At 40.1% G+C, this 72,089-nt stretch overlaps 3 protein-coding genes across 5 annotated transcripts; 1 reads left to right on the forward strand and 2 right to left on the reverse strand.

Annotated features, from left to right (window-relative positions):
• The first annotated feature begins 1,878 nt into the window (after positions 1 to 1,878).
• On the forward strand, positions 1,879 to 26,823 carry LOC124117213 (probable methyltransferase-like protein 24). 3 transcript variants are annotated; one of them, XM_048397866.1, is made up of 6 exons: positions 1,879 to 2,069; positions 19,077 to 19,188; positions 20,834 to 20,950; positions 21,383 to 21,454; positions 25,103 to 25,274; positions 26,371 to 26,823. In XM_048397866.1, coding segments are annotated over exons 1-6 (768 nt in total). In that variant the 5' UTR covers positions 1,879 to 2,068; the 3' UTR covers positions 26,665 to 26,823. The 3 variants fall into 3 exon arrangements, with proteins under 3 accessions (XP_048253823.1, XP_046334939.2, XP_046334938.2); XM_046478983.2 differs by lacking the exon at positions 1,879 to 2,069 and adding an exon at positions 2,102 to 2,315 and having other exon boundaries at positions 25,103 to 25,268; XM_046478982.2 differs by lacking the exon at positions 1,879 to 2,069 and adding an exon at positions 2,107 to 2,315.
• Positions 26,824 to 30,462: 3,639 nt separating this feature from the next.
• On the reverse strand, positions 30,463 to 33,461 carry LOC124117214 (olfactory receptor 52E4-like). Its single transcript, XM_046478984.2, has 2 exons — positions 33,281 to 33,461; positions 30,463 to 31,932 (listed from the first exon to the last, which is right to left on the reverse strand). The coding sequence occupies exon 2, from the start codon at positions 31,911 to 31,913 to the stop codon at positions 30,861 to 30,863; it is 1,053 nt and encodes a 350-aa protein (XP_046334940.1). The 5' UTR covers positions 31,914 to 31,932; positions 33,281 to 33,461; the 3' UTR covers positions 30,463 to 30,860.
• A 9,746-nt stretch (positions 33,462 to 43,207) lies between these two features.
• On the reverse strand, positions 43,208 to 51,128 carry LOC124117215 (rhodopsin, GQ-coupled-like). The gene is made up of 2 exons (XM_046478985.2): positions 50,727 to 51,128; positions 43,208 to 45,398 (listed from the first exon to the last, which is right to left on the reverse strand). The coding sequence occupies exon 2, from the start codon at positions 45,367 to 45,369 to the stop codon at positions 44,224 to 44,226; it is 1,146 nt and encodes a 381-aa protein (XP_046334941.2). The 5' UTR covers positions 45,370 to 45,398; positions 50,727 to 51,128; the 3' UTR covers positions 43,208 to 44,223.
• Between the last annotated feature and the right edge of the window lie 20,961 nt (positions 51,129 to 72,089).

Consider the following 72,089-nt stretch of genomic DNA (forward strand, 5'->3'; position numbering starts at 1 on the left):
ATTTGGATCGTTTGTATTGGTGACCTAGACAATGTGTCAGTTGATTGTTAATGGTATGATGAATTCAGGGATGAATGTTTCGTAGGTGAGTGTGAAATACATGTGATGTGACAGGCATCTCGCCTGACGCGGAAAGAATCGTGATTTTTCAACACTGTCCAATATGGAGGTTCGATACAGAGCTTTTATGTTTCGAAAACGAATATAGGGTTATTGGAGTCTTTTCGGAATGATGATTGGTGTTTGGACAAATAGCAGACACCCAATGGTTTTGTAATTGTACTTCTCGTGTAGCTATACGTTATTTGAATAAATAATCACATTTAGAACGGGGGATTGGTAAAATGCGAAAATGGCAATATTTTCGTTGTACACTATTTTCAAATGTCGTTTGTTGTGCATATGCTTTGCCTCAAATAGTTGTTGATGGCATTACATAATAGATACTTTCCCACAGAATCTAAAACTGTGACGTGTATTTGTGTGTATGATGTAGTTTAAGTTTTCGAAACGTATTATAAACCTAATCTCATCTTGGTCTACACTAGATCTACAGTATACAGTCACATTGCCTGTCGTTTCAAGTAACACCATGAACAGTTTAACCTGGAGAATTAGACCGATGCAAATGTCAAAATATTATTTTTTTACAATGTTACTACTTTTCATAGGTCCTTTATTGAGTGGTGACACTTAGAATACCGAAAAGCAGAATTTGTCAATTTTGTTTACAAATTCAGGTGTAAAAATCACGTGATTTTCATACGCGTTTGATAGGCTGCATTCATACAACTTGTCGCATGTCTTACTCCGTACAACTCACGTCCAACAAGTTGCATACGTCAAAAGTTGGTCCGACTTGCGTGTTCACACGATGCAGTTGGTTGCATACAACAAATTGTATACAACTAGTTGTACCGTGTGAATGCCCCTTAAGGCGCCGCGATTCGCTGTGCAGAGTTGCGTCCCTTGGGCACGCCAGAAACCTATGATTGTGGCCCCGATTATGTTTCTAGGTTTGTCAGCACCATACCCGTGCTCGTGGGTTTCACCGAAGTGAAAAAAACGTCTGAGACCTGCACCACGTCGGGTTTTCCTCAACATTAAGCTGACACGCCGTGATATAACTGGAATAATGTTAAAAGCGGTGTTTAACCCAACTCACTCACTCAGTTATCTAATTTACCTTCCGCTCTCTTATTATGAGAGAAGGGGGCACGGGTGACCAAGTCGTCTAAGGCGACGCGATTCGCTATGCAGAGTTGCGTCCCTTGGGCACGCCAGAAACCTATGATTGTGGGTTCGCCCCGATTATGTTTCTAGGTTTGACAGCACAATACCCGTGCTCCTGGGTTTCACCGAAGCAATAAACGTCAGAGACCTGCATCATTTTGGACTTTCCTCCCACATTAAGCTGACACGCCGTGATATAACTGGAATAATGTTAAAAGCGGCGTTAAACCCAACTCACTCACTCACTATTATGATCCTATGTATCCACTTTCCTTCATTTCACAAATGAAATAATATTGAGTAATACTGCCATGTCGCCATATCGCAACATCGCTATGTCGCTTATTTGCCATTTCGCCGTATCGTGTTACCATACGCAATGTCGTGTCGTGTTATCTCAATGTCGTGTCGTGTTCTCGCCATGTCGTGTCGTGCTATCGCAATGTCGTTGTGTGTTATCGCCATGTCTTTGCGTGTTATCGCTATTTCGTTTTTGGCAGTATCGCAATATCGTTATATCCTGTCGTGATATCTCAATGTGGTTTCGTGCTATCGCGTGGATATGTCAGGGCGATATGGCGATGGCCCTTATCAGCCACCATACAACTGTATCCTTGCACCCATTTTACCCGGTGGTGTCATGTATTGGTCTATGTTAACCCTAAACATGCTCTGTCGTGCAGCTTTGAGTGAAATACAGTCAAATACAGAATGGAATCAGACCAGTCAGAATCAAGCATCCTTCAATGGCATAGTAGAAGTAGCAGTAACCGAGCTATAACAGTCTGCGCGAAATACGCATATGTCGGAAAGCGCCAGTTAAATTCCTAATTTAAGTAAGTATAATTGTCACTACATTTGTACGCCTGTGAAGGGTGTCGCCGGTTTGCGCACATCTAGTCCCGAGTATCATCAATAAATAGCTGTGCGGCAGGTGTCAGACTGGGATACCGGTAAAATGAAACGGGGGATATTAGTCCTAACATTCACATGTGCGTTCCTACTGTTGTTAATATGTTTCTACGTCAAACAACTACCTGGATATACTGGGAGCCAAGTCGGAGAGATATTTGCAGGGACAGGTACTGTTCATTTCTTGATATTCTGCACATTGTATGGGAAACCACCCCATTTTGGTATTGCGCACTGCTATAATGTGAACACGAAGATGACTAAGAACTGATTGTACATTAACCTAATAGTGAGTGAGTATGGTTCTACTTCGCCCTCGACAAAAGTCCAGCATTATCATGGCTGGGGACACCAGAAATGGGCTTCATACCTTAACCTAATACTTCTGATGAGGATTTCTTTCAGCTAAATATATTATATTGGCATGCAAACATCAATACAATTATGTATAATACGTGGACATGGTTGTATAGCTAGTTCTCCGGTGTTTGACCTTTGTTTATCCACGTTACATAAATATTTGGTGATTTTTAACATAGTATCAAATTGCCAGTGTGTAAAATGTATGCTTCATCGACATGCTTCTGAAAACTCATACACCAGTTATTTCAGCAGTTTCTTAATATTGTATTAAATGCAACATATCCATTATTGAGTAAGTAACAGTGTCGTAAATGAAATTAAATGCATTATGATATTATTTGGATCTTTAAGTAATCCTCAATATATTTCAAAATCAGATGACAAGTACTTACTCATTTTACCAGGATGACTTGTTGACAATATTAATTAAGGCATATACACACATGTTCGTTTTTTGGTACCCTGAAACTCACACGCGACGCTAATCTAGGTGTGTTATATAGCAATTTTATTAATAATAATAGTATCGATAATAAAAGCAAAATTTCCATAATCAAAAGAAATGTTTACTGAAATCAAAATACAGTGTACGATTCGGAGCATTCGTTTATATCACCAAATATATTAAACAGCCAACCTTGAAGACATTAACATCGATGAAATTACAGTGAAACTCCATTAATCCGGACTAACCAGTCCCTTCCCAGTGAAATCGTCCTGATTAACAAGTTTATTATCAAAACCATCCACGTTGGTACATGAGCATATTTTACAGAATAATTAAAATTGTGGACATAATTACACGTGATGAAATACAGCTACAAAAATTATGGTATGATCCACAAAATTATTTGTTGCTGACAGTAGCGAGAATAATCGAAATACATTTAGAATGTTTCTTGATATATCTAAGTCTTGTAGGACATAACACACGTTTCTATTTAAATACACTTGGGCAAGTACAGTCCTTTTCCTGTAAATAAAACCCTTTCAATATTCATATGAAATTTCTGCCAAAACAGATTTACGATTCTGACTATATCATAAGCATGTGTTTGTGAATCACTATCAATTAGTGATGATACCAGGTGTTCGCGAAAAGGTGAGCGATGCTGCCCGACCGGTTGCACCGTCATAAACACATGCCAAGGCATGTCAATTGTTCATCTGAAAAAAACACAGGGATGTCCTCCTCATTCAACTTCTTGAAAGCTTTACTGAGGCCTTGAATATTGTAATCTTCATCAAACAACTTATCAGTAAGAGTCGTATGACGCTCTGTGAAATTTTGTTTGAAAGAGCATGCTCGATTGTACCTCAAAAGTTGTGAAATGTATACACCAAGGGCTGGAGCTGCAGGAATATTGCTGGACATATAGGGAAAGTTGAAGTTGTTATACAGTCTTGTGTTTTGTCACTCTGAAATACATATATCTGTGAGAGATAAAATAGGGACATTTAAAGTGAAGTTCATCTGCAATCGATTGAGAGTCCCACAGACGGCATGTTTTGTCCTCACGGGGAGACCACGCCATCTAACGGTCTCTATCAGTTGACTATGATTAGAGGTTGTGCATTTAAGTAAAGGCATTGTCATTTTGTGGTGAAGTAATACATATTTTTCGAAAGAAGGGGAATCTCTGAATACAGAATTCCCTCACAACTAAAGGATGCATTATTTCCTAAGGATTGTATAAAGTGCTCCTGTAGTACATATTCCACTTGCGGTAATAATATATAACCAATGTCGATTGAAGTTACTGGGATTGTGAAATACTTCACTAACTCTAAAGTGGTCCAAAACTTTATTTACATCAGATTACCAATATTATTTTGTGTTTATCTATACAATTGTCAAGTTTAAGAAACTTCAGTATCATACAAAAGAAGTTATTAAATGCATTAACTTATCATTCTTTTTGAAAGTTGGATTGTTTAAAGTTTTCTTCCCAGTTCTCCGTATACTAGAAACTTACAGTAGAGTTCCTTAAACTTGTTAGTATCTTCAGAAACTCTAATTTGAATGTTTCTATTACTTCTAGTTGTCCATAACCCCAAACTTCACAATCATACAGCAGTATTGGCAGCACCATTACACCAAAAGCCTTAATAATGCAATCTATTGGTGAAATAAAATTCAACGTTTCAACAATTCAACAATTGTTTAATCTCCACTTTGGATATATCAGCAGCATTTAGTACATCATCATCGCAGTCATTTGATACTTTTATTTTATCTACTATGAATGGTGCCATTTAAGCTTTTTTTTAAAATCATAAACATTTGAGTATTTTCTTCTTTAGATTTCAGATTAAATTTGGGGTTAAGGAAAATCCAAACGTTTTTTGGCGAGTGTTTCATCTTAATCATTTATTTACCATATTTGCATGTTTATTTCTGTTCAAATACTTTTATAAGCCCTTGCCTGTAAGCTTAAATACAGATTATTAACATCATCGTTTCCTCTTTTGAAAATAAGAGCTTTTATATATCGCCGGATTTCTTTGCACTCTTTTCCAAACCGTGGCTTTCTTTTTTACCCATTAACAATTGTAACATACCTGTGTGGTGTGCGTCAGTGCGGTCTGTCCTAATTTCAAACTCTCTCTGTGCAGCTATATATAGACGTCCCCAACAATAATCATCATTGCGACTGGGCAACCTGACTGAAGGCGTAACTCTGTCAATAGTTAAGTGAGATTAATGTATTTCCTTGACACTGTACGCAATGAACGAGCAGAGACCTGGCTTATTAGTTACTTGCAAGCAGACAATGATTAAACAAGATATAATATACTTACCAAGGAACTAAATCATGTATAAGGTCTTATAATTACACCTCGGATTTTCTGTCGTGCAATATTGTTGTTGGACATATTTTTATCACAACGGCCTAGGAGATCCCACTGGCATCTGTCCGTGTTGTGTTAGCAATGGAAGTACTCTCCTCAAACTGATTGTTTTACTGTTTCACGATGACACAATGACAATGGAACTGTGAAAATGAGCTGCGAGAGTCCATACATATTTTCAGTCAAACTTTCCAAAATCGAAACTTAATAATTAATTCTCAAAAGTAAGAGCATCATAGTTTTCTTGAATTACATAAATAAGGTGGACAACTCCATTATTCCGTATGGTCTCAAACTACATATGCCTATGGGTGTAAACTATATATTTACAAACACTAGCTATAGGTCCCCTATCTTTTCGCTTTCCGGTTGCAGCTCTTTGAGGAATGGTTGAGAGCAATGCTTCTGGCGAGTTCTGCAAAACTTGGAATTCTGTACTTTGTGAGTTTGATTAAAAGTTCATACTGACTTGAGTTGGAATTCTCATTCAGGGGAGAAGAAAACATGAGAGCATAAGGAGACACAGCAACAATAACATATTACGTTACAATGAACACATTTATGTTTTATTTAAAATCAATACAATATCAATGTTTGCTTAACCCCTCATAATTACCACGTACTTCTTTATAGTTACTTTACTGTGTGCAAACAACGTGTTTATGCGCTACTGCATGCCGTAAGGTGAGGTGAAATGGGGTTTAACGCCGCGTTCAAGGTTGTTTAACTTATAACTTGACGTGCATACACCTCTGTGTGTGTGTGTGTGTGTGTGTGTGTGTGTGTGTGTGTGTGTGTGTGTGTGTGTGTGTGTGTGTGTCTGTCTGTCTGCTTGTACTAGTGCGGCCTAATGCCGATCTTATAGTGATAGCCCACTGAGATACCATGCCGCAGTTTTCTATGAATGCCCCACTCAGACATAGTTCTGCACGAGCGATCATAAATTATCATTCACAGGCGCATTATAAACTGAAGAAGACTAAGTACTGATTGTGTTTTAACCAAATACTTTTACTCCGCGGATATTTGCGAACCTAACTGTCCATTTTCTGGGTATATTTAATTCATGCCTAGATAAATAATGTAACTTTATCAGCTGAAAAAAAATGTAAATGGTAATAAATTCACACCAATCGACGGCACACCTGCCGTCTTCATGTTTACTTTCCTGGTGTAAATGTCACGTGACCAGACAAGGGCTGTCCTCGTAAAATCTAAAACTATGGAAACAAGTAAGGACCATTTGTCAAGGAAAACTTATTGATTTTTTAGAACTTCCCTCTCTGTAGTATAGATTTTATGAAAGAAAAAGCTGCATGTTTACAGGTTTTGCCCAATGGTGAACCACCCAGAAATATCATAAAACTACTGTGGTATTTACTCTAAATCGGATTTTGACACAAGAGACTATCCATACATGTAATCCCGGTCACTCGATAAACCAGCCAATCAAATGATCGATGTAGCTTTATGTTCCACTTCAGTGAGAGTGCGGCCATGCCGCGAGTGTCATTTTCAGTGGAAATACCACTATGTGTTTACATAAATAAACAAGTTTTGAGGTAAGATATTTGAAAATTAGATTATATGAATATTACTCTGAATATTCAGCGAATTTTCGTATGTGATCGAACTTTCATGACACGAGGAAATTAAAGAAAAAAAGACGAGGGACAGTTGGTTATCACACAATAAAGAACAGCAAGGATAAAAAAAAAACGAGGGTCGTTTTTTGCTTATATGAGATATCAACATTATTTACAATCTCTTTAAGGATGTTGATGAAATGTACAAGCTTTAAAGATATTTACCCTTATTAAAATAATCCCTGACTACAATCAATGTTGGACAAGTCCATTTTATGAACAGGAGGGTTAAGTTTGGTATTTTATGAATATTTTCACAAACACAAACAATTGACGGTCATTATCTGACAGGTATATTTCCTCTCACTACGGATTGCTATATCTTGCCCACTTTTGGTTCACGATCATTCGGTCATTGCGTTTATCAGCGTTACCCAGCTATATCTAAAAGGAACAACTCACTATCCTCTAAACCATATCGTCGTCCAATTTACGATGTCATAAAGTTGCGAGCGTATGTTCGAATCTCCCGAAACGAAGTCATGATAAAACAATGTTTTATCGTGAAATAAACCGTGAGAGGGTTATCCTGTATTTTGTACTGTTAATACTATTACTTTTCTATATATTTCTAGATAACATTTATTGAACTTTCTGTTTGTGCTGTAACGTTGATAAACTATTTAGGCTTCCATTTTTAGTTTACGACCATAATAGTATGTTCTGTGATGAAGATGATGAAGTGTCTCTTTATTTTGGAATGTTGAAAAGAGATACGGTATAACAATAGAGACAATATTCAGCACAAATGTACATGCCGACTTGCCGAAATGTTTTTTTATCTCTTATCGACAAGTGTTGATACATTTTATATCAAAAGTCACGATCGTGAGATTCTAATTATCACCCAAAATCATTCTTCTATCATTCGGCCCTGTGGATGAGGCCCCAGTCAGTCCTCAGTTCAAATCACTCTAGATCACTCTCTCTTTTCATGCGTGTAAGGGGAATGAAGTTCTAGGCAGTAGTGTATCTATAATATCTCTATAAATAGTTATATAACTGTGTTTTGAAAACTTGTTTAAAAACGACATTTGTTTTGCAAAGGCATTTATTCATTCATTTCCAAAACACTAAGGGTTGATACTGCATCCTTGATACATTAATGTGGCATTCACAATACATATTCTTTTCAACGTACATTAATAGTGTGTTTTCGCGTATTTGTCAATTGTGTTGGACTCACAAGCAATAATTGTAATTTGTGGTGACATGTGAACATAAAACGCCTTATGTAAAGCATGTAGTAAATAAGATGGTAAATAACAATATTCAAATCGCGTTATAATACAATGATACATCTTATTTGATAGGCATTACTAAGAAGTTGACGGGTGACAACTTGAAGGTAGACACGATTTTATGGATAACAACTTCTTTAATACTGTGAAAAGCGACATTTCGGTATAGATTCTTATACCAGTCTTGCTTGACAACGGTATAAGGATCTATACCGAAACATCGCTTTTTACAGTATTAAAAAAGTCGTTATCCATAAAATTGTGTCTTCAATGATACGTCTGTAATCCTAAAGCTTATGTTCCCAGAATAGCCAGGAGGAAAACTGATTATATCAGAGAAGAAGTTTGCCATTACATACATGCACAGACATCATCTGAATATAACTACATGTATATATGTAAATGTTACTATATATACTCTACCTATCTACACGAACTATTCGAAAATTGGCCTGTTATAAGATTAAAAATGCATCTCAAAACACTAGAAGATGGTAACAAATAAAACCGTTATAGCTGCAATGAGGAGTTGCATTAGATACAGTTTGTGACAGAGAACTTTTAGTTCGAAAGGATTCAATAGATAAAAGACATTTCACATTTATCACAAGTGTATTCGGGACATTTAATAATTATCATTGGATTGGTTCCTGGCTATCGTCCATTAGTTAATCAAACAAATAGAGAGTTTCAAGGTATATTTCATTTGGAGCTTCCGGATGCGTGTCACAAAATCAATAGAGAGATGAGCAATCTGGCACGTAGGCTTCTATATTTTTCCGATTACGACACACATGAGTTCATGGTCAGATCTAACGTTTAACGAATCAAAATGAGGTATTGTGACATGTGACCTTCAACATTAGGAGACGAGAGCACGGTTTGCAATCGATCGAGTCGAATCCCGATCGTTCTAAGTTTCCCCCAGTTAGTGACGAGTCTGGCCGGTCTGATCCTGTCCTGTATTGATAGATGGGCTGAGAGTAAGTAAAACTATGTGAGTATAAAACTGGTGTTGCGTTTCTTTATTATGCGTGTGTGAATGCTGATAGAGACAACTTGGAGTAAGTGTCGTTAGACCAATCACTCCTTGACGGAGCCGAGCCGCGGCGGACAAGGCGAGTGGCAATGTCATGGCGTAATTGACCACAAGGACCAGGAACGGCAATACAATTTGTAACTGTATCAGGGTCGCACTGGACGCCCGAAAGCAGTTACGACATGGTGGAGATGCGGGGTAAAGAAAGGTGTCATCGGTAGAAGGGAAGTCTGACACGTGGACATTACTCACGGAACGACAATAGGAAAAACAAAGAAGGGATCGTCTTAAACATTTTGTTCAAGAGAAAACCCGCATACTCCACCATGTCGTAACTGCTTTCGGGCGTCCAGTGCGACCCTAATACTGTTTAAAAATATCAACGTATAATTAACTATTATCTGTAACCAAAGAAATAACCGGACCTGCGTTTATATATCTCTGAAACGTTATCATATTTAACATATGTCTAAGTGTATATGCTGATACTAGAACATCGTACTTATTACGGAATGCCACATCATCTAAACGCAATTTACGTGTTATTCGCTTAAAAATCGGGTAGTCTAGCTGTCTGTAAGCGTGGCTGAGTTAGGTGACATGTAAAAGAGGGATCTTTAAAGGAAATAGGATGTGAAACGTATCCAATACTTCCAACTATCGTGATACAAATTTCAATCTGTCAGGCATAACACTTACATCTGTAGTATGGTACGATATCTAAGTAAATACCACTTTAAAATGTCACTGTTCATCGTATTTAAAGCAGACTAAAGTGAATCTCATTTCCCCACACCATCAACGGAGTCTCGCAAGTGTTCGGTCAGACTTGGCCCGGGCAGACAAAATCAATTTAAACCTCACATGTGTATCATCAAATGTGTTTACATCTATAGGATGGTATTATATCTACCTAAATACCACTTTGTGGTGTGACAGTACATCGCATTTAAAGAAAACTGGTCCGTTAAAGTCAAACCATTTTACCTCATTTTCTTAAGAAAATCTCTGTCACGTGTGTTTGCTCCTCCTTGGCAAACATCAAAAACATCGAAAACCTCACAAATGTATCATTAAATGTGTTTGCATACATATAGAGACTAGTATTATATCTACCTAAATACAGGGCGGTCGGGTAGCCTTGTGGTTAAAGCGTTCGCTCGTCACGCCGAAGACCCGGGTTCAATTCCCGACATGGGTACAATGTGTGAAGCCCATTTCTGGTGTCCCCCGCCGTGATATTGCTGAACTATTGCTAAAAGCGGCGTAAAACCATACTTACTCACTCACTCTACCTAAATACCATTTTATAGTGTCACAGATCTTGCTATTTTATAAAACAAGCACGTTGCTCAAAGTGAAGCCCTTTTCCCTCACCATTCTCAGCATAGTCTTTATCAGATGTGTTTGGTCTGTGTTCAGTCCGATTTGGCCCGAAAATAGTTTATGTAATTTCATCAGACGACGTTTAATAAGTCACACTTTTGTAAAAAAACGTTTATTCCTTATCCGACCATTAAAGCGTGTTGTGATCACTATATACATACATGTCTATATCCTAAACATGTTTGGAATTGTTTAAAACTCAAACATGTTCATAATCTAAACGTGCTTACAACCAAATTGTGTTACGAATAATAATACATGTACCGATGATTTAAATGTTTGTCAGACCTTTGCCTGAAATATTACAATAGGACATGCGATGGTTACAATAGGACAGCATCAATTCAAAGGGTTCCCCAGTACATCCACGACTCTTGCATGCTGATGTATTTATCAAAGCAAGATGGAAACCTACACCTTTCAGAGAATCCAGTATTTTCGCAATATGATGTTGTGTGACTATTTATTGATTTCATTGCCCGAAGAAATGTTCTCTAAAAACCTTTGTAAATTTGATATACCAATTGTTATGACAGTTGACTGTTGCTGTTGAGTCGCGAAAGAGTTGGATATGGAATGCCACTATTCAGTAAATTCCAAATCTCATTACAATCAGATCTTAGTACCTGCTCCTGCTACACACATATCTGAGGTCATCCCATTACAGGTCACGTCATTGTATAAATGTAATAACCATAAGAAGATCCAATAAGATTTTGCTCTCAACATCGTTGTCCTAAATGATGGTGCAAAACTACTTTTCTTTCTTTTTTACAAAATAATTTGCACCATTTTTTCCTTAACTCACTATTATAAGGGTAACGCTATTTTTCACGGCATTATCATTTGCAGAAGCCCCAGTTCTTCCATTAACTGCCCAACGAATATTACGCCAACGTTATTATAGCTAAAATGGATAGAATTTGTCATCAAATAAAAATATACAACAATATCGCTTTTAAAACTTTTACTGTCATCAACACACATCGAATTTCACTGATCCACTTTTACAGATGTGAAAACATCAATATGACGTCACCTGACGGGCGTGATAATAGGCCCTCGTCAAGCAATATGATGCATTATTATGCCTCAAAGTGAGATTGACCAATCAGAGAGTAGAACTACTAACCCTATATCAGTATATCAGTAAAAGTCCAAGATGGTTGTTACTGACCTAATATGAGTCCGTATACCGTAAGTAACAGCCATTTTGGATTTTCGAACACCCACCTTACATATTTGACATGACAATTCTTGTAAAGAAATACGTCATTCGACACTGTTTTATGTTTTAATATCATTAATTGTGATGTGCAAAGACATTAACTTTCAAAGAAACCACGTTCGTGACTTTATTAATAAAAATGAAAGAGAAAAAAAGCTTACAACGGAGGTAACTGATTTGTAAATAGCAACGTCATAGAACATAATATAGGATGACGTCACAAACAAGAAACGTGACGCCAATGACGTTACCAAGCAATAGGAAAGATAGCAGCCCTTTGGAAGGGGAAGGCGGACTGCTATCAAGTTACAGTTGCCCGCAGATTTCAGAAAACATGCTGGCATATTCATGAAAATACTATCCATTTTACCTATAATACTTGTTTAAACCTTCACATTTAGTGTATTATATATTCCATTGTTAACGTGTATGTTTTCATTAAATCGGAAGTATCGGAAAGATATGTACTAGTGCTGTCGTTTATGCCGGTTGTAAGTGTCAAGTTTTCATGTGTGATAAAGACACCAAATTATGTAAACTTTTCGGCACAATAAATTCGTTATGATGTCTTTAGTTACTGTATACGCCTCGCACACTATTGTTCTACCAACCTAATTTGACACCGCATACGGCAACTAAAGACACCATAACTTATAATATCAAGTTACAGTGACCCGCTCATTTCTGATAACACGCGGGCGGTTTAATGATAATTCTATCCATTGCAGCTATAAAGATATTTGTACCAATATAAGGTTGAAGTGTTATCAAATTATTACTTCATAATTCAGGTGAGTTACAGATCCTTGTGGCTCTATTTTCTTATTTCTCTTATTTCTTGTACTATTTTAAGTAATAAGCACGATCTCATGAACGAATTTGCAGCTTTCTTACACGCATACCTAGTCCACAGTGGTAACACCTCGTCAACATTAAATCGAGATCTTTCCCTGGTCTACTGTGCAGCAATCGTGATTGTTAGATTATATGTACACGCCTTATAAGACCACAGTATTAAGAAGGAGGATTATTTTTGACAAAAAATCCAATGGACTATCTGGAAACGTAAAATTTATGGATCTAGGATCTGTATGTCTACAAATTAATATTGATATTTCAGAGACCTATTTCAAAGTGGAACAGTCAGTCGATGGTATTATATAGACAGTAGTATAATCATGGCTTTTATTTTTGGAAATTATGGACTGATATTGCAGTATGTTGGAGAATATGGAATGGTATTGTAATATGTTGGAGAATATAGAATGGTATTGTAGTATGTTGTAGAATATGGAATGGTATTGTAGTATGTTGGAGAATAAAGGATGGTATTGCAGTATGTTGGAGAATATGGAAAGGTATTGTAATATGTTGGAGAATATAGAATGGTATTGTAGTATGTTGGAGAATATAGAATGGTATTGTAGTATGTTGTAGAATATGGAATGGTATTGTAGTATGTTGGAGAATAAAGGATGGTATTGCAGTATGTTGGAGAATATGGAAAGGTATTGTAATATGTTGGAGAATATAGAATGGTATTGTAGTATGTTGGAGAATATAGAATGGTATTGTAGTATGTTGTAGAATATAGAATGGTATTGTAGTATGTTGGAGAATATAGAATGGTATTGTAGTATGTTGTAGAATATAGAATGGTATTGTAGTATGTTGGAGAATATAGGATGGTATTCCAGTATGTTGGAGAATATGGAAAGGTATTGTAGTATGTTGGAGAAAATCGAATGGAATTGTAGTATGTTGAAACTCTTCTGATAGACAGGAAAAGTGGCTCTACTGTAAGGGAACTTTATTGTACGTAAATTGGTACATATATTTTATCAATGTAAACGCATTCCCACATACACCTGTGATGTGTTTGGCTTGGCTGGGTCAATTCTGTACAACCGTATTTCTGATTATAAGGTTTGAGTGTTTTGAAAACATAAAATACTTCACGCCAATGAACGTATTGTCACGAATATAAAATTTATATTGTAACATTATAAACTATAAGGCATAATAGTGATCATGTGTATGTCTTTAGTAGGTTGTCTTTAAATACATGCTTGAATTGAGAGTATGTAGACACTTTAGTTTATGTTAAGTTAATGTTATGTGGATAGACACTTCTAAAAAAGCACAATTCTTTAACAGTGCTGGAAGTGCTTTAACACTCATTAACACGTGTCGTGTCAGTCCACTTCCAGAATAAACACGTAAAATGTTTAACATGAATGAGCAAATGTTAATTGGGGAGGCCCAACACGTTAGTTACAACACTGCAACTTCCTGCCCAGGACATCACACCTCATATGCGAAGGTCAGTGAGAAACCTTATCAGATTAATATTTGTCGAGTTTTACTGATACACAAGACCTCTTTTTTAATTCAGTTGCTTCACCACTTTACTTTTGTATTGTTCCACCCGTGTATTATTTCCCACAAACAATTCCCCGCAAAGCCATGAAGTCTAAACCCCCTATCAGCATGAAATTGTTTACCATGTGCATCAAGTTTTGTAGTCACGACATCTCTGCACATTAAATCGTCTGTTTCATTTCGATACAGGTGTAGTTGCTTGTATTTGCGCGTTGTCTCTTCGTCAGCGTTATTTATGTCAAAGAAATACCCTCGTTGTTGCTTTATGAACATAAACGTCGCTACGATCCCTCGGAATGATTTTATCATTTCATTATGTTATTACCTATTTGCTAGTCTATGAAATGAAAACAAAATATACTTGTTCTCAATGCCTTGTCAATGTATCAGGGGTTGGACACCTTCCCAGAGAGACATTTTCCCACAATTCACTTCGAATAGAGTTTCAATTTCCAATACCCATCAATATATTTATGAATGAATATTTTTTTATTGTATGGATTGCATACACATCTCACAAAGATGAGATACATTTTGCTTTTGAATAGAATGCAAATGGTTTGCTAACTGTTTCTAAAAACTAGTGGAGGATATTGGAAATGACTTAACATGGAGAAAGCATCAAACTAGTGATAGATGTGACAGATCCCACAGGCTCATTAACTTGTGATCATGTTAACGTTAATCTTAACAGTTTCGAAGAGCTGAAAAATGGGAACTGAATTAAAAGTGAGAGAAGAAATTAGTAGTCAATGTTTTTCATAAGAACGTTTCCGTTTAATAAACAACAGTTGTTATTTTAGTACTTGTCTGGTGGAATCCCATTTTCCAAACCTTCTCTTACTCTGTAACAGTACATGATGTAAACATGGGAACAAAACAATAAACGTGCAACAAAGTATACCCATGGACTTATTAATCAGCTTATTGTTCTTATAAATGTGATGAAATTACTTTAAAACGTTGTATGTATATTATATACCATGTGGGCACTTCTTCTTTTGTTACTTGCACAACAATGCGAAAAGCCTCCACAGTCACTACATGGAAGCTACGCACAGAGTTTGTTTCATTCAATGTAGCGCTCAGCACCATCACAAGGCTATGGGATCGGTTTCAATAGCATGGGTCAACACTTGATCGGCCACGATCGGGACGACCAAGAGTAACCACCCCCGCCCAAGATCGCTACATCTGACCGCGCCACCTACGTGAAAGGACGACCACATCCGCATCCCTAATACCCGGAGTGCGCAGAATCTCCGACAAGACCGTACGAAACCGTTTAAGAGCAACAGGTCTACGAGCAAGACGTCCTGTTCGACGCGTCATATTGAGTCGACAACATAGCTAACAACGACTGCATTGGTATCGTCAACACAGGGTATGACCTTAACTGCGATGGAGAGATGTCTGGTTCAGCGACGAAACAAGATTTCTCCTCCGTCGAGGGGATGGAAGAACACGGGTCTACAGACGTCGGGGAGAACGTTACGCCGGAAACTGCGCACAGGACAGGTTTGATGGGGGTACCACTATGATGTGGGCAGAAATCTCTCATCATGGCAGGACAGGTTTGGTCCATATCCAGGGCAGTCTTATGGCTAAACGATACATCAACGAAAGTCTCCTACCACACGTCCTCCCAATTGCAGCCAAAGGCAACGGTGTATTCCAGCAGGATAACGCTCGACTGCATACAGCACGGATCACAAGAGACTGTCTACACAACAACAACGTTGATGTTCTCCCCTGGCCCTCCAGATCCCCGGTTTCGAATCCGATAGAGCACCTGTGGGATGAATTCTCAGGATGTGATTCGCATACTCGTCTCTTCCATGGGCAGGGCTCTATCGATTCCAACGGGGTACATACGCGTTAATGATGGTAGCTGACCTTCACCTTGGACTTTTCCTATGTACCGATAACTGAGATGACTACAATCACCAAGTGTTCTCTCCACAACATTTTGGCTCAATACCTTGTTCGGTTCCTTGTATAAATGTATTTTCCTACCTCACACAAATCTGGCTTTGCGTTTCTTTTTTTTTGGTAGAGTAAAATTCCAATCGCCTGGAATGACTCATATAGGCAAAAATTAAACGAAAACTTCCGCAATCCACAAAAAGAATCACTTAATTAATTGCGAACATTTACCAACCTGCGACAATCGTGTCAACTCTGGGCTTCCCGAAGCAATTAACGCATATCTAACTTAACTACATGTGTACTGTTCAACTGTCGGCTAGTCACAATGAGTAGACTTGGACCCTAGTGGAACGGTTCACTAATATAAGTCCAGCAACCGAGCAATACTTACTTTAGGTTTCGAAAAAAATGTATTTATATTTATCATTTCGTTTATTTTCACAAACAAATACTATTTTTTAACAAATTTTTCAAAACAGAAATGCACAACTTACATATATATTAGGTCACTATGAACGACTGATGTTTAAGTCTTAACTTGGGGGAGGAGTTATTGACCATTTCGTGGAAGGTGAGGCCTATACATACTTAGGGATGCAGGTTAGGGACAAACTCCAGAATGCCCATATCAAGGAAAACCTTCGGGCCTAGAACAAATGTACTCAAAAGAAAATCTGGTGTTCAGAGCTGAACGCTCGCAATGAAGTCAAAGCCACAAATACTTATGCTGTACCCGTCCTTTCGTATTCTTTTGGTGTTGTTGATTAGACGAAACAAGAAGTTCAGTGTACTGACACTCTCACACGAAGAATCATCAGACAATAGATCAACCCACCCTCTCCCTTCCCTCAATCGCTTATATTTACCAATTATAATGGGAGGGCGTGGTTTGATTAACGTGGAGGCTCTTCATGATAGACGGAAAATGATAAATACAAAATTCTTTGGAATAGGCCCGTGTACAGCCTCAGAGGAGAACGCGTGAACGTGACAAAAAATGCTATGTACACAAATCACGAGAATGCGACAGGGACGTTCTCGCGATCTCGCATTTTCGCACTTTTGGCATACATTCTTCAAAAAAAGAAACGCACAGGTAGATTTTTAGAAAATTTATTGTACCTAATAAAGTCGATATATTTAATTTAATATCATAGATACAAATCGCTCGATAGTCACATGTTGTCGTTGTACAAAGGCATTGAAAACTGTTCATTGACATGTCACATAAGGCAACAAGTTTGCGCTGAACTCAGTATCTCGTGTGACCGCCCCATGCAGCAATCACGGCTCTGCATCTCCTCGGCACTGACTGGATAAGTGTACGAATTCTGTCCTGCGGAATTCTGCGCCAGTCTGCTGTAACGCGTTGGCCTGTTGTGGGATTGTCTGCGGCGTGTTCTGACTTTGATGTACACGTCGATCGAGTTCATTCGACATGTGTTCGATTGGGTTGAGATCTGGAGATGTCGACGGCCAGGGCAAGACGTTAATGTTGGCATTATTTAGGTAGTCTCCCTTGACACGATCTGTGTTCGGTGGAGCGTTTTCCTGTTGAAACAGCTCCCTCTGGTGGTCAATGATTAGAAGGTGGTGAGGTTGAAGAATTTGATTCGTGTAGCGATTTGCTGTTAAATTTCCCTGAACCACAGCCAAGTCAGATCTCGTGGTGTAGGATATGACCCCCCACACCATGACACTACCGCCACCGAAATTGTCGAAATCACGTACACAACTCTCATTTCGACGACGATAAACACGTTGTCTTCCATCTCGCCGGTGAAGAGGAAATCGTGATTCATCGCTGAACCACACTCCAGTTTCTCAAATTCCAAGGCTGTAAGGTATGGCACTAACGCAAGCAACGCTGTCGATGGACCTGTTGCAAACCAGGGACGATAACTGGTCTTCTGGGTCGGATTTCAGCCTCGCGAAGATGGTTCCCGACAGTCTGGTCCGATATCCTCCTCAAACCAGGGATGCGTCATGCAGTCTCCGTAGCTGTGGCATTGCGATGACGTAGGTGGAACAGTCGAATGTAGCGATCCTGTGCAGGGGTGGTAACTCTTGGTCGGCCAGTTCTCGGACGGTCTGCAGTGGAATTGAACTGTGTGGTTCCTATAAATACAATATGGCTGCTGAGTGATATTTCTGATGTGCATAAGACAAAACTATTATTTTTGATTTATGATTATGCCAGATGTTTCTGTAAGAATACGTTTCCTTAGTCCCTTTGTGGGTAAATGTCCTTGAATACATATTTGACCATAAATCAGATGAATTCATCTCATCCAAAGCTTCCAGAGATGTGAAGTTTGTTCTTGTTGCTCGATTCCTCAGTTTCTCCGCCCTTGTTTGACCTTTCGCAGTTTGTAAACAGTAATATAACCAGTGTAAAAAGTACATCTAATCAGCTGCACTCAGAAATATTCCAGCGACTTGACGACTGTCTGTAAATAATCGAGTCTGGACCAGACAATCCAGTGATTGACACCATGAGCATCGATCCACGCAATCGGAATACAATGACATGCATCAACCAAGTTAGCGAGCCTGGCCACCGGATCCCGTTAGTCGCCCTTTACAAGCATGGGTTGCTGAAGACCTATTCTACCCCGGATCTTCACGGGTCAACTGCAGAGGTAGAAAGATTTGGGATGTCATGGTTACCAATGACATCACAATGGTCTGCAAAGCATTGTAACGCAATTTCATTGAAGTCATATATCCTTGGAGACTGGATCTCACACAGCGAAATCTACCGTGGAAGATAAAGAGTTTTGGATTATTAAAGAGAATTTACTGTAAAACTTTAAAAAAATTATGAACGGGTTTCTGTAAGTAATGTTGAATCTTTTTTTCAGTGACTTCGAATCCGACACTACAATACAGTTCATCGGGAAATAAGCCATCTCAAGAAGGGAAGGACTATTTGAGGTTCACAAAATGGTGGCAAGCATCGGCTCTGTTTAAATGGTAGGTAGAGATTATTATTGGGGACGTTTACCATTGCAATATACCAGAAATGGAGAAACTATTACAGTTTAGCATTAGATATGATTAACCTGGGTCACAGACACTTGCAACGTTATTACTCAGTCATTCGAGTCGATATCTTGCAGTACATAAACTCTTTACAGGTAGATATTTACAAGACGCACTATATACCCGGTCAGCACACAGTGTTAGTTGTTGATATTGGTGCCCCGGAGCGCACAACCTAGCCTAGCTAGGCTACGGGTGAGACATTGTTTTCTTCTCTGGACCAATCTTTGTACAGCCAAGGTCATCTGACATAAATTGAATTATAAATATATACAATAGTAATTAATGAGGAGTACGGGGCGGACCATTTGATTTCTAGGGTCGGGAATTTTTAAAAACAACAAAACAAACACAGCTCATACTTTAGTGTAAAAAAAACTCAGCCTCCATCTGCTTGAAAAAAATAACTCAGCCTCAATAAAAGGCTCGACCACAATTTGGCCATCCTCATCAATACCGAATATTTCGTTAGCAATGTCATAATCTTTGACAGAGAGGTATGACCATGAGAAACAGTATGAATGCCAGACCCCACGTCGCACTTTTTTTAAGTTTCTCGAAAAAAAAAAACAGTTGCAAATCCTGTGTATAAAAAAATATGAGTGAGAGAGAGAGAGATTATGTGTGTGTGTGCGTGCGTGCGTGTTTGTGTCTTGTGTGTGATTATTAATTATTGAGATTATTTTACATGCGCTTCAAGAAATCGGAGATCGGTTATTGTTTTACTTCTTCTTTTTTTCGTCTGATAGAAACATAACATTAGAGATCGTATTCAAATATCATGTTTGTCTTTTAATAAAACATTATTAACTGAGTACTCGTTTGATCTTGGATTCATCATTGTGTACTGTCAGAATGGTAAAATGCTAGTCAGCAATGCATGCCTGAAAGGCGCTGGAAAGTCTGTCATCGGCTTTTCTGGTTTATCGATCACGTGATTGTCTGATTAGTTTACAGGTGGGCGTCGCATGGCAGGAATACTACTGTGCGGCATCAGACGTTAGATACTTACTTGTTTATGCGAATTGTGAGAGTGGCGGATGAGACATGCTTACCCTTCTCGCGTACACCTGGTCATAGCTGAGTTTCATTTCCCATAATTTTCACAGCTATTTTGCCCTTTACGCTAAATGGATTATTTTTTGGTGGATAATCTAGTATGTTTATTTATTCTCTTGCATTGGCAATTAATATTTATATGTGTATGTATGCAGAGTAGTCTCCCTTTGGCCGTAACGCACATTTTGTTACCATGACAGACCTGCAAACATCATTCAAATCTCATCACGGGACTCGAAAATTTTATTGCCGCTACATTGGCGCCCAACATGGGTCTGAGTACGGTATTATCAAATTTGAGCAAAAAATGTCTCAGTACCCTAATGAACGGCCCGGAACGTGCCTTCTGTTGACGGGTATGTATGTAACAGGACGAAGAATCACCCCACAGATGACTTCTTTATTATCTCAGTTTGCTGAGGGGTTAACCTCTTTGGTCCGTGGTTCCAATCCCTTCGGAAAATGTATGGCTGCTACAATTACAATGTGATAACAAGACGCCATTATGATGTTGCAGGGAGTGGGAGAAGCCAATGGAATACAGCTGTAAGACAATAGTGCCAATGGGAAACTGGCATGTGTGTATGGACCATCCGTATACGATCAAGCCACCTTGTATTGTATATTCCTTTGGGTACGTATACACTTTCCTTTAGACCCTTCCTAGTGATACCATTAAAGGCTGATGTTCCCGTGTACATAACGGAACGTTCCAGGCGACTAACATACATTTCTGTAGATCACGCGCCAGGCTCAGGGACTTTAGTTATTCCCGAGAATACTGGTGGGTGGGGAGGTAATTGGGTTCTCTAACAAAATTTACAGCCACCAGTTTTTCGAAAATAAGTGTTTTGACGTCATACTATTGTTCTAAGTGTGTATTTGCCCCAGGTTTTACTAAATCTTGAACGACCAAACGGCCGGTGCGTATGTGCATTACTGTTGAATTATTCATGTCAAAGAAATACCATGGAAACGTGTATTCATGATAATATTACACGAGGATTCAGTGTTTTTCGATGTCTTTCTGGTTGACATAAAAAAAGAAAACATTTGTGCATTACAGAATTTCCAATGACTGGACATTTGACGACGCAATGGGAAAGCATGGTTGTGAGGTCCATTGTTTTGATCCAAGGTATGTATGTAACACTGAGACAAAAACCTCGTGAACTCTACCTGCTTAATAGGGGGCACGGGTGGCCCAGTCGTCTAAGGCCCCGCGATTCGCTGTGCAGAGTATGATTGTGGGTTCGAATCCCGGTTCGCCCCGATTATGTTTCTAGGTTTGTCAGCACCATACCCGTGCTCATGGGTTTCACCGAAGTGGTAAACGTCTGAGACCTGCATCACTTCGGACTTTCCTCCCACATTAAGCTGACACGCCTTCATTTGACTGGAATACTGTTAAAAGTGGCGTTAAACCCAACTCACTCACTCACTCACTTGCTTAATAAGTAACAGCTGTCAGAAGGTTAGTAATCACCGAATTTACCATCCTGCGTCCTAGATTGCACGCGGCAGCGTTTGAGAGAAGGGTATCATATTTCTACTTTCGACCAACCTCGACCCTTTTCGCAAACCGCAAAAAGCCGGAATAAAGAGTGTTAACAATTATAGAGGTATTTCATTTATGGATATTTTTTTAAACTGATTCTGTTCAATTCTTAATGAAAGTCTTCAACTGGTTTCAAGTATATATGAGAAGATCCTAGAAGCTCAAGCAGGATTTAGAAAAGGTTACTATCCAGCTGACTATATTTTCACATTTAAGTGCTTAATTCAGAAATATTTAAGAAAGAGTGTTGGCCGATTTTATTGCGTCATTCATGGACAATTAGATAATGTGATGAAAAATATGTACTGTTAAGGTCCTGTCTGCTGTGAGAGCAACCATCACATCAATCGGGGATTACTTCGAATGTCTAAGTCGAGTCAGGCAAGGGTGTGTACGAAGCGACTAAGTCCCTTTCTCTTCACAATGTTTATGTCTGATTTTTTTATCTGAGCCGGTTTTGTAGAATAACTATTATTATTGTATGCAGATGATCTATGACCTCGGATTGGCAAAGTCAAAACAATATAATTTGGACAAGACGTTTAACTTAAGCTTCAGGTATATCGATGGTGTAATATCGTGCAATAACCATCAAATCGCCATTTCCCTTCCACTGATTTACCCACATGAACTAGCAATAAATGAGACCAGCGAGACAGGCTCATCTGTTTGATATTTAGATCTATGCATAAAGATTCAGAGTGACAAAATACTCTCCACAAGACTGTGTGACAAGAGAGATGCTTTCAACTTTCCCTTCATGTCGAGCAATATTCCTGCAGCTCCAGCCCTCAGTTTGGTGTCATTTCACAACTTTTGAGGTATAATCGAGTAAGCTCTTTCTACCAAGATATCAAAGAGCGCCATACGACTCTTGTTCAGAAGCTGTTTGATTTAGCTTACAACATTCAAGGCCCCAGTAAAGCTTTCAAAAAGTTTTATTGTAACGTTTCCAAATTTGACGCATCAGTGACAAAAATTATGTCCGAAGCAATTCCCTATTTTGACTTTTACCATATGTTCCCGTGGGTTTTTTCAGGTGAATAAATTCCTTGCCTTTGTATGTGTTTGTGACGGGTGCCACCGGTGAGACAGGATACGCTCACCTTTTCGCGAACACCTGGTACCATCACTATTTGACAGAGGGGCGGTCGGGTAGCCTAGTGGTTAAAGCGTTCGCTCGTCACGCCGAAGACCCGGGTTCGATTCCCGACATGGGTACAATGTGTGAAGCCCATTTCTGGTGTCCCCCGCCGTGATATTGCTGGAATATTGCTAAAAGCGGCGTAAAACCATACTCACTCACTCACTCACTATTTGACAGTGATTCATAAACACATGCTCATTATATAGTCGGAATTGTACAAACGACTCTGCCTTTGGCAGATATTTCTTGTTTCTTATTTAAATAGGTTAGACGTTATCGGCGGTCCAAGCCTGTGGGGTAACTGCCCATTTCAACGATTAATCATCGGTACCGAATGGTCTTACCTTCAAATGCCACTGCAAATCATTACATGTTATCTTTCGCCTGTACTGTTATGTAATTTGTCATTTACTTCTCTTTTGTAAACTGTATTCCACATATGTCAAGGGGGAGCACAGGATGACCCAAAAACGAGCATTTATGAAAGTGTAGAAAACTTAATTCAAGATTAGTAAACATCAATCACATTAAAATCAAATTATAGTTCTCGCTACCGCTAAACAAAGATCTGAGGACATCCCATTACCGGTTACGTCAGATCTAGACCGACCTTCCGCGAATTTTGACCGACCAATGGAATGACTGACAAGAAGTCGTCTTTCTGATTGGTCGCATGAAAGGTCGTTCTGACGTGACCCGTGATGTGATGTCCTCAGATCTTTGTTTAGCGGCAGCGAGAACTAAGATCTGATTTTAATGAGATCGAGTAAATATATTATTGCAGTTGGTAAACAAGGAGAAGACGGTCCTTTGAAAGATGGATAGTAATCTCTACTAAGTGATCAGTAAATTGCACGAGTATACGATAGGCCACATATACTAGTCTTATCAGTAAATATTCAGTACATTCTCCGAGCATGTTAGTATCTAAGTGGACAGTGGATTTCACTTAGTAAGTAGGTAAACTTAACAACGTATTTGTGTCAGTGTATATGTGTAAACCCACAAAGTGTACAAAGTTAGATCACAGAATAGACAAGCAATGTCGATTTACGTATCATTTTCTTCTCAAAGTAAACATCTGTTCTTATTACTGTTCTTTTCCTTCTTTGGGACCAGTCATTTATTGTGTGTGTGCGTGGGAATCAGAGGTTTTTTATGCACTTTTGTACTGGAACTAATAACTAACTACCCTTCCCTGTGCTTCATTTGGGTGATCCTCCCAGAATAACTAAACGCAGAAGCACTTTATATTTTATAATTAAATGTCCATTTTACAAGACCCTATTTGTATTACCCTCCCCTAGAGACGGTTTTATTTTTGGTTACCGTCCCCTGATTCTCTATAGCAATAAATGACCCGTCCCTCATAGGTCGACTAGTGTAACGTGGGACAATGTCGTATATATTAAGATTGAGGGCGTTGGTTTAACGCCAGTTAGTAGTTCAGGCTTTTCAGTTATTTCAGATTTCACGGCTTGCCTCTTACATCCTATGGAATTTGTTTCGGCGGATAATCGAGACTGGTTGTTCTCTGACGTTATATACGACTTTTAACACGAGTGCTGATAAACCTAGATATATATTCAGGGGGAATCTAGTCCTGTGACCACTACCTGACTGAACACTACATTTCTGCTCTTTAAACACTCCTCAGATGCCCTCTGAACACTCCTTGTCCTTTGCAAACTGCCTTTTGAATACCTGACCGTTCTTGAAGCACTCTTCTCTCATCTGAACACACTTAAACTGTCAGCTTATCACACAGGTATATCTCCTACGATTGCAATATTTTTGGTTCGCTGACATGTGTCCATTCATAAGGACCGACATAGATATCAGTTATACTCATCTTCATACGTTGGAGGTGGTGTAGTGGCCTAGTGGTTAAAACGTTCGCTCGTCGCGCCAAAGACCCGGGTTCGATTCCCAAAATGGATACAATGTGTGAAACCTATTTCTGGTGATATAACTGGATTAGTTGCGTAAAACCATACTCACTCACCCATACGTAGACAATGTCCGCCTTTCATGAACATCACCAGTGTGAATATATTATAATTGCAAGCATCCTCTCTCAGTATAGGAAAACAGGACTTTAACAGAAGCCCGAACGTCCATTTCCACAACCTCGGCATCGCAGGGTATGACAGTGACACATTTGAGGCACGAAAGGATGTCTACGTCCATCACAAACAAATATGGAAAATCAGACGCCTCAAGTCTGTCATGGAAATGCTTGGACATGCAAATGTAAGTCCCAATACAAATTACTTTATCAATGAAAATTAGGTGAGTGATGGGTGCTACCGGCGGAGCAGGGCACGCTTACCCTTTCCGCGGACACCTGGTGTCATCACTGATTTCCACCGATCCATGGATATAATTGTCATTACCATTTTGCCTTGTGCGCTCAGTGGAATCTGGTTCGGAAGATTTTTGAGGCGTTGATGTTTTCAACTTCCTATCATAAAAATATTGTTGTCACGAAATAATACCCTTGACAATGGGGACTCTATTGACAACGTCATGTAAAAAAACCTTGTTTTACATCTCTTTTTTTCAAGTCAAGGGGTAGGTACATATACATGTTGATAGAGTCTTCGTTTCATTGTTATTCCATTTCACAAGCACTTTAACTTATACTATTTTCACAACTGTAATTAAAGAAAACAATGAAGAGCGAGTGAGTGAGTGAGTATGGTTTTACGCCGCTTTTAGCAATATTCCAGCAATATCAAGGCGGGGACACCAGAAATTGGCTTCACATGTTGTACCCATGTCGGGAATCGAACCCGGGTCTTGGGCGTGACGAGCGAACGCTTTAACCACCAGGCTACCCGACCACCCCTACAACAATGAAGAGTGAGTGAGTGACTATGGTTTTACGCCGCTTTTAGCAATTTTCCAGCAATATCACGGCGGGGGACACCAGAAATGGGCTTCACACATTGTACCCATGTCGGGAATCGAACCCGGGTCTTCAGCGTGACGAGCGAACGCTTTTACCATAAGGCTACCCGACCGCCCCAAAACAATGAAGAAGAGAGAACACTTATGTAATATGTTATTAATGTTAGTCAGGAAGTAGTTGCATGAAAAAGTTCAACTTCGCAATGGAAAATAACTCTAAGAAACAGAATATGTCTTTAAACAAAACACCTTGTATTTCCTTTAGCCAACATCTTAATCGAAAACTCTTTAGGATTTATTGATATAACATTTTTTTCAACTTGTGCAAAAGAAACTTTTAATAGCTTTAAACCAGTGGAGAAAAATGCTAAATCGCAAAACGTTTATGATTAATTAATGTAAAAGTTTTGATAACCTTGAATTACGTTATTTCTAGAAAACCATCGATGTTCTCAAGATTGACGTAGAAACAAGCGAGTGGCCAACGGCGAAGGATCTAGTGGGGTCGGGTGTGCTCTCCAAGGTCAGACAATTCCTGATAGAATGGCACCTGTTCTTTGACTATCCCAGCACGGACAAATATCTTGAGTTGTACAATACTTACATGGCTGTGAAGGACCAAGGATTCTCCACTTTCAAGGTAGATTTTCATCACAACACCATAAAGAAAAATAACCTGCTGTTTCAAGCTGACGTGGATTACGTCAACACGGCGTATAAAGGGAAGTAATTCTTACCGGGCCAAGAAATGGACATCACTCTTTGCAGCTACCTACACTTTGGTATGAAGTCGGGCAATTGTGCCTACTCTGTATCTTAAAGAAAAAAAATTGTACTGTCGGAAACGCTCGGAAACTGCTTTTTGCCCATTAAAACAAGATAGAATATTTGACAGACTGTTGTTATTGAAATATCGAGTAACTACCGATCTAATTTGAACGAAAGTTCAGATGTTTTCTAAGTCCAATGATGGAAGCCTGAATCTTAATATAGGAATATGCGCGTGTGAGTCAGTTAGTAAGTGAGTGAGTGACTATGGTTTTACGTCGCTTTTAGCAATTTCCGGCAATATCACGGCGGGGGACACCAGAAATGGGCTTCACACATTGTACCCATGTCGGGAATCAAACCCGGGTCTTCGGCGTGACGAGCGAATGCTTTAACCACTAGGCTACCCGACCGCCCCAGTAGTAGTAGTAGTAGTAGTAGTAGTAGTAGTAGTAGTAGTAGTGTAATAGTAGTGGTATGAACAATAATAATAATGTAATATTCATGAAGAATCTTATCCACAAATGATAAGTCAACTTGAAAATATTCAGCTCCTCTCTGAAAGTGCATCTAGAAAATAACAACTTGACGGTGCAATTGACGTTCACATAATGCATGATGCATTACACGTGCAAAGCCATGGCACACGACATGGAGTCTGCAGTTGGACATGTATAGTTTTTACACTTCAGATAGATAAAGGGAAATCATTTATTAGTTTAGATAGGGCGTATTTCCGAACTGTCCAAGCTCTGGGGCTTTCATACCAACAGGTCTTCGCCAGGATAAGTAAAACAAAGAAGGTAGGGGTGGTGTCAAAAACAAAACCGGGACGTAAACGGACATTAGACAGCTTTGATACAGGGGTGATTAGGCGTACAGTGTACACGCTTTATGAGCAGAAGGTACACCCATTTTGTAGTAGAATTCGACAAGAAATTACAGACATAATTAATGTTTCCTGGACTATATTAAGTATTGCTCTCCATGAGATTTGATGTAGATACAGTGCGCGTGGCGATGACCGAGCAGTTTTCAGGGGTAAATATTCCACCCTCTCTGTGAGGTCACATTATCATGACAATCGCAGTCAGGGCTTCCAGATCATTTACCTTGATAAAGAATAATAATCCCACTGACTACATGTGGATACCGTCAGATGGACCAAAAGCACCCGTGGTTCCATCAGGTAAAGGTTATCGTGCCATTGTGTTGCACGTCGGAACCCGTGATCTGGGGCTTAGTGATGAATGTGAGCTAGTTTTCGAGGCGAATTATCATAAGGAACTGAATGGTGATGTGTTCATAGACTGGTTGGAACATCGCAACTGGTCAATCAAAACAACGTTAGTTGCTTTGTCATGAAGCACGCCAGTTATCATAACGCCCGGGAACCAGATACTGTCGCGCCAACCATGAGTAGTCTAAATACGACCATGCATTAATATCTTGCAATGTCAACTTCAGACAATCTGAATTGAAAGTTCCCCAACTAAGGTGACACGTGCACCTGTGAAAATGCACGGCCGTTGTGAGGTCATCACCTCGGGACAGGTGTCAGGTAATTGCCTCAGGCAAAAGGTCGTTTCATACATACATTATACACACACGAACATTTTTTATAAGTTTATTATCATTTCACCTGAAAATGTACCTTTCAAGGCATATCACAGTGCCAGTTAGGATAGGCCAGGTTAGGTAGATTTGCGTTATTTTGATATATGCTGTTTTCCTACCCATAGGATTCGAATTTATTAAATGAAGCCAGGAAAAGCATTTATCTAGCATTTCCTACAGTACCCTTTTAAGCTATAGTCCAGGTTTGAAGATAGCTACCAATGCATGTCGTAAAAGGCGACTATGCTTGTCGTAAGAGGCGACTAACGGGATCGGGTGGTGGGACTCGCTGACTTGGTTTATGCATGTCATCGCATCCCAGTTGCGTGGATCGATGCTTATGATGTCAATCACTGGATTGTCTGGTCCGTGCTCGAATATTTACAGACCGCCGTCATATAGCTGGAATAGCTGAGTGCGGCGTTTAATATCAAACAATCAATCAACCAATGCAAATAAGTTAGAAGCAACAAGCCAACCTGTTAGAGATTTTTGAGGCGCTTCCAGTTTTTGCGAAAAAAATCGATAAAATCTATGAATTACTTGAGGGAATTGTAATCGAAATGTTCAGTTATTGAAATTGGACATAAATTACGCCGTGCTCTCAAAACAAGCGGAGCCAAACAAACTTAGTTTTACACAACACACCAGTTGTTATTTTTTTGGTCAGACCCGAGAAAAGGTTATATTTATCCAGCATCATCCAAGCTCTGTCAGGATCTTCTGCTGGCGGGTTCGAATTCACTTTGATTAAGATCACTGGTCTGTTGGCACTGTGTCCAGCTCACGGCTTTCTTAAAGGCGCTGGATTGACCTGGCTCTTATTCCTATCGTTGGTACAATGTGTGAAGCTCTTTATTGGTACCTCGTTCGTGAAATCCCAAGAATTAACGACCTAAAACAATACTAAATGCCTCACTCACGCCTTAATGTTAAGAACGTCTGTGACATGCGTCACCTAGGGTCTCATCCTCCTGGCGCATGGGTGACGTAAGGTTCAAGCATTAGATCACATAGTCTCTCCATTGAAATTAAAGTAGGGGCAGTCGGGTAGCCTTGTGGTTAAAGCGTTCACTCGTCACGCCGAAGACCCGGGTTCAATTCCCGACATACGTACAATGTGTGAAGCGCATTTCTGGTGTCCCCCGCCGTGATATTGCTAGAATATTGCTAAAAGCGGCGTAAAACCATACTCACTCACTCACTCACTCAAATTAAAGTAGCCAACTTTGCAAAAAATCAAAGACACCTAATTTTGTTGTACAGAGTTGTGTCCCCTTAGTAGTGCCAGGTTCCGGTGATCCGGGTTTGAATCCAAGACTCGCCTTTATTATGAACCTTATGGTTTGTCAGCACACTAACTGTGCTCCTGGAGTTGTAGTTTAACTCCGCTTTGTACAGTCGCTCAGTCACATCAAGCATGTCAGCTTGATGCCGGTAGTGATGCAGGTCTTAGACGTTGAGCCCTTGGTTAATCGCAAGGTGCTGACCAAAATCATCTTCAGACCGAATCTCTGATCGCCCGATCACAGACTCCAGGCACGCAAATCTGCAAACCGAATTGTGGCGTCTTTGACGATTCGTCTCCTCGCACCCATTCTCCACTTACACTTTTGATTTCTTCATAGCTCAAGCTGTCACGCCGTCAAATAACTCAAATAATTTTCAAAGTGTAGTTAAACCCAACTCACCCACTTGTAATAAATCCATACATCATCGTGTGAAGTACCTGGATGGCAAGAATAGATCGTCTCGGATATTGTTTTGAAGTGATTGAACATATATATTTCTGCCATTTATGCAAACAGCGACCTGTAAATAATCCAGGCTGAAACAGTGGTTGACATTGTGAGCAACGCCCAACGCCATAGGGATACACCTGTACGCAGTCAGCCAAGTCACCGAACCTGACCAGCCGCTGCAATCAAGTTGCCTTTTACGACAAGCAATATGGTGCGGGCGAGTTTTCTAACCTGGTCCCGCGGGTCCGGCTCTTAGGTAGCATGTAGTACAGAGCACCCATTTGAAGCCGGAATCCCAGAAAAGGTCAAATGCATAAAAAGAAATGAACAGGAACAAACATAAGTATCTCATATATGTCATAAGTTTCTCATCATTTACAAATAAAACGTAAATAGGAAAGTTAAAGAATTATATTATTTATTTATCTTTAAATAGTCGTTCTGTAACAAATTGAACAAACTCGAATTCATTAAGTCGCTGTATGTGGACAGAAACTTTATCGGCACTATGGCCAATAGATGTTATTATAATATCGGCACTCCGCCTGACCCGAACAACGGATAACTCGACCTATTTGTATATAGTCCCGGGGACACTGAGTCAACTTTGCTTTACTGTATAGACATGTGGCCGAAAGGATAGCATTGGCAGGGACATTCCTTTTACGCGACATAACTAAAGACAATGGGTTTAAATGTACAAGAAGTGCTATAAAAGGAAAACAATGTTTCGTAAATATATATAGTGTCACGGACGTACATGTACAATACTCATTGTGGACGTGGTTCAGAAACAAGTCTATGGGTCAGCGTCAGCAGTGGACGAGGCTGTGCCCTGTACCACCGTTCGACCGCGTTCCGAAGGTGTCTGTTTGAAACCCGCACACCGGAAGACGTCAAACACTTCCTTCCGAAAGCGCTTGGATGACACACTGTAGATGAGAGGGTTCACGGCGTTACTCATCAAGGGAGACAACTTGGCAATGTCAGCCACAGCTTTTACGCCTGGAGACAACACGTTCAATTGTCCGTCAAACAAAAACACTATGACAGCGATGAAGTAAGGAAAGTAGCTACAGAAAAACGCAACCGTTACAGCAAAAAAGATTTTTGCTGATGTCTTGTGAGACCGAAACATTTTATTCTTTTTCTCGCATATTGTCGTTGAAGGTCTCCTGGCTGTGTGTATCTTTAAGGCACGATATATGGATATGTACAGGAAAGCTAAGGTGATCATTACAGCAATAAACACTGCACTCAGGATCGTCATGAATAACCAAAACAATGCCGTCCAGTCCATTTCCTCTCTGAAATAACATTGTGTAATGTTCACTCGCACTCCGTTGTCTTCAAACATGAGCTCTCTCCTGCCGTTCACAAATATGCTGGGAATTGCAACAGCAATCCCAACAGTTAAACCCAGAAGGCAAAACTTCCGAGCTGAATCCACGCTGATCTTCTTTTTCAATGGGTTACATATGTTCCTGTTGCGGTCAAAAGCAATAACGACCAGCACAACGGCTGAAGCCATCACTGTAGTCATGGCTACAAATGAACTTGTTTGGCACAAGACAGTGAACCTTTGATTCTGGTCGTTCAGAGTGATGACCAGGAATAGCGGGATGGTGATGCTGGCGTTGGTAAGGTCAAGGGCGGCTAGGACCTCAATGAACAGACTGAAGTTGGAGCGGCGCCAACGGAAGTGGTAAATGTAGATGACCAGAATGTTGCCGAGGATTGCTAAGACCAACATGAGACAGAGAAAGATGACCTCTGCTCCGTGCCATTTCCATAGATAAGAAGCGGTGTTTCTTGATACATCAGTGTAGTCGGTGGTTGAGTTTGGTATCATTTTTTCCGCTTGCACTGCCCTGTAATAAATGGAGACACATGTTGAGAATGTTTTATTGTGTCATTATTTCTCGTTTAAGAAATCAATATTGTTTTATCCTTTTGCTGTCTCAGTAAGTATTATATGGACTTGTTTGCATTCAGCAATATCCCAGCGATTTGACGCGGCCTGTAAATAATCGCGTCTGTACCATACAATCCAGTGATTGAGTTTATGAGCTTAAATCCACACCGTTGGGTATGATGGCACGCATTAGGTAACCGAGACTTGACCAGACAATCCACTGGCACCTACGCAATTTAGACATGATGACAAAATCAACCAGGTCCTCGAGCCTGATATTGTAAAAAAGTCGCCTCTTGCGAGGTTGCTGTGGACCTATAATCTTATATGGGATCCATACGGGTCTACATGGTCGAATACTAGTGATTTGTATACTTATTAGATGTATATTATATGTTCTAAATACAGGATGCTGGAATATGTACCATTTTAATGTATACCAATATGCTGGGGTTAGTGAGTTATTCTATAAGCCGCTTTAATCAATTTTCAAGCAATAACTTCATCATTACTACAGATGGTCATCCGGAGGTGACGTGATCTCAATCCCTTAAACATGATTCATAACATGGATGTGTATAACACGCTGGCAATCACTCATACCTAAAAGCTGAAGCAGGTATGCTAATTTTCCTTTTTATCATATCGTAGTATTTTAGAAGGGTAACTTAAACCTTTTTCTTTTTACATTTAAATGTTACCTTATATGCTTTCAAACAATCTTTAAATTTGGAATAACTTCTTTTAAAAACGTCCAATTTTGCAACCAATTTTGTGTATGTACTTTTAACCGATTATAGTGACATGCATATTAATGCTTATTTCGCCGTTGTAGCCATTTCACTCACCCAATTTTAGAATTATACAACACTTTGAAAGGGAAGACCAACTGAGGTGTCATTCTGTTTACCCGAAAAAATGTTATTAATTCTTTGATGATGAAATACATATGTAACCCGTGTACATGTATGTACCATATTACATTAAACTTCGTCATAAAAAAATATGTATTCATAAGATGTACTTGAATACAGCATATAATAAATCGCTGTGTGGATTCCGGGGTAAAAAGGGTCAATATGAGTGTTTGTGATCATGTGAGGCGGCTGAAGGGATCGAGTGGTCAAGCCAGATGACTTCTTAATATCAATCACTGGATTGCCTGGTCCAAATTCAATTATTGTCATATAACTGGAATGTTTTAGCAATGCCTTAAAAAAAAAAACATTACAAAAAATCATTTACGTTCACAAACATGATAACAGATCCAAAGCGCTGACACAATAACAATAGCTATACCCTACCTGAACAGTGGTGAGAGACGCTGCAGATATGTCGCAGTTGGTGTCGCAGTATATAGTCCCCAACAGCGTCTGACGTCTTTGGGTGTTTATGTCAAGCAACTATAACGTGGATGGACGTTGGACCGGATTTCGGTAGCAGATGGGGGGATGTTTCCTCTTGATCTCTCTTGTGCATATGTACGTACCAACTAGAGAAGATTCACTTTATGTTGGTAATGTTATCATATACATTGTAGATGTACTACACACCAAGATAAACAAATGCTTGGAAACGGAGGGTGCGTTTTGTGATCACAAGCTAACGTATGAGTGGTAAAGTGAATGCAAGTAATATTTGGGTTCAAAACATTACGTGATATGTGTTAGAATGTAAACACATACAAAACTTGTTTGGGATTGTGTTAAAATCCTAAACGGAATACACAATAATCCCGTCATTCTGTCTATACACACACAAAAAACATGAAAACACATGAAATGACCTATCGCATCACAACCTAAACACCATCTAAATACAACATCCCTATAATCTAAAAATATTCAGAATTAAACATGTATTCAAAAGATGTTACTTTATATAGCTAATTAAAACATCGCTGTGCGGACCGCGTTTAGAATGTAAACAAAAACAAACATGTTAAGGAATATATTTCAATTCTACATGGAATAGATATTTCGTTGTGTCAACACGTTGAGGGTTTAAACACATGAAATGAGCTATCGTATCGCAGCCTAAACACCATCTAACACAACAAACATCCTTATAATCTAAACATGTTCAGAATTAAACATGTTCAAAAGATGTTACTTGTATACAGCAAATTTAAAAAATTGCTATGTGGACCGCGTTTAGAATGTAAACAAAAACAAAACACGTTTAGCGACATCTTTAAATCCTTTACGGAATACAATTTAAACATGTATCAACAAATGTTACTTGCATGAATACAGCATATTAAACGATCATATGCGTCACTAAAAATGTTGCGTTTAGAATGTAAACAAAAACAAAACATGTTCAGGAATATATTTCAATCCTACACATTTCGTCGTGTCAACACGTTGAGGGTCTAAACACATGAAATGAGCTATTGTATCACACCATCTAAACACAACATTCCCATATCTAAAAATGTTTACGACAAAGTGTATATCATTGTGTATTATCCTAATACTCGAAACATGTTTAGAATTTAAACATGTTCAGGAAACAGTGCATATCACAGGGTAGTAAGTTAAATATGGATCAGCTGTATAACATATTGAAATTCGGTTTTGCAATACATCAGATCAAGCTATGTTTTACAATCCCAAGTTACCGCTATGAACAATACTTCAACCTTGAGCGGTAACACATGGTGAAGAGTGGAAGCCCATTAGTTACCTCCCCTTCCGGAAGTATACAATCTAATTTCTAAAACAGGCGGTCAATTGGCAAGCTGAAAATGAACGAGAGCAGATTACTTTTAGTTGTTCTGATTTGAAAACAGAATATTGATTTTTCGATATTGTCCACGTCACTAAAGATAGGTTTTAACAACCTTTTTTATTTCAAACAACCTTTTGAGCATCCTGGGTATTAGCAGTGACATTATATGCACAATGTTATGTTTAATACCCCAGACACAATCATCAAGAAAGTTACAATTATTGTGTCTTGCTTTTCCTTCGTTCTATTTTCTGTATTTATTGAGGCAATTCAACAGAAAGTAGTGCATATAATATACCATGGATAACATTGGGCCATAACTCTACATATATTGTACGTTTGAACTTACACTTAGCGTTAATTTGCTGACTTTGTTGATTGCATTTCATCTTACTCTGACTTCATGAATCGTTCATCATAATATCGATCATTTGATTGTCTGGTGATTGCATATCACGTGCAATATATAATGGGTTTTACGTCTCATGAATTTTCTATATGACATAAATAAACATTGACAAACCATTGATCGAAATGATGAGCAACGACCCACGCTGTCGAGGTACGATGGCACGGCAATCTAATTAAAAAACAATCTTATTGCTCGCTGCCGCTTCACAACGGTCTGAGCACATCCCATTACAGGTCACGTTAGAACGACTTTTCATACTCCAAATCAGAGTGCTGCTCATGAGATCGCGAAAGTGAAAATTCAAATGTGTTTTTAAATCAATTAAGCTCGAAAATGTTAGCACTGGACATTTCGAACGAGAGTCACGTGCTGTACGATTGATTCTGATCCATTCATCTAATTTTCATCACAACATCCCCCAACACCCCCCCCCCCCCCCCCCCCCCCCCCCCCCCCCCCAACCTACCATCCATTTGAACTGGTTGTTCACTGGCGCACAAGCATTATATTTCCATAGCCCGTGGGAAATACTGCCATACAATCTTGGTTATCCCATAAGGGATTCCAAAATATTAACTTCTTAAGATTTCAAATTTTGAATCGAGATATTTAGTCAAAATATTTTTCAAAGACTGGTCAGGAATGGAGGTCGCCATTTTCAAACTAGTGCCGTAAAGCTCGAGAAAATTGCTTTCTGATTGTCTAATATCGACTTCCAGTCATTTCATTGGTCGGCCAAAATTCGCGAATGGTCTTTCTGACGTGACCTGTAACGGAATGTCCTCACATCTTTGGTGCAGCGGAATCAAGCAGTTAGATCTGATTTTAATCACCTAGCCTGGTGACTATTACCATCAAGTCGCTTCTTACGACTTACACAAACTAGAGGAGATCTATTCTAAACCCGAATCCACACGTGGGGTCTGTTACAGAAATATATATTTAACTTTCGCCAATATTTCTTGACAAAATGTGTATCAAGGAGAACGTTAAACTGACCATTGTAAACAAACATGTTTCTCGAGAATGTTGTCAAATCTTTGACTGAAAGGACACAGTACAGGGAAATGAACAAGCCCCACACTTACCATGTAAACAGGAAAGGTATTTACTTCATCACTAACATACGTCACGTCCAACGCCCGTTAGGAGTGAGCTCTGCCCGATGACAGGCCGTAGACTGTAATCTTGAAGGGTATCGGAGTCGGAGATCTGATTTTTTAATCTTTCACATAACTATGCTTTCTTACATAACATACAGTCTATCATTCCTGTTATGCCCAATATATCTGCCGATCTCTATCCTGGGTTCATGCGATATACATTGAAATTTAGCATGGCCTCGTCCATATTGATAAATTGTTTACAATGTTGATACACATACCTTATCACCAACCGTTCTTGCCATACAAATCCAAATCCATACACTGATAAAATGTTTACCTTTGGATGTCCAGTTTCTTTAACCATTTACACCATACATCAAAAACATGTTATTACAATTTTTTACATACTTATATTTTATGACCCGTTTAAAAGTATTTATGTACATCGGGGATCTTCAACATTCGACTTTACAATGTTAAATGCTACGGAAACTTAACTCCTAAGAATCGTTTACAGGCTGAAAAATGCGCACGTTTATTGTAAGTGAGTAAGGGTTTACGCCGCTTTTAGCAATATTTCAGCAATATCACGACGGGGAACACCAGAAATGGGCTTCACACATTATACCCATGTCGGGAATCGAACCCGGGTTACGTGACGAGCGAACGCTTTAACCACTAGGCTACCAGACCACCCCCGTTAAGTGAAAGAATTCATTGAACCGAAAAGAACTTCATTAGAATGCATACATATACCACCTAAATATTTACTACAAAGAGACCGCCTCCGTGGTCTAGTGGTAGAGCGTCCGCCCGGAGAGCGGAAGGTCCGGGGTTCGATCCCCGGCCGCGTCATACCAAAAGACGTTAAAAGATGGTACTTGTTGTTACCCTGTCTTGCGCTCGGCATTAAGGGGCTAAAACAAGGACTGGTCGGCTCGGAGTCAGTATACTGTGTCTGAGTGGGGTATTCATGTTAAACTGCGGCATGGTATCTCAGTGGGCTAGCACTATAAATCGGCATCAGTCCGGTCTAGTACAAGCAGCCACACACACACACACATGTGCATGCACGTCGCTATATAAGTGCAATAATCTTGCACGCGACGTTAAACCCAATTTCACCTCACCGTATTTAAAACTTAACACCTAAATGCTTATATTAGAGAAAAACACTTTCTAACTGTATACCATCACAGGTCGATTTTCATATTCATCGTCCTTGAAACTATAACTAACTGGCACATGAATAATACTCATCTACAAACAGAATAAGAAATAACTGTACATGTTCAGGCTGAAGTTGTATTCCTGGTAACCAACAGGCTTCAATCCCTCACGCCAATTCACTGATGAGAATAGAGAATAATTTAGGGAGTAATACACACCCCTGCCGTAAAACGAGTCTCTAAAACTTGCATAAGTTTTCCTCACCCTTTGGATAGCGTTGTAAAATGGATTGCAGAATGAAAACACTGTATAGTTCTATACCCTTTTGTGTATCGGTACAAGCCAACCACTGCACCATGGTTAAGGCAAATAGGACCTATTAAACTCAAAATAGTGAGTGAGTGAATTTACTTAACCCCGCGTATAACAGTATTCCTTAATATCACGGCGTGTCAGCTAAATGTAGTAGGAATCCCCGAAGTGATGCAGGTCTTACCCGTTTACCACTTTGATGAAGGGGTACGGGTGGCCCAGTCGTCTAAGGCGCCGCGATTCGCTGTGCAGAGTTGCATCCCTTATGTACGCCCGAAACCTATGATTGTGGGTTCGAATCCTGGTTCGTCCCGATTATGTTTCTAGGTTTGTCAGCACCATACCCGTGCTCGTGGGTTTCACCGAAGTGGTAAACGTCTGCGACCTGCATCACTTCGGGCTTTCCTCCCACATTAAGCTGACACGCCGTGATATAACTAGAATACTGTTAAAAGCGGCGTTAAACCCAACTCACTCACTCACTTTGATGAAACCCACAAGCACGGGTATGGTGCCGACAAGTAGAGAAACTTGGGCGAATGGGGATTCGAACCCACAATAATATGTTTCTCTCTGCTCAGCGAATTGCGTCACGGACACATTGTAATATAAGCAACTAAATTGGCATGTACATTTTTAAAGAACTCCGCAAAGATGTGAACAGGTCCGGCACTAAATCCGCATATCCACATTTGATATCTCATCTCTTGTAATAGGAGAGTGAAGTATATAATGGTTTGATATGCCATCCACAATCTGACCATCATTCTCAAGAGCAACATGTTTACTTCGTGGATCTTGAAATACATCTCCAAAATGTTCATACCAACCTGCCACAGTAATATCGGGCCAGATCTCACAAACCGTTTGGATTATTTGGATTACTTTCTAAGTTAGCTTTAATTTAGTTCTTTCTTAGGCCGCATAGTAATACTGTATTTATTTCTGGCAGTTGTATTAATGTGTGGTCATTCTGCCATCTGTAACACTTCAACTGTCTGTCTTTCTCGCCATCATATAGCTGGAATATTGCTGAGTGCGGCGTAAAACAACCAACCAACCAACCAACTTTCTCACATCTTAGGAAGAAGTACTCCTCATCCTCCTCATCATACCATGGGTAGAAATGAGGTTATAAGATTTGATTTCCTGCCTGCAAAGTGCATCTTTAACAATTAGAACACCATCATCTATTTCAGACAATACATTATCACAAAACAAGTTGAACATTCTCTTAATGTCAGGCGAGAGTAAATATTTTCTTGGAAAACCTCTGCTTTGTCGATATCCCTCAGGAACTTGTCTGAATCACGGTGCGTGACACGTGATAGTCCTGTTTGTCGATATCCCTCAGGAACTTGTCTGAATCACGGTGCGTGGCACGTGATAGTCCTTATTGTCAGATCACAACGGGAAATGATCAGAGTGTAACCTAGATATGTTGTCAAAGTCCAGACACAGTGTTAAAACATTCCTGATGTAATTTTAACGTATAATTATAACATATATATTATAATAATAACACTTGTACCAACTGAAGAAACAAAATGAATGGTACCAATGCCTGCATCTGATCCACAGCTACCGTTCATAATGTCTAATTCGATTCCAGACATGGGTACAATGTGTGAAGCCGTTTCTGGTGTCACCCGCCGTGATATTGCTGTAATATTGCTAAAATCGGCGTAAAACAATACTCACTCACTCACTCACTCACTCATAATGTTTAAGGGGCGGTGGGGTGGCCTAGTGGTTAAAGCGTTCGCTCCTCACGTCGATTGCCCGGGTTCGATGTATGAAGGCAATTTCTGGTATTCCCCGCCGTGATATTGTTGGAATATTGCTAACAGCGGCGTAAAACCCTACTCACTCATTCATCATGCAAAGTTTAAGAAGCCCATACCTACAACAGAACATGATCATACGTGTTGATAATATTGTCCTGGATCTAGCGTTTCCTTTTTCAAGTATCATGAGTATATTGAGTGCTACTGGTAGGGCAGGACATGCATACGCATTTTGCGAACACCTGGTGTCATCACTTATTTTCATCACCGCTATTTTACCTTTTGCGCCCAAAAGAATCTGTTTCGTCGCACAATGGTTAATGAATGGTGTGTAGCTTTTTTCTATATACATTCATCCTCAGTATAATCGCATTCGGAACCCGTTCTTACATTAAAGTCGCCGCTAAGTAAACTAGTGACGTCACCGTGTTCCTCGAGAATGTCAAGTTGAGAAAGCCACACATAAATTACCACATACACATGACGTACACCACACACAAGCGATGTATACCACATATACATAACTTATTTCTATACCAATATGAACACTCTGGGTGAATATACGCACGGGCAATTAAAACATTTTTATTTATGTCACACAATCGCGTGTCTGACAGTATAAACAACGCGGTCTCTTTCAAGACCTTGTTCCCTCAATAAACTGTTAAATGGTTTCCCTTTCCACAATGTATGATATATTATGTTTACATTGGTGAACATTTTTTAATCTTTTTTAAATCTCTCATCATACAATTTAGAAGACAACCGTCATTGTTCCAAAACAAGTCACTGATTAGACCACGTGTGACGATCCGGGATAGCATTGGTCTTTAGCAACCCATGCTTGTCTTTAGAAGCGATTTTGCTTGTGGTAAGAGGCGACTAACGGGATCGAGTGTCAGGCTCGCTGATTTGGTTGGTGCATGTCATCGTATCAACATGGCCACATCCGTCTCTGGTTCGTCTATCCTTCCTTCCTCTCCCTGCCGGTCACCTCGTAACAGATCTGCCTGACGTGGTGTGCATCTGTGTGACTGTCACTTCATGGTAGGACTCAATTCTATTGAAGAACTTAGATCCTTGGTAGGACTCAGATCCATGGTAGGACTCAGGTCTATGGTAGGACTCAGAACTAGGGAAGGACTCAGATCCATGGTAGGACTCAGACCTAGGGAAGGACTCAGATCCATGGTAGGACTCAGATGTAGGGCAGGATTCAGATCCATGGTAGGACTCAGACCTAGGGAAGGACTCAGATCCATGGTAGGACTCAGATGTAGGGCAGGATTCAGATCCATGGTAGGACTCAGGTCAATGGTAGGACTCAGACCTAGGGAAGGACTCAGATCCATGGTAGGACTCAGATGTAGGGCAGGATTCAGATCCATGGTAGGACTCAGGTCAATGGTAGGACTCAGACCTAGGGAAGGACTCAGATCCATGGTAGGACTCAGACCTAGGGAAGGACTCAGATCCATGGTAGGACTCAGATGTGGGGCAGGATTCAGATCCATGGTAGGACTCAGACCTAGGGAAGGACTCAGATCCATGGTAGGACTCAGATGTGGGGCAGGATTCAGATCCATGGTAGGACTCAGACCTAGGGAAGGACTCAGATCCATGGTAGGACTCAGATGTAGGGCAGAATTCAGATCCATGGTAGGACTCACACCTAGGGGAGGACTCAGATCCATGACTGGATTCAGCTCCATGGCAGGACTCTGATCTATTATAGAAGTACTTAAAACGTACGCAAAAGGACTGAGATACACAGCTAAACTTAGATCCGCGGTAGGGCTCATCTCTGAGGTTGGATTCAGATCCATGGTAGGGTGTAGATCCGTCGTAGGATGTATTTAGATTCTGGGTAGGACTCAATTTAAAAAAAACAGCATTACGTCTGTGGTAGGACTGAAATCCACGGTAGGAGTCGGATCGATGGTTTGTCTCAGATGCATGGTTGGAATCAGATCTATGATGGGATTCAGATATACGATTTACATCCGTTGTCCTCTAAAGATGGACCTAGATCAGTGGTAGGATTCAAATCTATGGAAGGACTCAGATCCATGGCAGAGCGTAGATCCGTGGTAGGATGTATTTAGATTCTTGGTAGGACTCAATAACGTAACAGCATTACATCTGTGGTAGGACTCAAATCCATAATGGGATTTAAATCTATGATGGGATTCAGATATATGATTTACATCCGTTGTCCTTTCTAGAAGGACCTAGATCCGTGGTAGGATTCAAATCCACGGTTTGAGTCAGATCAATGGTTTGGCTCAGCCCTAGGGTAGGATTCAGATCCCTTGAATAACTCTGATCTATCATAGAAGTACTTAGATCCGTGATAGACACATATACGCAAAAGGACTGAGATGCACAGTTGAACTTAGATCCGCGGTAGGACTCATCTCATCGTTAGATTCAGATCCGTGGTAGGATGTATTTAGATTCTTTGTAGGACTCAATTACATAATAGCATTACGTCTGTGGTAGGACTCAAATCCATGATAGGACTCAAATCCATGGAAGGACTCAAATCCATGATGGGATTCAGATATATGATTTACATCCGTTGTCCTTCATAGAAGGACCTAGATCAGTGGTAGGTTTCATATCTTGGGTAGAACGCAGATGCATGGGATTCAGATATATGATATGATTTACATCAGCGGTAAGACTGAGATGTTTAGAAGGACTTAGATCCTTAGGACGTAGGATTCAGATCTAGGTAGGATTAAGATCGAAGCATTTAGAATAGTTATAGTTATCTGCATAGTTTGAGCATACCATTGAATACTCTCTAATTTGTCTAACCGTTTCTTGGTTTGAAAGGACCATACCCTTGCTCGGGGGTCCCACTAAAGTGGTAAACGTCTAAGACCTGTCCCACTTCTGGCTTTCCTCCCACTTAAGCTGGCGGCCGCGATGGAACAGACTTATTGTTCATGTAAACATAACTCACTCACTCGCATTCACAGGAGTACAACGCAGTGCTGTACTTCAAATGCAGGCCATCGCCTATCAAACGAGCCCTATTCGGAAGTAATTGCTAACAACATGTCCGCTGTGTCACTACAAGGAGGCGTTGAGGCCACGCCATTAAGTGGTGAGGAAACATTACTTTCTAAGAAATCGAGAATGTGGACGGTGCTCCTTAACGAAGAATGATACTTACATATACGTAGATTACATTACAATGAGTCAGTGAGAATGGTCAAACGCCGCCTATATCAAAATTAGTCGGCCCAGTCGTCTAAGGCGCCGCGATTCTTTGAGGAGAATCGCATCCCTTGGATACACCAGAAACCTATGATTGTGGGTTCGAATCCTGGTTCGCCCCGATTATGTTTCTAGGTTTGTCTGCACCATACCCGTGCTCGTGGGTTTCTCCAAAGTGGTAAACGTCTGCGACCTGCATCACTTCGGGCTTTCCTCCCACATTAAGCTGACACGCCGTGATATAACTAGAATACTGTTAAAAGCGGCGTTAAACCCAACCCACTCACTCACATCTTCCCGAGGCAAGGGAGATAACTGGCCCGGGAAGATGTACGACAGTGGCCTGTAAACAGACCAGGCAAACACATGTTCAACCATTTTTCGCAGTCCGCGGCACCAGAAGATCTCTGAATACCATGGTGTTAAAGGTTTAGATCAGTGTTTACACGGTATCTGTCCTGTCTATAAGAAACAAAGTCTTTATGATTTAAAAGTGCCATTAGAAAGGCAATATTTTATGTCAGAGCTTGTAATTAACAAAACTTCAGTCTAATATTGACCTTCATAAAACACACAGATATATACATATGTAAGCAACACATATCTTCAGTAATGTTTTCTTAAAGACAGACTCTGTACACCTCTCAGTCAAATGCGGAACATACAATAACACGACATTTGTGTAATAGCTGTCATTCTGTGTGTTATGAACTCATTTCTCCGATGTCAGGACATGGCCATGTACCTGTTACTTCTATAGGCTTTCTTTGTTTTGTGTGTTTGGTTGGTTGGTTGGTTATTTGAGGTCGCACACAGTAACGTACGTTTCCAGCGTTGATCTGTTAATATTCGAGTCAAACAAGTTATTCCTAACAGAAGGAAAGATCCACGCCGTCAAGGTACAAAGTTTCACAATCAACAAAGTCAGCGAGCCTGGCCACCCGATCCATTTAGTAACCCATGATATGTATAGAATACTGAGAATCTTTTCCAGTGGGTGAGTGAGTGGGTGGTCGAGTGAGGGAGTGAGCTAGATGAGTTTTACGCCGCCTTTAGCAATATATCTGCAATATCACGGCGCGATGCATCAGAAATTGGCTTCACACATTGTACCGATGTGGGGAATCGAAAACGGGCATTTGGCGTGACGAGCGAAAGGGATTACCCACGGACCCTTTCTAGGCCAGAATACCCTTGGGGAAAGCTAAATGAACAGTTTAACCATACTTCAGACAACACAGACTACATTGCAATTGAGGCCTGGATGGCACCGTGTCTTGTTGTTATTGAAGGCAGTACTCCCAGCTGAGGTCTCAATAGCACCTTATGCATGGTGGCGGTGGGGGTAGCCTAGTGGTTAAAGCATTCGTTTGTCACGCCGAACACCCGGGTTCGATTCCCAATTTCGGTACAATATGTGAACATAAGTCTGGTGTCCGCAGCTGTGATACTGCTGGAATATTGCTAAAAGCGGCATAAATCCATACCGACTTACTCACTCAGTCTGCTAGTGACGATGTGTGAGTCTTTATATGCACCATCTGTCGCTCACGTTGTGATGGTGTCCGCTTCAGGGCCGCGCATCGGAAGACATCAATCAACTCCTTCCGGAAACGACGAGATGACACACTGTAGATGAATGGGTTGATCGCATTACTCATGAGGGGGGATAACTTTGCAACATCTGCTACAGCCTTTATGGCAGGCGACAAAGTATAGCCATTACTGTCAATGAGAAACACTGTCACGGCAATGAAGAAAGGGAAGTAACTGCTGAAAAACGCAACTGTTACCGCGAAGAAAATTTTCGCTGACGTCTTCTGAGATCTCATGGTGCTCGGTTTAGAGCTGGTGGTGGACGGGCGCCTTGCACTCCCCAGAGATTCACGTCGAGCTAGATGCACCCTCAGAGCTCTGTACATCGACACATACAACATCGCCAATGTCGACATGACACCCATGAACACCAAGCCAAGGGTCGACATGAAGGACCAAAATAGGGGACCACTGCTTTTAGTAAAGTAGCACTGAGTGATGTTCATCTCCACCCCGTTGACTTCAAATAGTATATCTTTCCTCCCGTACACAAAGACGCAGGGGATCGAAAGCAAGATTCCGATGACAATGGCCATTAGACACAATCTGCGAGTCAGACTGAGGCTAATTTCTCTCTTCAAAGGTTTGCATATTTTACGATTTCTATCAAATGCAATGACAACAAGAATTATTCCCGATGCCATAGCTGTCATAATTGCAACAAAGGACGCTCCTTGACACAGTTGAGGGAAATCGTCACGGCTCTCGTCAAAGGTGATCACCAGAAACAGGGGAATGGTGATGCTTGCGTTGATGAGATCCAGGCATGCAAGCACCTCGATGAACAGGCTGAAGTTGGAACGCCTCCACCGGAAGTGGTAGATATATATGACAAGGCTGTTGCCAAATATGGCAAGGAAGAACATGAACAAAAGAAATAGTATCTCTCCACCGTGTTTTTTAAACATATATTCGGGTGTTCCAGTTGTACAGGGTGTCGTGTTCATGGGCGACATCGTGAGGTCGGTGTTCCCGTTGATCCAAGACATCGTTGATGATAAATTGAGCTCGGAGGGTGTCATATTGCCAAAGGTAATTCCTGTCTGCATTACGGTGTTGTGCACGGTTCCCCTGTTGCCTGAAACCAGAAATGCCTGTTCAAAATATGCTCAACAGTTTACCTGTAATTAAAGAGTAAATGTAGTTAAACCGACAGACAGACAGACAAACAGTCAGAAAGACAGGCAGACAGACAGACAGACAGACATACAGGCAGGCAGGCAGGCGGGAAGGTAGGGAGGCAGGCAGGCAGGTTGGCAGGCAGGCAGACAGGCAGACAGACAGGCAGGCAGACAGACAGACAGACAGACAGACAGACAGACAGACAGGCAGGCAGGCAGGCAGGCAGGCAGGCGGGCAGGCAGGCGGGCGGGCAGGCAGGCAGGCGGGAAGGTGAGAGGCAGGCAGGCAGGCAGGCAGGCAGGCAGGCGGGAAGGTGAGAGGCAGGCAGACAGGCAGGGAGACAGGCAGGCAGGCAGGCAGGCGGGAAGGCAGGGAGACAGGCAGGCAGGCGGGAAGGTAGGCAGGGAGACAGGCAGGCGGGAAGGCAGGGAGACAGGCAGGCAGGCAGGCAGGCAGGCAGGCAGGAAGGTAGGGAGACAGACAGACAGACAGACAGGCAGACAGGCAGGCAGGCGGGAGGTTAGGGAGGCAGGCAGGCGGGAAGGTAGGGAGGCAGGCAGACAGACAGAGAGCAATATCACGGCGGGGAAAAACCAGAAATGGGCTTCACACATTGAACCCATGTCGAGAATCGAACCCGGGTCTTCGACGTGACATACCAATGCTTTAACCACAAGGCTACCCGACCGCCCCTATCCTGCAGATAGGACCATTTGTGCTAAATCAGTGTTTTCTCATTTCTCATTGCAAAAGGTTCATTTAAACCTCCAATGTTATATATAGCAACTCTCTTAGTAGATTTCATGAGGTGGATAAATATTTCAGTTGTTAGATAATCTGTAGAATATGGATGTACTGGTATGTACTTCAGTTACATCACGACATGTCAGCTTTATGTCTGAAAGAGGCACTGGTGGCCCAGTCGTCTAAGGCTGCGCAATTCGCTGTGCAGTGTTGCGTCCCTTGGTCACGCCAGAAACCTATGCATGAATGAATATATTACATGTCTTGTTTACTTAATTACAATTTACAATGTGACACCAAAATGAACATTTTGAATTTTATTCAGGATGTATCACATTATTTCAAATTCGGTCCTTCTTTTAGACAATAGATAAAAATCCTTTATCCGGATATTTAATCTATTTTGGTAAATGTTTGTTTACATGATTCTTTAAAATGCATCCTCTGCGTTGAAATAATAACTGGAGCAATTCATGATCAGGACAGGAAGCTAATAAATAGAGGTTATCACGCGAGTGTGTTTTGGATGGTAAATATCATGCATTAGGAATAAAAATTGTATTTGACCTTTCATATTTTCAGCTTCATCCGTATATGACCGAAACGGATACAATTTCTATCCGTTGGTTTTATCCTACCGAGAACCTACCCATTATATGGTAAATTGAGTTATTACATTATATCGGTAACATTGAAAACTGACTGGCCCTGTATGCTGGTGATACTATGGTGATATTAGATTAGACTACCTCTAAAATTTATATGATAAGAAAAGATGCAATGATAATGCAAACTTCAATTTATTATAAAGATTAGTATCATAGATTAGATATTTTAATTTTAGCAAAGCAGGTAAACAGGTCTTGGGAAGCTTCTCTGATACGGATTGGAAAGTAATCCACGAAATATCCTTCCGATGTGCGGATAGACTATTGTGGTTCCAATTCGGACTAATTCTTTCCATACAACCAATTATAGCTTATCTCAGTCAAATAGGATGTGTAGACTCGCCTGTATATCGGATCAGATTCGGATTAAGAACGGCAGAATCGGGACGAATTCGGCTGGAAACGGCTAAATCGGGACGCTGCCTGAACAATATGTGATTGTTGTCGTCATTAAATACATGTTTTTACAAATTTGTGAATTTCCCGAATCACAGAGAAGATGAGACTTTTGACAAATTTTAATCGGGAATGGTCCTATCTAGGACGGCACTAAAAATCCTGAATGTGTGGCTGACCCCTCACATACTGATCTGTTCTACAAGTTGGGTGTCCTGTTCGTGGTGACCTGCAGACAAGGGCAGTCGTGTTCCCTCGTGTCACAGTGACTGTGATTCGAAAGTGATTTTGACACCAAGTGGTTTCATAAAAAAAATGATATCATTTCAACTTGCCCGGAAATGATATGTTATATTTTGATGATGGATTTAACGTCTTCCTGGAAGAATTGTTTGATGGGCATTACTTTGAAGTTGACGGATGACAAAGTAGAGGCGATGTATGGATCACAACTTCTGTATTTAATGTAAAGGCGACGTTTCGGTATAGATCCCTACACCGTTGTCAAACAAGCCTTGCGACTTCAACCAACACTCAAACAAAGCTTGGGGGCACGGGTGGCCCAGTCGTCTAAGGCGCCGCGATTCGCCTTGGGCACGCCAGAAACCTATGATTGTGGGTTCGAATCCCGATTCGCCCCGATTATGTTTCTAGGTTTGTCCGCACCATACCCGTGCTCGTGGGTTTCACCGAAGTGATAAACGTCTGCGACCTGCATCACTTCGGGCTTTCCTCCCGAATTAAGCTGACACGCCGTTATATAACTGGAATACTGTTAAAAGCGGCGTTAAACCCAACTCACTCACCACTCAGTCAAACAACTGACATAATGATCTATACCGAAACGTCGCCTTTACAGTAAATAAAGAAGTTGTTATCCATAAATTGTCTCTACTTTGTCTTGCGCTGAGTTATTCAAACTTTCTGTTTCGCAATCATTAATAATCTCTCTCAATCTCTCTCTACCTGATAGTAGTTGTAAATCTGAATTTTGTTTGTTTCTTAGTTTGTTGTTTGTTGCACTAAGCAATATTCCAGCAATATGGCGACGGTCGGTAAATACCTGAGTATGGACCACACAATCCAGTGATTGATATCATGAGCATCGATCTACGCAATTGGGATCAGATGACAAGCACCAACCAAGTCAGCGAGTCTGACCACCCAATCCCGTTAGTCGCAAACAAACATACATTTGTAGCATGGGTTGCTGAAGACCTATTCCCCGACCGGATCTTCACAGATTGTAGTCATGAGGTAAGTGATTGAGTGAATATTGTTTAAAGCCGCAGTCAGCAATATTCCAGCTTAATCACGGCGGCCTGCGGGGCTTATAACAGGCCTCTTGTAACCTATGCGTGTCATGTGATTTGGTCAGTCTCTTTGACCCTGTTTGATTGTGTATCGTCATACCCCGAATCAATCACTGGTTTGTCTGGTCCATATTCGATTATTTACAGGATGTCGTCATTAAGTTGTAATATTGCTTAGTGCGGCGTTAAAACCAACAAATATTATACACTAGCTAAAATCGTGCGTTGGTGATTTGAGGCACAGTGAGTAGGTGAATGCTGTGTAACACTCAGTCAGTAATAGTTAGGCTATACAACGGTTATCTGTAAGTACTCGAGCCTCGACCAAACCAATGACTGAAAGCGTGAGCATCGGTCCACGCCATTAATGTACAAACACAGATCAGGACGACAAACACTGACTGAAAAAACATTAATGTTATTCTAGGTACGATGGTACGCAATTTGCCAAGTCAGCCTAATCAGCTTGTCCAACTTCGGTTCTCGCGCCTAGCAACATAATTGTGAGAAACTGTTCTTGACCGTATCGCCACCAGTCTTATAAAGGTCTCGACATCCTCGAAGATCCGGGTTAGAATAGATCTCCAGCAACCCAAGCTTGCCGTAAAAGGCGACTATGCTTGTCGTAAGAGGCGACTAACGGGATCGGGTTGACCAGACAATCCAGTTATTGATATCATGAGCATCTATCCACACACTTGGGACACGATGACATGCATCAACCAAGTTAGCCTGACCACCCTATCCCGTTAGTCGCCTCTTGCAAGCATGGGTTCCTAAAGACCAATTCTAACCCGGATCTACTCTGGTTATTATTTCCAAAGAAACATGTGTCGGGGCAGCTTACCCAACATTCCATGTACGACGTCAGATAACTTGTTGCAGAACAAAAACTTTATTTCTTTTTTTTCAAATCTTGCACTTACTGGCCCGGATTTCTTTCAAAATCCGTCAAACAAGAAATATAAAAAATTCCAAATCGGGAATAAGAAGACAAAAAAACACTCACATTTATATTATACATTGATACTGCATGTACATTTCTAAGTCATTATGCAATATATATTTGAATAAATATTAAATTGAAATTTCAGTTGTAAAGACTGTACGTTCTATAATAACCGACACACAAGGACATAGATTATATAGGACTCGCTTTAACACGCTGGATTGTCAGTTTTGAAGTTACAGACATGTTCAGGTCAGTGACAATGAGATGCTTTTCCTTATTACACTTTCACGTTCTGGACTTTTGACACGATGAACACAAGTATAGCTTAAATGAGAACTAGGAAAGAAAATACTTTTTTAAGGTTCAAGAGTAAATCTAACTGCAAGTACTGTGTACGAGCCAGCCGGTTACCCAAGACGATCTGTTTGCTTCATGTTACCACACTATCGTTACATACGTCTTGCCCATGTTGAAACATTTTTAAAAGTCTACATGAAAATCTAAGATCAACCTTTTTGACACATTTTGCCTTACCTATAGATAATTTTGTGTTGCATGTTTTGAAAAGACTAGTTATTCTAATTCTCATTCCTATAAACACATCTGATATCAAAACGTTTATTAAAACTTGGTTATTTCTTATATACTGATGGAAATTAATAAGGGAACATTTAGTTTTAGAGACAGTAAATTGATATGCCATCATGGGCTCCCAGCCTTGTCTACCAAATACACATTGGAAACAATGCACACATCTCAACATTTGATTCTGACGTGTTGAATTTGTATGCACACTATTTCAAATGTACTGACAGTAAAGCTTATTTCCCTATATATTTCAGTGTTCCCTTATTTCTTTCCATCAGTATATTAAGAAAACCCTACGGGCCGAAAAAGCCCTTATATCCTTATTGCAATAAACTGCATAATCTGACAACGTAATTCTCGATTTGTCAGCTGTTAACACAACCTATATGAATTCCGCCCTCCATGTAGCCATGCTGTCGGAGCTACTATAATCCAATGTGACAAGGAACGTGATGCTTTTGTTTAAGCTTCTGCTCATCATATACTCATCCCACGAGATCAGGGTCGAGGGTTTACAGTTAACAGGAATACCAGCACAATAGAATTTTGCTTATGTTCAAATATAACTTGAATTCTAACAACGTGAAAGTAAACTCAGAATATGACTACATTTATATACTTACAGTGTAGCGACTTGTTTGCAGGGACGGACACATCTGTTGTGTGGGGCACGGCCTCGTGAAAACCGGATCATGCTGATGAGGCTTTGTAAACGGATGTATGTGTAGTTTAGATAACACAGTTCCTGGTATCAACTATAATGTCTTCCTTTGCATCCTCCCTTTGTTTTAGCCAATACCCTCTCGATATTCACTGCTTGTTCAATTAGTGTACACTGGCTGTCATCTTGTCTTTTTTTCTTTTGGGGGCACGGGATCGAGGTCTAATGGGGAGGCGGGTCGTTTGCAGAGATGCGTTCCTTACTCGTGCCTGAATCCGAATATCGATTGTTGGGATCCCAGATTATGATTATTATTCTTTGTTACCTCACTCACCTCACTCACTCACTCACTCACTCACTCACTCACACATGCATTTCCGCTTTCAGTGAAAAGGAAGCCTTGCACAAGATCGTTGACGCCGGTTTAGACAGATATATATGTATGTAGGACCCTATTGTCTACAAAACTGGAATATTGCCAAAGGGCGTGAACCCAAACACACACACTCACTTTTAAAATTTTACAGCCACATTTCGGGAGAGTACACTGACGTTCACACTTTGTTCACGGGGATTCGAACCCGAGGCTTCGGCGTGATGAGTCAACGCTCTGACCACCGCAAATTTAAATCGCGATGGTTTTTAGGTGTCTTAGTGGTTAAAGCATTGGCTCCAATTCCTTACATGTTAAAAAGTGTAACTTCAATAATTGGTGGCTTCTAATACATGTATGCAGAAACTATTGCTATACCACACTCATCCCTTTTAATAATAGTTTGTATATAATTTAATAATATGCAAGATAATATCATGAATATATATATATGAAATTAGTACGATGAATGAAAAAAACCTCGAATTGTTCAGTTGTAGCGTGTGAAGATACCGGAAGAAGCGCTCGTAAAATATTCCTCCCCAGTGCTTAATACAAGATAAATACAATAATTGTGAGAATTGGTCTTTGGAAACGCTCAAAAATAAGCAATTGCGCCAAGGTTATCACACGTGCAAACAAGTTACGATTTAACAGATTCCGTAAGAGAAGTAAGTATGATTGTCTCTCAAGGATTAACACCCGTCTTCGACACGATATCAAGGCTAAAATGGGTTGTCTCCCTTCACCTGTTTCCTTCTCGAAATGGACAAAACCAGCATTTTCAAACACAACATATTCACACAGAACTGCATATTCGAACGAGTTCCTTAAATACTTATTCAGATGTTTCCTTTTATTTCATTCGAATTAAATTTTATATTCAATAGATTGATTTTCTATAATACATGTAATAAAAAACATTCTAAAAAGAAATATGTATAGTATAAAATTGCGTTTGCAATTCTGACAAGCGATTATACATCTGTGACGTCATCCAAATTGTTTCAAAGAGCCTTTTTGGTGGGTGGGTGAGGGGCGGGGGGGGATTAACCTTTCTACAGAATATCCCGTTGTCTCATCAATGTTCCATAGAAACATGCCTGGTCTTCCAGAGAGTAATACCTGTAGAGAATGTTTGAAATATTTCGATTGAGTGAGTATGGTTCTACGCCGCTTTAAGCAAAATACCACGGCGGAGGACACCAAAAATAGACTTCAGACATTGTACCCATGTGGGGGATCGAACCCGTGTCTTCGACGCTGACCTGTTTTGAGATATAATTCGCTATTGAACACAGTCTACTTAACACACATTACAATTCTAGCTCGGGCTGAAGGGTGTAATATCAAACAATAAATGTTACCTCGTGAGTAATGAGTACTGACACTTATAGAGAGAGAATATAACATCTCATGCTGCTATACTGAAGAGTGTGATCGAGATCAGTATTAAATTTACATCAGGGCATTCGATTGAACACAGAAAAAAATATGTGAAACCGACGAACCCGGGTACAACGACACCTCGTTAATCCGGACTATATCCTTCCAAGTTTAACTGTTCCGGATTAACGATTTCTTTGATTTTAATTGAATTATTTACTTTTTTTCCATTTCAGGGGGTGTTGACGATGATGAATCACTGCGCTTATGGGGTTTTTTCAAATACGTCAGATTGAATATATTACGTCCGTTTCATGGGAAGTGTGTTTTAAATACATAATAATATACATTGAATGATGATGTTGAGGACATGCGCGATTCGCTTCTTACGACAAGAAAATAATTATCAAACAGAATCTTTTCTTGATATATACAATCTTGATGTTAAATGTAGCTAAGTCAACGTATTTTTCACAGATTTGTTTGGGTGCGCGTTAGAGAATGATACCTCGATATGGGGGTGTTTGTGTATTCCGGGTTCCTCATACACGTGCCTATGCTCGCTTGGCTCGTCCACGAATAATCCAGGAATAAGAACCAACAATTGGAAAGATAGCATTTTTGTTTAAAAATATTGTAATTCCATGTTTAGTCAGGTTTTTTATACTTATACTGTTTATTTTGGTAAATGTAGACCAACGGTCCATGTTTACATTCGATTACGTGACGTATAGAATACATACAACATATTTATATAAAAGAGTTCACAAGATGGAAGAAGAATATCCTCAGAACTATTTTACGTAGGAGAAGGATGAAAGTGTGGCTTTTTTATCTCGTGAGTGGATCCAGCTGCAGCCGAGTTAATATGTCAAGGAAGATAATTTGTTATAGATTTTCCGATTAAAATTGTGTGTTAACTTTTGGAGATGATAACTGTTGAATTAATTCCAGTTATATTTTATTTCATCTTGGAGTACAAATTCCAGTTATATGCTACTTTGGCCAACATCAGCACATCATAGATCATGCCATGCCAGGGTACCTAGCGACGTGCATGTATTACATTTTAGTTGGGCCAATTACATTTTTCTTTAGATTTAGATGTATTTAAACAAAATAATTCATTGTCGTACCAGCTCTTTCAGTATGACGGGACAATGGCTAAAAACAATGATAATATTTGTACCGTAAATGCGTATAGTTTTACGCCGTATTGTTTATTGTTTTTAAACAGCAAAGTCCCAGTGCGGTAACCCGGAAAGCGATTGTCCATGTGGGGAATCGAAAACACGCCGAACGCTGTAGCCATCATACTACTCCACCGCTATTTGAACATTTGAAGATTACACGACTGGTGATGCATTGTCCACACGTTACTATTCAATCTGCTACATATGTTGTATTGTTCAGATGGTACGCATCCAATAGCAATAGTAGGAGCCATGCGTAAGACCAGCGTATACTTTCCATGCACTTCCTTATTTGTTAAACCTTAAAACATCCATGATCACTTAGTCTTCTTTATAGGTCTTCAGCAACCCATGCTTGCCGTAAGAGGTGACTATGCTTGTCGTAAAAGGCGACTAACGGGATTGGGTGGTCAGGCTCTCTGACTTGGTTGATGCATGTCATCGTATCCCAATTGCGTGGATGTCATGATGTCAATCACTGTATTTCTGGTCCAGACTCGATTATTTACAGACCGCCGTCATATAGCTGTAATATTGCTGAGTGCGGCGTTAAACAACAAACAAACAAACAAATCATGGTGACCAACCATTTGATATTCAGCGTGTGGAGGTTCTTATGGTGTCGCGGTGTCGGGGGGTGGGGAGTGAGGGTTGTCAGAAAGAATATTTCTTCATGGAAAAAAAAAATTCTTTTAAAAAATTTCCGACCCCCCATGCATGACCTGTCCCTCAGCAAAATGGTATCACATGTAACCAAGTCGTCTAAGTCGATGCAAGTCACGTTGCAGAGTTGTTCCCCCGGGGATGCTGATTTCCTATTCGTCCGAGATATTACCTTTTTCATCGATGTAAACAATGAAACAAGAAATGGCCCTCGCTTGCATTGCTATAGCATATGGTAACATCAGCTCCGAGGGGGCATGTGTCGCTGTGTCGAGCTGTGTACCCAAGGTGTATCAGAGACCTATGTTGGTGGGTTTGAACCCATGATTCGCCCTGATTATGTTTCTTGGTTTGTCTTTATCATACCTGTGACCGTGGGTTTGAACCCATGATTCGCCGTGATTATGTTTCTTGGTTTGTCTATACCATACCTGTGACCGTGGGTTTGAACCCATGATTCGCCGTGATTATGTTTCTTAGTTTGTCTTTATCATACCTGTGGCCATGGGTTTGAACCCATGATTCGCCCTGATTATGTTTCTTGGTTTGTCTATATCATACTTGTGACCGTAGGTTTGAACCCATGATTCGCCGTGATTATGTTTCTTGGTTTGTCTTTATCATACCTGTGACCATGGATTTGAACCCATGATTCGCCGTAATTATGTTTCTTGGTTTGTCTATATCATATCTGTGAACGTGGGTTTCATTCGGACACTGAACTTGTCCGTATTAACACATTTTCGGATTAACAAATATCATGGCCATGGAGTGAAGTCACTTTGTGAAAGAGAGAGATATAGAGGGAGAGATAGAAATCTTCTAACGCGAAATATATGAATATATGTGATACAAAGAGAAATTTACAAGGAGATTATCATCATCAGTTTGTATTAGGATCAAAACGTTATATTAAGAGGGCCTAACTACAAAGTACTGGGGGAAAAAATCATTCGTATATTACTGTATTCCGGGTAAAACATTAGACGTGATATCACCATCTGTAACATGGTTGTAGTTTAAGCATGTGGTATTTCCTGTTTCGGGAGTTTGGGAAAAGCTGGCAGCTCTGACATGCAAATCATGACAATTACACCAAATATTGTTAATACTCGGGTACGTTTGATGCTTTTATTGCAACCAGATATTTCTCTGGCGTGATTTGAACCTTGAAATCTGATTAGTAATTGAAGGATTTCGACTCTCTGATATCGTTGAAGCACTCTTGTTGGTACATGTTTTCATATCTTTGTTCAAACAGCAACTAGGATAGGTATTTATTTCCGACATCGTGGGAAAGCTAGACATATCAGTGCAATTGAAATACTGTTCAAAGCGCCGTTAAACCCGACTTACTCACTCACTCACTCACTCACTCAGTGTATCGTGGTTCCAGTATATTTGTTTTTGATACCAATGATGCACGACTCTCTGTTAAATATATCTGCAAATGTATCTTCAAGTCTTTATTGCATGTATTACTGCAATATTTTTAGGTGACCGAATGTTGTTTTTAAGCTTTTGTTTAGCTTAACCTGTTTTGTTCCGGAAAACGAACCTCAACCCCTGTAAAATATGTTGCGGAAAATTCAGTGTAAAATGCCTCAAAGCATTGAGAAATTATTCAGACTTGAATAGGAAAAATGATAGTTGACAGCATGAATATCAGTGTCATGGAATTAAAGAGATCACGCATATTAATCACCGGATCCTCTGATGTTTCATTGGTACTGGTAACTGGTTCCTTGGAATCCTCAAAGTGAAAAACTTGGCTGGCGGTTGAGCCATTGAAAAGGACTCTTGTGATGCCTGATATGGTAACATTGTACCCTGCATCTCTATTGTAGTTGCCCAGACTTTTTAACCGGATCTTTCCGTTGACAAGTCAATAAGCAACTAAGTATGAATACAACTAGACACTGCCACATGGTTCGTCCAACCCCACTTTTGTGGTTAAACAATAACGCTTTAAACATTCAAGTAATACTTCAGAGCGACAGGAATACTTTGACGCAATCATCCTTAATTTGACACAGTTATTGAACACATTATAAACTTCATCATACAATTCAATACGTTGTCTGAATAGAAACGTACCATTCTTCTGTCGACAACTAACACTACAACGCCACAAAGGCTGAGAAACAATTACCATTAAACGAAACATTTTGCTTAAACAATTGCTTAAGATGTAAAGTGTAATGTTTCACTTGGGAACACCCTGGCGGTACCCCCTACCCTGGCCCCATCCCGACCCACGCTCAGCATCGATCTCATTTCACAATACTGATCATGGCACCGCACAATCAGCTGACAGTGTCGGGACTACAACAAAATCAAATGGATTCTTGCACGCGCATGACACGCGCACCGTTGATATTTTGTGCACAGGGCTCGCCAAACTTGACGATGCTCTAAAGAACATATTCTCTGGTTTTGCTATGCCTTGCTGTGTTCCCAAAGCAATATTGTTCGTTCTGAGCGCACAAACAACACGCACGTGTCGCGCTTGGGCGAAATTACTACAGATAATTGAGGCGGCCGAATAGGGCCTATGTCAGGCATGGAAGAGAAGAAATAGGACAAAATATTTGCACTGACAATATCTGTGCTGTAATAAGAACGGCAGAAAAGAGCAAATAAGATGGACGATGCCGACATTGAATACGTGATAATGCCTTCAATCAGAGACAGTGTTGAGAGAACGTTTTTCGTCCATTGTGGCCATGAACTGTGTACTGGGAAACATAGAGTCCTGTCATTCCCAGGCAGGATTCTCAACTCTCTGACTTGATCACCTGAAATATCGATCAGGAAAATCGATACAAAAGACACCTTTTGTCAAAGAATAATCCCACGTGCGCAAAAGGATCTTCAACGGATACAATTTTCATTTAAATGAGATCGAGGTGAAATAATCGCTGCTTTTGTTCCGCTTTAACAATAGGCCTCTTTTCTATGATAAACACCAAATCCCATCAATATATTAAATTAAGTTGTATTGTTGCATTTAGGAATTGAAATATTGAGTGTTGGAAGGGACTCATTGTCAGGTAGTGTATAGTGGACAATTGTTTTCTACAATTTCATTTAATCGATGTAACCAAGAATGGCAGAGCTGGCGATGTAATTGTTGGACGACATCCACACCCAGCATGTTCATTAAAGGACGCATGTTTGACCATAAAGGATCGAACTGTCATATATCAACTTATTCATACACACAATTAATTCGTATTTGTCTTGGATAACAGGTATCGCAATTTTTCCTTTTTACAATTATAACCATGTTCATAATTATTTCCACCTCTATACTAAGATGGATATGTCTAGCGAGTGACAATAATTATGAGTATGAGTATATAAAGTGTACATTGAGTATTTTTTTAAGTTTTGCCTTTTGTGTTTTTAAGACATTTCTAATATTTCCATCGAAAAGAATTTGCAAAAATAGTTAACGGATTTTATATAGAACAGGACATGTATATAGTTGTAGACGCTTTGAAAAATAATATAATTACATGAATAAATATAATATAATATTTTTACATTTGGAAAACAAATATATCATACATATACTTTCAGACCATTTCGAATACATTAGTCATCATACAGCTGAAATATTGCTGAGTGCGACGTTAAAAAATTAAACGAAACAAACAAACAAATGAACATACTGTTACCCATAAGGTAAATAAATTGGGTGTAATAATAAGCAGAGATATGACGTCAAATTACCTTATTGTTGAGGACAATACGAAATGACAGCACCCATTGTCATGATGTCAATTTTATGTTATCTGAACTTTTGGATGACTTCAGTGAAGTTTCTCTGTTGCTTGGTCATTTCAAATTTTGATTTTCTTTCAAAAACTGACCATGAGAAATAACTTTCTCGAGACCCCAAATTATGGATTATTTCTTATTTGTTCCTCCGTAAATTCGCGAAACGCGTTGCTTTTTACTAAATTCTCATATATGCGTCTTATCTGACAAACTGTGTCAATCTGTGTGTCTACTGAACCAGAAAAAAGGTTTTCCAGTATTTATTATGTCCTTTGGTCTCAAGGCGGAGGGAACATTGATTTGTCTGATTTAATCCGGACAGTTTGGCTTTCACTGTAATCATCCGTATTAGCCAATGTCAGGGTTAGCAATTAATGGAACGTAATTAATGTAACTTTGTACAGCTTTCCTAGTGATAATCGTCGGGTAGGTGGGCGTTCGAGATTAACGGGGTCCGCAATAACGAGGTTTCATTGTAACAAAAATACTGTTCAAAGAGAACCTACACCAAACTTGTTTAGATATGCAAGGAAACTTAACTCACCACTGGACAATGATAATATTAACTTATTGAAATTATATTACATAACCTGACATAAGTTAAAAATTAGAATATATTATGCGGACTGGTTCGTGACGTTACATAGCTCAAAGAAAAATATTTTGTGACTTGTCGGAAATTGTTCTGTTTCGTTTAAATCCCAACCTGATAAAGCCATAATAAAATATTTATTAGATTTTCATCAACATCCTTTTAAAATATCAGACGGGAGCATTTAAAATTCTGTATTATGTGGTTTTAATAAACTGTTCAAGTTAACTGTCGATGTGATTAGCAGGAACCATGACTGTTTGGGGTGATTACGCTTATTGTACATTTCATAATGTAAACAAAGAAGGGAATATACAGAGTGAAAGACATGGATGTCTGATAATCAATGTAATACGGCAGAGTGGTACACACGTAAGCTACAATGTGTTCCAGGAAACACAAGTAGGTGAGCCACTAAATTACTTTGAACGTGGTTAGTTGGAAATATAAATTAATATGATTTATTCTTAGTGTTACTTTGACTGAAGTGTGGTTCGTAAAGGTTTGTTTTACACACTATGTATTTCACATTATTATTGTATACAGATTAGAATACAAAATGCAGCAAGGAGGGTTTGGGTGATGTTGGCACAGTCAGGCTGGTTAGGCTTATCATCAGCTCAGGGCCCTTGCCCCCTCTACACGCAGCCCAGACAGCGAATGGGACTTCTCCCAGGAAGCACTACCTAGTTGAACCCACCCAGAACCTTTCGGAGAATTTGAAGACTTCCCAACGCTGCAGCCTTCTGCATTATCCAGATTGCCAGAAGGGCTGTATTCCTGGCAGCAAACCCGGGTACTCGCTCAATGTCAGTCAACAGATTGGGATGTACCAAATCTAAGGCACAGAGGAAAATGGGAAGTCGGACAACTTGGTACTTGGGATGTAAGCGTGACAATTCGAAAGCGAGGTCCGCATATTTGCCATGTTCTTCCTCAATCTTGTCAATTTCATTAGTGTCAAAAGGGACAGACAATTCAATTATATAAATGATTTTATTGGATTTATCAAAAGGGACTAGATCAGGTGTGTTGGCCTGGATACGTCTGAGGCTGTATACCGGCCTATTCCAAAGAATTTTGGATTCATCATTTTCCATAACGCCCACTACATATTCCGGGTCGTACCATGGGATGGACCTCTGCGTCAAAACCACACGTATCGCGAAGACGGCAATAAAATGATCGAGCCATTCCATCATGTCGCTTAAGATACTGTGTTTGTGCCAAAGCGGGGCATCCACTGACAATGTACTGGACAGTCTTATTAAATTTATTGCATAATCTATGTTTCATATTTACATTTTGATGCAAAATCACACATTGACGGTTTCGAGTGGAAAGTGACTGGTCCTATTATTATTATTATTATTATTATTATTATTATTATTATTATTATACTCCCCGATGGCGTGGACCATTGCTCAAATATATCAATCACTGGTTTGTCTGGCCAAGACTCGATCGATTATGCATAGGACGCTGTCGTATAGCTGGGACATTGGTGGCAAAAAAAGCAAGACCATACACCATCATCATGATGAACTGTCCGTGTAACGGTCGTGCTTATTAAATATCACTATTTCAGATCCCCCTGCTCCACATTGTCTGCATTGGATACAAAGAACTACATGCCATGAATAATCCGCAATAATCCCAACTAATGATTCATTTTCCCCTACTGCTGACGCCTTCTACAATTGTCCTGGCATGTTCGGGTCAGTCGCTGCACACAATAGCGCAAGCAACAATGACTCTTCATTGCAAGGACCTACAACCCTTAAAGAAACAGTGACCAATTCCTCCTTCGGGGCTCAAATAATAAGTCAATAACACGTCAAAATAAAAACAGTGGTCTTCAGTGGCCCTGATGACCAGCCACGTGCCCCCAGTAGTGAATTGACCTGAGGGGCGGGGGCGTGACCTCACACGAGAGGACGGCCCCCCGGGCACACCTAGCCGCTGCCCTATTAAGTGTAATGTCAGAGGGCGAACTGTTGGTGTCACACCGAACGTACAGATGTGCTCCAGCCCCAGTGCCAGAGCAGCGCGAGATGTATGGCATGTGATGCTTTGCTTGTCTTAAGCTGTCAAATTAACGGTATCGCCGTATGATCTGTCCTCGCATTAAGCATATCACACTATAATCATCTGTTGTATTAACTGTCCCTGACCAGTTCTCGTCACCCTCGACCCTTTGTAATAGTTCTTATTAATATGTTGCCGTCCTCACTTAATCATGTGTAGGGCCCTTCGCTGCTATTACACGTCATAGCTGTCATATCAAGAAGCGTCTGGAGCTGTTCTAATTCCAGACGTGGCACAGTGGCATATTAAAAAAACGTTTAGTCATAAAAAACCATTATGTTCGGGCTTATAATTGGAGAATAAAAAAAATAATGGGCACGTAAAGCGTCAACTACTTCACAAATTAATGCTATAAAATACCAATTTGAATTTATGTTGTTTCCTGCCGCACAAAGCGATAGTAATGTTATGTCTCGTCGGTCTGTAAATAATCAACTCTGGATGACGCAAACCAGTGGACGATAACGTGAATGTAATTCACGAAGTCGGGGTGCCATGACCTTTGGCCTTTAACGCCCAATGGAATCTGTTTCGGCGGATAATTGAGAAAGGTTATTCTCTAGCGTTGAACCGCCTCCGTGGTCTAGTGGTAGAGCGTCCGCCCGGTAAGCGGAAGGTCCGGGGTTCGATCCCCGGCCGCGTCATACCAAAATACGTTAAAAGATGGTACTTGTTTTTACCCTGTCTGGCTCTTGACATTAAGGGGCTAAAACAAGGACTGGTCGGCTCGGAGTCAGTATTCTGTGTCTGAGTGGGGTATTCATGTGAAACTGCGGCATGGTATCTAGTGAGCTAGCACTATAAATCGGCTAGTCCGGACTAGTACAAGCAGCCACAAACACACACACGTGCATGCACATCACGATATAAGTGCAATAATCTTGGACGCGACGTTAAACCCAATTTCACTTCACTTCACTCTAGCGTTGATATTTTATACATCTGACATAAGTGTTCAAACATACGGTCTGAGTGAGCGAGGTCTCTACAACTATTTTACCCCTTTCTCTCGTCGCTATGTGGCTGAAATAATGCCGATGCGACGTTAAATTTTAACTCACTCACTCATCCTTTTTTCTTAATCATGGCAAATGAAATATACCGGCAAAACCCTTTCCATATCCCATTGAAACCTCTGCGTGAGGCAGTCGATGGTACAATTCCGACGATATCATGAGCATGTGTTTATAAATCACTATCAATTAGTTATGATACAAAGTGTTCGCGAAAAGGTGTGTACCCCGCCCAACCGGTGGCATTCGTCACAAACACATGCAAAGGCAAATCAATTGTTCACATGCATATTTAATATCATATATGAATCTAACAAGGAGTTGGTCCTCTCTCCGAACATATCCCCGATTCTTTATGTGTGCATAAAATGTGCATCATTTTAAGGGAACTGAAATACAACCTGCAGCAAATGCCTCATATTTCTTATGGATGCTTCTGGTAGGCCAGACAGACTTACACATCCTCGAACACCTGGTGTCATCACTGATTTTCAGCGGTCACCGCTATTTTGCCCTTTGCCCCTAAAGGATCTTGTTTCTTCGGATAACCGAGGCTGGTCAATCTCTGACGTTGACATTATATATTTATGAAAAAACATATGTTGTCATCTAAAGGTCGTAGGTTTTAATGAACTATACTTTTTAGGTATCTGAGAATATACCACTTGTGACGGTTAAAGACATTGTATGCGCGTTTATGGCATGGCGGACTGTTTTGCTCCCTGAATCGCAAATCCTAGCCGTTTTCTTTTCACACAATATAATTTGCATATCACATATCTGACAGCGTGTTAGGTCAATACGTTAATGTGCACAGTATGAGCAACAACACGTATTTTCAATGCCCTTAACCGTTAGTTGAAACACTCAAAACAATAAAACCAGCAACACCTGTCGGTGTCCCTCTGAGACGTCTTGAGACTTAAGTCAGAAGCCGTTGTCTCTGAAATCACTAAACCGTAAATAAGTAAAACATGTAAATAACCGATAGGTCATTGCCCTAAAGTTATCACTGGACGAAACATAATAGTTTCCCAAACCTTGGAAACTATTTCTTGTAAATGATGGAAACTTCTTTTGGATATTGCTTGTAAACTCTTGTAAGGTGTTATAAAGTGCGTTTGGTTTAACCCTGCTTTGAACAGTATTCCAGTTATGTCACAGCGTGTCAGCATAATGTGGAAGGAAAGCCCGAAGTGATGCAGGTCTCAGACGTTTACCACTTCGGTGAAACCCACGCGCATGGGTATGGTGCGGACAAACCTAGAAATATAATCGGGGCGAACCGGGATTCGAACCCACAATCATAGGTTTCTGGTGTACCCAAGGGACACCAACTCTGCACAGCGAGTTGCAACGCCTAAGACGACTGGGCCAACCGTGTTTATAAAACAATATTTTATTAAACATCTTTGTATATATAACAACATGACCGTTAACAGATCATACAGTTCTGCTGTTTTCGGGATCCGCGATTTTTATTGTTAGCTGCACGAACTATTATGTGATTTTGTATTTTTATTATATTTTGTAATATGTCTATTTGTGTTGCTCTTCAAAAATAATTCAGTGTCCAAAAACATAGTATCTGCTGTCTCTCTAGCAGATATCGGAATAGTTACAACACTATACCAGACACCCGTGTCCTTAAGGTGACATAAGCGTACTGGACCTATTAGTGTGAATAGCTATATACCTGGAAAACTACGCACCGTTTACTTGGTATACAAGTTATGCACCACTCTTGTATTTTTATACATGAATCTCCCGAACTTCCATGTATCTTTAAATATATCAACATATGACATTGACGCCAGTGTAGTGAATGTCGATGATACTGGTGTAGCTGATGAAAGGTTGGTAACCGAACACTGTATGTTCCTCCAGAGTCATACCACGTGATGCGAAGAAGCCGAGGAAGCAAGCGAAAAGTGAGTCAAATAATTATGTCCATGGGCTATTTACAAACTGTGTACTGTTACTGTATGTCACTTTGTAAACAATAATACGATTCTTCGGGAAATAAACAGAGACCAATTTCCTGGCACATTCGTATGAAAATATATACTATTAGTTAGCGGTGCATAATTATTTTCCAGTGGTGTTTTTCAAAATAAAAAAGTAATTTCTAAATCTCTTATCCTGAACTTTATTCCTGCAGCTGACGAAGTATATTTCGTTCTTGTTAGCAAACTGAAACACGCAAGCATATTTTAGAGAAAGTGTTCCAGTATGTATATTTCGTATTCTTAATAAATATACAACCATATGTGTATATTATGAATGTTAGTCACTTTGACTAGATGGTTTGAACCTGAAGCGTTTATACCGCTATCCCCGACACCTAGATACACTTGCAACCGTAAGAATTGGGTATGAGTCTGTCATCGGCTACTTTCTGTGCAGTCTAAGAAGGCTGTGTTTATCATAATTAGTTTGTTAAGGCAATGTCTGCCATGTTAACCAACACCCAACACTGTGTTTACCGTGACAATTAGTTATTAACCCCCTGCCGAGCCTAGGCATATGAGTGTCTCGTTCCACGTGGCCCGTGAGTCCACCCCTCCCAGCCCCCTACCCCGTGGCGCGTGGCCCTAGCACGCTAAACCCTACGGCTACCTCAGTTCGTATCTCCCAGCTAAACTTTCTGCGTCAGTTAAGTTTCAGACACACAAGCGGACGTGGGAGAAATGGATGGTTCGGACGCAGCCTCAAGTTAGCGTGTTGAGGGGCAGAGCGAGTGCTTTGTGATCACATCCGACACGTGCCGGACATGCGCTCTCAAAAGGAGGCTGGCGCTATCTGCGCATGCGCACGTGTGTCATCATCTTGATCCCCGTGATTTGACGAGAGTTATTTCGCTTTACACATCGCCTGTTCGCTCCGTCTCTACTGCTGTATGAAGTTTAAACAATGGTTAAAAAGACAAAATTAGGGTTTATTATTTTTGAAGACACACGACGAAAATTTGTGCTGAATAGAATAGATGATAGGACGTCCTCGATGGCAATCATTCACGCTTACTCATACTCACATGTGCTGGCAGAAAATGGGTTTCGTCTTTTAATGAAAGTAATATTTTACAGTCCGTAGTTACTTTCAATCATTCGGAGCTACAATTCTTTTCTTTCATCGCCCATTCAAAGACACGTTTCATGAAACGCACCGGAACAATTTTGGTTAGATAAGGGACTCATCCAAAGGAACGAAGAATTACAAAGAAAAAAACGAAACTTTTGAAATACAATGGGCCGCAAAGAAATCCCTGTTTGGTCTAATAGAGCACAATGCTATACAACAGTAAACAAACTGCAAGACCTTTTGATATCGCATGTTAATTATTCTATAGAATGACGTCAAGGAGTATACAAATGAGAAAGGACAAGGTATGAGAGTCCTCTCTTTGGCTCAGTGGATATGCATAGTTTAAGAAAAGAGCAAAGGTTTTAGAAAATTGTTATGGCAGTTATCACATATTTTCTTGATGTAGCTGTTTTTCTTGATGTAGATAAAATCAGTACAAACAGTAACAATTCACCTTGGTTCACGGGCTGGCTCATACATAGAATTCCTCTTAGAGTTCGGAAATGTTTTCACAAGTTCAACACTGAACAGAGTAAGAAAGAAAGAAAAAACATGTCTGTAGTCTGGACATTTGTATATGAGATACCATTTTCCTTACCTCATACAACTAGGAAGCCCAATAGCCATCGATGGAAAATCCGCCTTTGTATTGAATAAACGTGCTTGTTTCATGAATATTGAAGGCCATATGTACCAATTCAAAATACATTTGTCTAGACATGTAAGTTGGAAGTAATTATGATGTTCATGTGTGGCTTTACAGATTGATTTTTTCTAAATGCATGCACAGAAAACTCCCGTCAAGACAGACTAGGCACAGCGGAATTTGGTTCAAGACGAAAATCAGCCTCGATATGCTCTTTCCCTTCTACCCTGCAATAATTACCAATAGGTAATGAGACCCCTGAAGATCCAGGGTAGAATAGGTCTTCAGCAACCCATGCTTGCCGTAAAAGGCGACTATGTTTGTCGTAAGAGGCGACTAACGGGATCGGGTGGGCAGGCTCGCTGACTTGGTTGGTGCATGTCATTGTATCCCAATTGTGTGGATCGATGCTCATGACATCAATCACTGGATTGTCTGATCCAGACACGATTATTTACAGACCGCCGTCATATAGCTGGAATATTGCTGAGTGCGGCGTTAAACAACAAACAATCAAACAAACAAACAATAGGTAATGAAATTAACCAGCCATTTCACTATAATTTGTGATCAAGATTACAGCATCAAAGGCCCCAGTAAATCTTTCAAAATGTTTACTGTGGACATGTGAAGAACATGCCCAAATTTGGCGCATTAGTGACAAAAATGATGTCCCATGCAATTCCATATTTTGATTTGTACCATGTGTTTCCGTGTGTTTGGTCAGGTGAACAACTGAAAGGCAGTACACGCTCACCTTGCCGCCAAGACCTGATATCATCACCATTTGAGGACGATGATGGCCTAGAGGTTAAAGTGCTCGCTTGTCAGGCCGAAGACTCGGGTTCGATTCCCCGGATGGGTACCATGTGTATGGCCGATTTTCTGGTGTGCCCCATCATGACATTGCTGGAATATTGCTAAAGGCGTCGTGAAACAACGCTCATTCACCAACTCATCACCATTTGATAGTGATTCAGAAATACATGTTCATCATATGCATATTCTTATGAATGTGGACAGGGTTTTATCACTTTTATTGTAAAGAATACACAATGATTTAGTTCATTTGCGTTTATGACATCAAATTTGATAAAATCTTCATTTTTAAACTTTGAATACCTTTCGAGGATCTCTGGTTTCCGCATCATATTTTTGCCCATTTTTCTTTCTTTTTCAGTGGATGAGTGAGTGTATGTTTGTTTACACTGTAGTCAGAAATACTCCAGCAATAAATATGCTATATACACAAATCTATGGTTAATCGAATGGGCGTGGGCACGGGTGGCCCAGTCGTCTAAGGCGCCGCAATTCACTGTGCAGAGCTGCGTCCCTCGGGTACACCAGCAATCTATGATCGCGTGTTCGAATCCCGGTTCATCCCGGTTATGTTTGAGGGTTTGTCCGCACCATACCCGTACACGTGGGTTTCACAAAAGTGGTATATGTCTAAGACCTGCATCACTTCGAGCTGTCCTCCCCCATTAAGCTGACACGCTGTGACATAACGACCCTGGCCTACGGGGCACGATGACAGTCAATCATCCAGAGCAAACGTTAGCTCCTCATTAGTCGGCTTAAGATAAATATGTGGTACTGGGGACGTATTCTACCCTAGAATCCCCATGGAGTGAAACTCAGACCATTCACTTCTTGACCGCTTGTGTATAACACTTCAGCATAAAACGAGCGACAGTGATTTACATGCATGTATCATAAAATGTCTTATCTTCTGTTTACCATAATACGTGTACGGGGGTTGGGATTGGGGGTGTGAATGGGCCTGGCAAACTTTTCGTCTAGTATGCCACGATTATGTCCCTTGGTCTGTTCACAGTATTGTATAATAACATACGGTATTTTAGTAGAGATAAAACTATACACTTGTCCATAATTCAATGTGGCTCACAGTCCACATGTCCAATAACGAACTAATTATGTTCAAGCATCTTAATAAGATATTTGGATATAAATCATATTCATATATTTTTATAAACCAGAAATTCAGATAAGCTATAATTATACAAACGGCCAATTTTATATAGTATTTCAGGCCTCATGACCAATGGTACTAATTACAATAAAATTAATAGTAATGTACTGTAACTGTGCATAAAATATTGATGTTAAAATTGGACCACCAGATATAGTAATATGCCAAGGGAAATTATGTACTGTGAATATTGCCAACCTTAGTATTTTCATTGTACGATTCATGGTCCATGTCAGGTGTCTTTAAACTTTTTCAATTGTATGTAAGTAAAAGTAAAAGTAAAAGAACTATTTTTTTTAAAACAAACATTATTGAACTGTAAAAAAAAGCGAAAATCCACCCCCATACTCATAAGAAGCCTTTGCTTAAAGCAGAGTCGGTTGTACGATTCCGACGATGTCCTGAGCATGTGTTTATCACTATCAAATAGTGATGATACCAGATGCTCGGAAAAGTTAAGCGTGCCCTGCCCCACCAGGGCCACCCGTCATAAACACATACAAAGACAAATTAATTGTTCACCTGAAAAAAACCCATGGGAAAATATAGTACAAATCAAAATGTGGAACGAACATCCATTTTTTGTCATTAAAAAAACATGTTGCGCAGGGGTAAACGTCCACAGCTTCACCCTGGAGTTCTGTCCCACATTTAGGACCGACCATGTAATACTATGTGTGCATCTGGCTTTTCCAGCGATTTTTTTCTTGGTCAAACCTGAGGCAAATATTATCATTGTCCAGCACCATTATTCCATTTCTTGGACATTTCCAAATCTGACGCACCTGTGATGCCTGGTTTCTGATGCAATTCCTTATTTTGACTTGTACCGTAAGTTCCCGTGTTTTACTTTCAGGTGAACAGTTGATTTGCCTTTGCATGTGTTTGTGACGGGTGCCATCGATAGCAGGATACAATCACCTTTTCGCGAGCACCTGGTAACATCACTATTTGATATCGATCCATAAACACACGCTGTGACACTGTCTGAACCGTACAATGGACTCCGCGTTTAGCGGAGATTTCTTATGATTATGACAAGGGCTTTGACTCTTCAATCATTTGAAACTGCGTAAAAGTACAAATAGGATAACCTACAAGTACAGATACTTGCAAATAATTGTTACATGATAATATTGATCAAATGTCGGTTTTGTTTTTAATAATGTTGTTATATTGCTGACCGCGGCGTTTAGAACCAAATAACCACATGCATATTCCTATTACGAATAGGAAAATGGAAATGTCATCACGTAAACCGAAAATAATACCACTTAACACTTGCAATTTCCCGGAGCAGCGGATTCTGGTGTACTGAGATAATAACTCAGCATTTGTTTCACCTTTATTACCCTCGCAAAGCATTTAAACCTCAATCAACTGAGAAGTAAATTATTGGTAATAAGATTAAAGATTTTACTAGGTTCAAACAGCATAAAACGTTTAAATTACCTCGTTAACATAACACGGATTGGCTTACCATTTAATGCATAATGCATTGTTCGTTTTAACAGTCTTTTTAAAATCTAATCACATTTCGTTATTGATTTCCCAGTTAGACTTTAATAGCATCACTTCACGCATGCGCTATGATAACCAAGAGTGTGTGTCGATTCCAGGAGACGGATGGAATGAATGTTTTTAGTTCTCCTTTCATACGCTGTATATTTTGTCTGGAAACAATAGCTTCTGCAACACCATTACCTGCTGAGTCAATGAAATCGCTATTGTTATTTCACGGGATCACAGGTTATGAGAAATCACACTCCGTGAGAAAAAACCGGTCGGTTATTGGATTTGGATCTGCGGTGGCCAAAACAGTCAGAGTTAGGGCAGTCTCAGGTAGTGTGTCTTCCTGGGTATTGATGCGGGATTGTTCCCACGGCTGCTGCCACTCACTTGTTGCTGGGGATCGATGGCAAGTACAGACGATCCTGGGAAACAGACAGTATTGGAAAATACACGGGTTAAAGACCTGTATTGAAGGTCTCACGACAAATTAACAGAAGTATCTGCTGCAAGGAAATATCATACCTCCGTATTTATTGACGACATAATAGTATATCCCTGATGATCATTTATCTAATTCAAACATGAACGGTTTGGAAAATAAAAAAGTGTGTTTCATTTTTGTAAATCATAAATACTCATGTGATCTTAGTAATCATAATATATTTTGTGTTGCTGGGTATTTGTGTTGAACTTCTATTCGTATATAGCAAATTTATGTTTTTATGGTGAGACGAACATATCTAGAATGTAACTTGAAACCTAATGGTAAATTTTACGTTACTCTTTGTCTTACCTGTATGCATGGTGCTTTATTTGATGTGCGGGGTTTCTGAGTGTTTTGGCAGTTTCAACCAACGAAAAGCGACGGCAGAAGTTCTGCCTCTCAGGCATCTTGTCTTTCTTCCTACCCTAGTGTTTTCCCCGCTTATTGAATTACTAGGCGATACTTTCGGTGGGAATTCGTTTTTTTATTAAGAATATTTTTCTTCCTGAATAAAAAGTTTCACAATCCAAAACCTCGAATACATTTTAAATGCTATGTGAAAAATATTCCATCAATACCAGTATATAGCATTTTATGGTTGATATGGTATTGAATTCTATCTTACTTGATTATGATAAGGCGGACTTAAACCCAACTCACGTACTAAAATGACATTTGTTGGAACCGGGTGAAGCTGCTGATGAAGAACAGAATTTGGCTTTCAGATTTTCGATGACCCAATCATATAATACTCACCGCTATTTTGCCTTTATGCCCGATGGGATCTTCTTCGGTAGATAATCGAGCGGAGCGTTGACGTTTAATATTTATGATCTTAAGTTTTATGAATAAGTATTAAGCAGGGACCAGGTGATGCGGTCATTTAGCTATAATACTCGAATGTCGGAATATAAGGACATAGCATTTTTTCTCACCTTCAGCTCTTGTGTATAAATGGATGTATATTTTTACAGAGGTCGTAGAAGTTACTTCAACAACCCAGAAACAATTAGCCGCAGAGGCTGTATACTTACATTTAGTGGTGTTCGAACAAAATGATAATACTCGAACTGGGACAGAAATCAATGAAAGACCACACCACAATATTATTAGTACAAATTTGAAGTGCACTTCAACAGCTAACTGTCACAGTTGTGAATTACGTTAATGATTCCCAAGAGATGAAACACATTTGCATTTTTCACAAGTGTTTCCCGAGCACTGATGAATTGTCGCGAGATCGCGGGTTAAGTCGGCATCACATCTCATGCCAGGCGAAGAAAGGGTCCGAAGAGTCTCTAATCGAGGGGCGGAACTGCGAGTCTTTCACACGCCACGTGCCGATGACGTATCGACGCCATATTGATTTGCCCAGGTGCAGCACATGCCATGTTGCGCATGCGTGCTGTTGGCCGATGCAGGAATCTATGGGAGCAGTGAAGTGTTAAGTGGGAATGTTTGTGATGGAGGGGGCAGTGAGAAACGGCTCCATAAAGCATGATGATAAGACATTTATCTGCCGGTAGGAGGGTTTGCGGAGCGCGACTGACGCCCGTGACGGCTCCAGAGAGCACTGCATCATCAAGGGACGTCCTTCGCGACATCGAAACAATCAGCGGGTAATCACATAGTTTGCGATTCCAACTTTAGACAACAGTGATATAAAGCCCATAAATAATGGCAGATTGCACGAAATCTATCATTCCTGTGCCGTGAAGTACAAAAGGACTAGATATTATAAGGGTATTGTTGGGCCTTTGAATTGGACAAGTCGATTTGTTTTATTGTCATAAGTTGTTATGTAATTTTCGGATGACTGTTTATAACATTTTAGTTTGGAACTTAAATGTATAGAATATATTTCAACAAATATAGACTCAACAAAACTTTTGTGAAAAAGAAATTAATCTTTGAATACTCAAGGCGGTACGATTGCATGGTCTTGAACGATGTATTTAATTATTGGAAAATTTATCGGTCTTATGTTCGTTTTTATAAAGAATCATTTGAGACGGGGTGTTAGAATAAAAAAGATTATTCATAAATTAGTAGAACGTGGTCCAAATATTCAAATATGTTAAATATGCTGTTGTCGTTTTGCATTAACATTAGATGCCTGTGTAAGAAGAATGCCATTGCGGAAAATCTGTGAATCCTTTGCTAAGAAAACATACATGATAAAATAAGGATAGGTATTAGAAGCCGTTTAACGCCATATCTCTGGAAGAAATCGAATCATGGCCAGACAAATCAGTGATTGATTGTATGAAAATACACGCTGTTTTGATACGAACAGCCTCACCACTCGGTCCATTTCGTCGAAGGTTGGTGGGACTTTAAAATTGACACCGTTACTGTTTATCTATGAGACGCTGTTCATATTACGCCACAACACCCCTGTCTTTATGACCTTATCACAACACAACATTGGTCTTTTATTTAGAACGAATTCTTTACTTTTCGCTTTATTTACTTCGGTGTGGTCCGTTTAAAGTATCTTCACGTGATGAAT

This window comes from Haliotis rufescens, unplaced genomic scaffold, assembly GCF_023055435.1.
Source record: "Haliotis rufescens isolate VD_foot unplaced genomic scaffold, xgHalRufe1.0.p SCAF_17, whole genome shotgun sequence".
In the NCBI taxonomy this organism is placed as follows: domain Eukaryota; kingdom Metazoa; phylum Mollusca; class Gastropoda; order Lepetellida; family Haliotidae; genus Haliotis; species Haliotis rufescens.

Coding starts and splice junctions, on each gene's coding strand:
- LOC124117213 (XM_046478982.2), top strand. CDS start 2,192: ATGAAACGGGGGATATTAGTCCTAACATTCACATGTGCGTTCCTACTG. Junction 19,189..20,833: donor GCATCGGCTCTGTTTAAATG/GTAGGTAGAGAT, acceptor ATGATGTTGCAG/GGAGTGGGAGAAGCCAATGG. Junction 25,275..26,370: donor AAATGCTTGGACATGCAAAT/GTAAGTCCCAAT, acceptor CGTTATTTCTAG/AAAACCATCGATGTTCTCAA.
- LOC124117214 (XM_046478984.2), bottom strand. CDS start 31,913: ATGATACCAAACTCAACCACCGACTACACTGATGTATCAAGAAACACC.
- LOC124117215 (XM_046478985.2), bottom strand. CDS start 45,369: ATGCAGACAGGAATTACCTTTGGCAATATGACACCCTCCGAGCTCAAT.